Consider the following 71120-nt stretch of genomic DNA (forward strand, 5'->3'; position numbering starts at 1 on the left):
TCTCTTTGCAGTGCATCTGTGTGAGGTTCAGTAGTTTGCTCGGTCGAGGAGTCTCGACAACACGCTCGATTCTTCACTTTCCTAAAAAACCAGCAAACCGTTTTTCCCCATATACACCTTTATCCTTATAAAGAATCTCATGTTATAGTGAATGAGCTTACGAATCCAACGAGCCAAGAATCACTCTATTCCGAGTTATAACGATGAAGTTATGAGTGATTTATTAAAGTTCGTTAGTAGGAAACAATTCATGGGCTGTTTGTAGTGGTTCATGGACTTGGGCCCAATTCGTGACTAAAAGCTATTTTTGGTCAAGTTGGTGATGTTTCCTTGTCTAGGCAAGATGGCTATTATTCCAAACATATTTGATTAACATATTAAAGTGTTTTGTGATAACTTTTAATTGCTGTCTAAGTTAAAATGTGATTTATTCACATAAATAAATATTTGCTAATTAATTATTTATTTAATTATTTATGCATAATATTTATAACTTCGGAAAGACTCCCATAATAGGAGTCTTGAAAAAGGAAAATAGCTTTGCTTAGCTTCCAAGCTATTGTTCACTGTAAATAAAGGGTTCGTGAGTTTACACGTTTTTCATCCCCTTTGGAAAATTGGCGTAAGCTTTGCAGGTTGTTTCCATGTCTTTTGTTCTTCGTGAAAAAGAGTGAGACAAAAGTCTTTGTATTGGGGATCACAAATCCAAGTTGGATTTAATCTTCGTGATTGATCATACAACTTGTAATCTAGGTTTTTCACCTCTTGTCTATTCTAAGGTTTTCTCTTCTAATATAAAACCATTCAAGAGTTGTTGATCGTAAACCCTAGGTTTTGATAGATTTCAGTTTCCGATCGTATACCAACACTTGTTAGTCGAAATCGGAGACTAGAAAGAAAAACTTCTATTGAGGCATCTCGTAAAAATCCTTGAGAAGTTTTAAACAAGATATTTCTATATTTATTCTAGTTGTTCTTGTTGTAGAATTATTAGGGTTTTCTTAACTTGGAAATTGATCTTTGGAATCACCCAAGTTTACTTATGGAAATCAGGTTCACGGACTCCTTGTGTGTACGTATACTGATTGTAAGTTAAAACCCTAATCTACAAGTTTATTTTGATATTACTTTTACTTAGTAATTGTTTTTGTCAAAATAAATACAAGATTTCCAAAACCTTGATTTACATCTAAAGGGAAATCAAACCGGTGTTTTGTGCAAACAAAATATCAAATTGTATCAATCGTGTTGGTGTATCTTCTAAAGAGAACTTTGGGTTCTGCTAGAAGATTTGTGTGAAGAGTTCCTAAAGAGAATCGGTATTCTGCTAGGAGTTTTACAAGTGTTGAAGAAGGTATTACATCTAGTCCGAATAGGTAGTAGGAAATTGGTGTAACAGCTTATAATCAGTGTGTGTTTATTCTGGACTAGGTCCCGAGGTTTTTCTGATTTTGCAGTTTCCTCGTTAACAAAATTCTGGTGTCTGTGTTATTTCTTTTCCGCATTATATCTTATTTATATAATAGAAATATCACAGGTTGTGCGTTAAGATCAATCAGTTCTTGTAGCCGGCCTTTGGGTTGTTGAGTGAATTGATTGACACTTGAACATTGGTCTTTGGTACCGTTCAAGTTAATCCTCTTATATTCAATCGGTCTCGCAAATTCCTATTTGATGATTGCGGATTGAATCAAGAGATAGAGATATAAAACTCTTCAATATACTTTTTATAGATTGAGCCTAACTGTCTAGTTGATTCTCTTGAAAGTATATTGAAGTTTGTCTATTCAGATTGCCAAACGAAATATTGGGTGTGGTTGTTCGACCCCCGCTTTTTCAGGAACCGGCAAATTTTATCAATTTATTGTGATATTAAATAATCGCATTAATTAATAATTATTGAATTATATATTAATTATTTTATCAAATGTTGTATAATTCTAAAAAAAATATAATCAACAAAATGAACCAATATTATAAAAATATATATATATATATATATATATATATAATCAACAAAATGAACCAAAACACCTTATTGCATTGCAAATTGTTTTTGTCATTGTAAGATTCGTTCAATGGATAACACCGTATTAAAGAATCCAAGTGAAGCGTTAGATAATAAAGGAACTAGAGAACTGCAAAATTTAATCAATGGATTGAATTATCACAGCGGAATGGGTGTTGAATTTCTTTTAAAGTGCCCTCAAAAGGATATTATTTCAGATTTGTTGACTGACGAAGAAATAATTGAGAGTGTCATGGGAAAAGACGACATCGATGATGTGGAAGTCGAAGATGAAAGTATAGTTACAAACCACCTTCCCGTAAAGAAGCTATCAAAGCTGCAAAGACATTGAATAGGTTTTTATTGCATCAGGAAACGACAACACCAAAACTCTTCTAATGTTAAGAAAAATCCTAGATGACATTCAACGTGACATCAGTTTTAAGAAAAACCAAGTCACAATTGAATCATTCTTTACCAAATTAGCATAAATGTAAAACTAAATTTATATAAATTGGAGAGTTATAAATTTATATATTTGAAGGGGCCTATAGAAAGCTAAAAAAATTTATTTTATAAATTTAGCACGTTGATCCCGACTCGGGACCGGAAAAATTTATTAATTTATCGGGGATTAAATTATAGGGGTTATACTGTACTATAAAGAATAAAAAAGAGATATCTAAAAACCTAGCTTTAAATCTAGACATGTCTAAAGCCTTCAATAAGCTTGAATGGTCCTTTCTCAGAGATGTCATGTTGAAGATGGGTTTCTGTCCAGAATGGTGTGATCTTATTATGCAATGTGTGAGTACCACACAAATATCTATACTTCTAAATGGAGTTCCTTGTAATGCTTACAAACCAACAAGACGGGTGAGACAAGGTGACCCCCTGTCACCTTATCTCTTTATCATTGTAATGGAAGCCTTCTCGCGCCAGCTTCTTAGAGCTGAACAGAATAATCAGATTGCAGGTATTAAGATTGCTCTAGGTGCTCTATCAGTTTCTCATTTATTTTTCGTGGATGACTGCTTGCTGTTTTTAAATGCAGGTCTCTACAATGTGAACAATCTTCTTAAAATTATTGAAGATTTTGGTGCTGCCTCAGGATAGATGGTGAACTTTAACAAATCAAGTGTGTACTACAGTATTCATGTGCCACAAAGATTTCACTTACTCGAAGACTTAAAGTTCCTATAATGAATTCTAACGAAAGATATTTGGGCATTCCTATTATCATTGGTAAGAACAAGATGCAATGCTTTAATGGTCTGGTGGATAGAGTAAAGAATCATTTTGTCTAGCTGGAATGGAGAAACAATGTCACGGTGCAGCAAATATCTTATGATAAAGAATGTTACAAATACAACCCCATCTTATACTATGAGCTCTATACAAATACCGGTGGATACTATCAAGAAAATTGAGTCTCTACAACGTAATTTCTGGTGGGGGTTTCAAAGACCATAGAGGCACATGCATTATTTCACGGAAAGCTTTAAGCTTACACAAAAACTTTGGTGGTCAGGGATTTAGAGACCTGAGAATTGTTAATCAAGCCCTTATTGTTAGAGCTACATGGAGAATTTGTATAAATCCTGATGATCAGTGGGTTAAAGCTATACAATCCAAATATTTCCCAGGCACCAGCTTTCATGCAACTATTAAATCAAATTGTTCTTGGGCATGGAAGGGTATTCAGAAACAACTTTCTTTTATAAGGCAGAATAGTAGATGGAGACTAGGAAGAGGAAATAAGATTAAATTTTGGATAGATGTGTGGATATCTGGCATGAGCGCACCACCAAATCCAAAACAAGGCATATAAGATAGTGAGCAGTATATATGGGTGCATGATCTGTTCATTCAAGGCAGCAGATATTGGAACATTGATTTGCTTCATCATCTTTTGGATAATCCTACTATAGCTTTGATTTTGAATATGAGGATTCCTACTATGGCTAAAGATAAACTTATCTGGAATTTAACTAAGACGGAAATTTCTCGTTAAAGTCTGCTTACAACAGGATGCATGAGATAAGTCTGGGGAATTTGCAAGTTTCTCAAAAAATCAAAACCCTAATATTAGTTGGAAGAAGTTTTGGAGCATCCAGACTTGGCCTAGGGTTAAGCATTTTTGGTGGAAATGTCTATCAGATACTTTGCCAACTAAAGTCAGGCTCTCAATGAACTGCAGATACATAAATTGTCTATATCCTCTCTGCAATCAGTCTGATGAATCTTTAATGCACCTGCCCTTTCTCCAGAGCAGTTTGGATGTAAATTCCTGGTGGTGCCAGTATCTTAGCAGGGGTTCATAATAATATCACTGCTCTGTTTGAAAGTTGGATGACTCAAGTACAACATCAGTCGGTTCAATTTGATTGGTTGAATATTGCAATGATAGTCCCATGGACTATCTGGAATGAGAGATGCGAAGTTCAATTTCAAAAAAAGAAAGTTGACCCTATTGTTACTGCTAGGAGGTCTCTCACTTTTGCTAGCTATTTTGAGAAGCTCAATTCTAGATCTTTGGCTAATAATAATACAAGACTGTCTTTTTTTTCAATTAACTGTGATACTTCCTTTGATGCTAATATAAGACTAACATGCATTGTTATTATTTTACGTGATTATGCAGGTGAATAGTGGGGTTGCAAATCCAAATGCTATACAGGAATAAGGAGTTCTGAACAGGCAGAATGCCTGACATTCTTTGATGCGGTCAGCTGGGGAGAAGAGTTACGGTACACACACATTGTCTTTGAAACGGATTTACAAGGAATAGACAGTTATATCAACAATTTTGCACCAGTCATTGCTTGGGAGAATGAAGTTATTCTGTTAGATGGCATTGATATAAGCTAAAAAACATCCCACAATGGGAATGTAATTTTGTTCCTAGAGTCTGTAATAAACCTGCTGATAAACTAGCTAAGTATAGCAGGAAGTATGGTATTACTAGAGTACGGCAACATGAGCCTCCTAGTATAATTGAGAGTTGTCTTTTGTTAGACACCGAAAGTATTTCCAGTTAATAAAATTTTCTTTGGCATAAAAAGAAAACGAAAAGAAAAACTATTTCTTAGGAATCTGAGAATTATTATTTCGGAAACATCAAAACGGATATGAATAACGCTATCCCCTACAACTAAGTGTTTTTCTTTGAAGCATGAGATTTATTAAACTACTAAAGAGCTATTACATTAAGATATGTGATACCTAAATACTTATCAATTACAATTGGATCGGCACTGCCAGTAATCTTCGGTAACATGGTAGTGGAGCAGAGTGTGAGAAGCAATCTCCGAATTAAAATTGCACTGGAGGTAGTTGTTAGATTGGTAAGGTGGATATGGTGTAGGCCTTTGGTTATTGCTTGCCACAACAAAAACTATATTTTCGATGGACATTACAGTGTCCACGGGAACTTGGTTGTTGGTATTGCATTTCTATGCAAATGATCCGAGGTGCTAGACAAAAGTTTGAGTCGAGATGCTGAGATGTGTTGCCGGAAATTTACCTGGCTAAGTGTTGACTGTCTAAGATGATCACATGTGGTCTTTAATTCACATTTGAAAAGCACTAAACAAAACCAAGTTCATCATTTATGTTAAGACCGTTGCTTCTTTTGCGCCTGGAACCCTGGTACTGGATTGATTAATAAATTTTAAACAATATTACCGGATTTATTTTACTTTAATTATTATTTTGCTAGGATTACCTGATTAACTATGGATAATGAATAAAATACACCCATTGGTGTAATATAAACTAACATAAAATTAACTATTTGGGTGTATTCCTAGACACCCAGACAAGGCCTGGTGTAACCGATCTGCAGAGGAGGTTTTGTAACCTAGCTTAATTGGGGGCCATAACTTCTAATTGGCGGCCATGCATTACGGGACAAAAAAGGTCACCCAATCCTAATTTGGGTCACCCCTTAAAAAAAGATTCTAAATGATAAAACTGTCCTTATATGATTAGTATTAGGAATTAATTAGTTTGATTAGTGTGGTAAGTGTATTTAGATTAAAATCTGATTTTAGAAAAAAAAATTGTGGAAAATGTGTTTTATGTGTTGAGAAGAAGAGGAGGAGTTTTGAGAGGAAAACCTAGGGTTTTTACAAATGAGTGATTCAAGTGGAGGGAATGAAATTGGTGAAGCTTCAAATAACAACAATGATTGTGTTGATGGTAAGATTGTCTCAACTAATGATATGGGTTGGATGTTTGATGAGGAGATGTTGATAGAGGAAGGCATGAACAATGGTTGGAATGAAGATCCCATTGCTCAAGATGAAGGAACCAACACTCAAAATGAGGAACCCCAAGGCCAAAACAATCAGGTAAACTTCCTATACTCTTCAAATTGTCTGAATGGTGCTCCAAGTGGTCGATTGATGGCCACCATTGAAACATACAGTGTTAGGGTCGTTATAGTCGGGTGTAGAATAAACTAACGACTCTCTGTAGTCGCCAGCCTTTTTGAGATTATTTTGACGACTTTCACCTACAACTTTTACATGTTATGAAAAATCGTTAGCGTTGTTTGATGAACATTGACGACTCTTTCAGCTAGGTCACGCAGAGTCGTTAGTCTTTTTTCTTTTAATGTTGCCGACTCTAAAGCCAAAACTTCCTGTAAATAGAACAACAAGGGTCGTCATAAATTTAGTTATATTTACTGACGACCCTATGAATTTTTTTTGTAGTCGTTAGGTTGGATAGTTATATATATTAACGACTCTTGGGCTGGAATATCATATTTTTTGATTTCATAGAATCATTTCATTGATTCGTAAAAGGCATACATCTTGCATAGCATTGCATTGAAGGAAATGAAATAAAATAGATGATAACAGTGCACTTATACACTTAATTATATATGGCGTAGTTATACATAGTGCCTTCCAAGATAAAGTAGCAATCGTGGAGCTCAAACTTTTCCCCACGAAGCTCCTCATAATAGCGATACGCCTTCCCCAACAGAAGGCAGTTCAAGTTCAACCCAGAGTCGTTACGCACTAATTTGGGGTCGTCAAACTACAGTCGTCATCTTCAACCAAATATGGCGACGACCCTATTCTAGGGCACAAAAGGCCGAAGTAGCAGAACAAGGGCCGTCATATTTACACTAACAGGTTAAAGATTTTTCATAGAAAAAGCATGCAATGTAAGAGTCGTTAGGGTATTATTTCTTCGATACTAACGACTCTCACTCTGTAACTTCTATTTTTCAGTTACCAATCTCGATTACACAATCAAAAAACAACCAAAACATCGAATAGGGGGTGGGTTTAAGTTCACGTACCCTCTAATTGGAGCCATTCCCTTTTTGGGTTTCGATTTGCTTGCTTCAGGAGCTCTTCGCCCGTACACCTTTGCATTCACCGTATCTACAAGATTAGGAATTTGAAGTGCTTTGCGAGCGGTTTGCTTTGTTTTAGCCATATTTGTAGAATAAGTTAATCGACGATTACGCGATGAATCGGTTTTCGAAGAATTTTCCTCGGTGGAGGTGGAGTCGTTAATGGTGGAGGTGGAGAAGAGAAAGGGAGGAGAGGAAGATGAAGATGAAAAGATAAACTGATTTTCTCTTTGATTTAATTAGGGTATATAGATTAGGGATCTTAATTAGAGTAGTTAATTAGTGAAACTGATTTTCAATTAATGAAGGATAAAATAGTATATTCATATTGCGATATTTACACCCTGAAAGTTTTGGGGGACAAACAAAATTACATGCCCCCAATTAAACTAGGTTTTGTAACCAAGCTGCAGACTAACAGCTAGAACTGGTATAGTGGTATTATTAGGAGTCAAACAAGGTCGATGTTTCCCCAAGGTCGTAAATGAAGTGTCAGAAAATGACAGTAGTAATCTGGTCATGTTACCGTTGGCGTTGCCTTTGATTTTATAACTGAGAAGAAAAAGAATGTATTCCTTGCACAAAATAAAGACCATGAAACACCCACCTGTTCAAAATGTTAAGTTGACTATGGCCCTATAAATATATATACCCCATGCTTAGTTACTTGTCATCATCATTAATCCATAACCATTCCCAGTACTCAAAAACCACAATCAAATACTAATCATCTTCTAATATTATCCCATGGCTTCTTCTCTTGCTTCTTGTATTACTCAATTTTCACTTCTTCTTTTCTTCTTTATTTCCTTCTCCAATGCTCAATTACCTTCCTCTACTTCTCGACCAGCCTCTATAGTCTTCGAGCTAGACAGAGATCCATTAACCCTTCAGTATATGATCAAAATCAACCAAGGAACTCCTCGGGCAGACATAAAACTAACCCTTGATCTCGGCGGGAAGTTACCCTGGCTCCGTTGTCATAAAGGTTACATGTCATCATCGTATCGACCAGTCAAATGCAAGTCACCCCAATGTTCTCTGGCGAGCAAACCAGTCTCATGTGTATCTTGCAATGACACCAAGCTTAAAACCACGCAGTGCCATAACAACGCATGTCGCATTTACACAAGTAACCCGGTAACTCAATCTATCAGCAGTGGTGAGCTCATTTCTGATGTTGTGACCGTTAAATCTGAGGATGTGTACACTATAGATGACGGATACATAATAAGTCCAGATATGGAGTTCTCAAAGCCAGGTCCAATTGTTACGCCTCGTCGGTTTACATTCGGCTGTGCAACTGCTAGCAATGGTCTTAGGGGACTTGCTAAAGGTGCGGCAGGAGTGGCTGGTATCGGGCGCTCATCTGGTCTTTCCCTAGTTTCACAATTTTCAGCTGCGTTCGGATTGTCTCGCATATTTGCTCTGGAACTATATAGATCTAGTGGTACCATTTATTTTGGGGGTGGATTTTATGTTACTCTTAACTATATGATGGGTGTTATTTACAAAAGATGTTTAACATACACCCCCCTCTTGATTAACCAAAGAAGGCGTGAAGAATATTTCATTGATGTAAGATCGGTCATGATTCACAGTAAAACTGTACTAATATCCAAGAAATTGTTGTCCATTAACAAGGAAACTGGAGTTGGAGGAACGAAAATCGACATGCGGATTCCCTACACTATGCTGGAGACATCAATCTACAGGGCATTTGTTAAGGTTCATACTGAATGGGCTCAAGGCATGAATGTTTCCAGGGTTGCTTCGGTTGCGCCGTTTAGTGCCTGTTATAGCTCATCCACCATACCTTGGACAACAATTGGAAATCCTGAGCCACCAACTGTTGAATTAAACTTTCCGAAGAATGTATACTGGAATATCGTCAAGGATCTGGTCTGGGTTAATGATGGCGTACATTGTTTAGCATTTGTTGATGGAGGTTCAAATCCCACGACTTCCATTGTCATTGGTGCGCATCAGATGGGTTTCATAGAGTTTGATATTTCACGAGCAAGAGTAGGCTTTGAAGGACCACGGTGGATCACCTAGATTTTATATATTTATCATGTCATGTTATTGAGGTTGTGCATCATGCCATCTTACATTCTTACTAACCAAATTAATGGTATTTAACTACTCCTACTAAATATGTATTGCCAACAGATTTTATTAAGACCTGACGGCCATTTCATTGGCTCCGTTTTGAATAACCTGTCTGCTTTGCACTTGCTCTCTGAACTTATTACAGTAAATAACATCTTGCAGGATATTCTTGCATTCTGAAAAACATGCATTTTCACCAGTCATGGATTTGAATTTAGTTTTCCAATTCTAATTTTTGTAAGTTGTAATTTTTACGACTTACAAAAAGGATATCATTGGCTTGAGCCTGCCCTATTGTAGATCATGGGTTTAGGGCACCGCTTGTCCCAACTTTTTTTAACTTTTTAACATGCCAACAAAAAGGGAGGCTTACTATGCACTTTCACCCCACCTCTTGCTAACCCACGACCTCTTTCACAAGCTTGTCTAGCTGATAAGTTGACTACCCTGAAACTGTGCACACAATTATTTAACCGAACGAATGCAGTTGCTGTTCTTTGTACATATTAAAATGATGCACCACTTGTCCAAACACATCATAAAATACGATCTTAGCAACAGTTTGTGTGAGTCCCATGGAAACAAAACCTTGACCATCATGGTAGAAATTCAAACCTTCTTTCTCTTCGATAAAATCATTTTTCCACGCCTTTGAACCCCCTCCACTTGTTACAAATTCTATTCTCTCACCCCTGCGTCAATGTACATAAATCTCTCAGTTTTCTTTTTTACACCTTGCTTACAAGAGCATTATATAAATTTGTTCTAGTCCAGGGTAAAGATGATATATTCAAAGGCGAATAACAGCGTTGAAAAAGAAGAAGAAAAAACACTAATTTTTGTTTCCTTAGGTGTAAGTTGATTGTAAGTATAATCTAATAGTCTTACCTTTTTGTACAGGTGATGTGTTGTAAGCAATGATCATGCCCATTAACGTAAAGATCCACCTTATTTTCCTGAAAAATAATTCGCTGCAAAATCAGATAATAGTTCACTAAATAAAGTAAGCAAATGAATTTTTCTCGACTTTATTACCTCAAGAATTGGAATAAGTTGTTCTGCAAGTTCCTCGGTATCACGATGGTGTCCAGCACTTCTCAATGTATGATGGCCAACTACAATTTTCCACCTTGCATCCGTTTCTTTGAGAGCAATATCTACTTCCTAATGATAATATGATTATCAGCCCATTATTTTCAAATTAAACTTGTAAAAATAGAGAAAATAGCAATCAACTAGCAATTGACAGATTTCTGTACTTCTAGGTGTTTTGTGATGTATTTTCTTCGCGGTATCACGCCTCTCCAATCATATGTATGTTCTTTAGGTTCAGTGAAGTACTTTTCCACAAAAGGTGTTGTATCAACGAAGATAAAATCCACGATTTCTAAGAAAATTAACAAAACAAAGATTAATTTATACTTCGATCGACAGACTAATATCAGCGTTACTGGTTAGATTACTAAGAAGAAATTAGTAAAATTAATGTTACTGAAAATTGCTTATCACCTGCGTCTAGTACATATGATCTTAAGCAAAACCATCTGCTATCGCGTTGCCGAAGTAAAGGTGACAATTGTGCTTCTACATCACCTCTATAGTCGTGGTTCCCCAAAACTGAAACAATATTCAAAAGGTAGGTAACAATACACAAACAAGGAAGATTTGCATGTTGATTTAGTCTTGGAAAGATAATCACATACCGTTATACCACTGCTTTTGCAAGCTTGGAGCTGTATAGATGTTTACAAACGATTCTTGGAATGCAGGATCATCGACAGCCTTCAATCCATCGGTGTAGAAGTTATCCCCGGTAGAGATCACAAAATCTATGTCTAGCTTTTCCCCAATCCTCCCCATCTATTTTTCAACCCAACGAATATTCACATTTTTCTAATCAGTAAATTAAAGATTTACATAGCTTATGATTATCAAAACTGAATAAAAAACAAAGCTATAAGTTCAAGTCAAAATAAAAAATGGTTGCAAACTAAATGCATTCAAACAGTGCCTACCAGTAAAAGAGTAACCATGCTTCTGCCTGATCAACACTACATGCACCCTATGCTCTAACCCTAGAGAGGACATGACACATCTTTTTATGAACTAAACAAGGGGGAGGTATAAGATGGCCTGAATTGTGCTCAACAATCATTTGGCATGACGGGAAAGCCAGATGTGGCAAAGCATTCAGGAAAACAGTTCAAGATGCCGAGGCACCTACATCAAGGATGAGTGCAATATTTATTGTGATCCAATGCATGACAAAAACCTTGAAATTCTAAACAATAACAACTGCTCAAGTATTAGTACTTTTCTCAATAAAAACAGTACTGCAATCAGTGCAAGGTTTATTACGATACAATGTAAGACAAAAACCTTTAGTTTGGAAAGAGTAACACATGGCAAACCCAAGCTTGGTTTGTAAAACCAACATCTCTTCTTCTGTCCTGAAAGGAAACACGAGGACTTCCCAAGCGCTCACCCATCTTGGTACTGCCCTCGCCCTTTCCTCCGGAAATGGCTGGTTTTCAAACAAATGTACACGAGGACTTCCCAAGCAGTCACCCAACTTGGTACTGCTCTCGCCCTCTTTTGGTCTATCGCTGGCTTGCCACGCCTATCATGATCCTATTTTCACAGGGAACCCTCCTTTATCCTGGCTTAAAACAGGCTGTGCAGAAAAACTACACAGGCGGAGTTGTGAAACCAACATCTCTATCTCTATTATTTCTAGAAAAGCTAAATCTGCAATAGGTCTGATTTTTGCCGATAATCTAGAAAACTGCCGAAAAGCAAGGGGATACACTCCAAATGGAGAACATGGGTGAGCCTAGAAAAGGCAGAAGCTGAAGTGGTTTTCCAGCGGACAACAGAAATGAGCAACAACAGAGTTGAATTCGATAATGACCTCTTAACACTGGGTGCTGACAGAAATGTACGTGAAGGCAGTAAAAGAGAGTTTTTTCATACCTAAACTAAAGTACTAGTATCTCAAACAAAATCATTATTAAGTTCACACCAGATCGACATATTTCTCTCCCCTAATTCGTTATGTCACTCTTCATAACATAAGAGGCTGTATTAACTTTTTTATATGCACAATAAATCGTGACAGATTTTCCTTTAATCTAGTCTACTTGTAATAGTATGCACCTTTAGAGTTTATATTAACTAAAGAAAAGAAAAGAAGTAAACCAAAAAGTACAGAGAACCTCCTAACTTTTTGAATAGAGATTGATAAGAATATTCGACACAAATTCCCTACGACATTTTCGAGATAGATTTTTTTTCCTTCTATCAGACAATAGAAGATCTAGTCGAAGAAGGGTAGTTAAGGTGGTACCCAGCCTAGTACATGCAATCGAAACAAAAAGCATTAAGCCCGCTGAGTACGAATTCTAAAGTCTGTTTATCGAGAGAAAAAAAAAAAGTGTCTTCTCTCTGTATATGGATAGTACATTCTTAAAATAAACTTGCATGGTTTGTGTGTCGCCTACCTAATGAGACGATATTGGATTCGAAACACATTGCATTTAGAAACAAAGATATCAAGAAGAAAAAGAAAACGTCTTACTTGGGCTTAATAGTGCTTTTAAAATTCATTACACTTATGGTGATCCTCATAGATACTGTTAATTATAATATTTTAGCGTGATGAAGTTTTTGTAGTTGCTAAATTCTGAATGATCTAATTGGACAGTTTATAATAATTAACTGAAGAATCAAGCATTTTGGTGTAGAAATTATCACATACCTGATGAGCAACATGACACTGGTTATATGAACCTCTTCTTCCCCAATCTCCAACCACCAAGAAACTAAGTGAACCATCTTCCTTCATTGGATGTTTAAATCTCTGAAGCTCACCATAACTACTAGAGACTAGACATTAAGAAAATATGTGTGTTCAATAAGCAGAAAACCAGGTATGATGATAGAGTAGCCATGAACAAGTTACTAAGAACATCCATGACAAAGCTGGGACGGAAAGAAAGAAAGAAAGAAGAGGTAGAGAGAAAAATGAGTTAGCTGTCTTTGAAAGTACATTAAGCTGTGGGTCGATGAGGTAAAGAAGGCACAGTATATATAGATTGGACTGAATTTCAGTGAGAAAATTCAACTTAATGCTTGTGCACTCCGGAAAATGTCAACGAAACCAACCACTTTGATAAAACCTCATAAAGTTTACCTACATTATTATTTATTATCAGTAGTAGTAAATAAAACTTGCATATTATGTTGATTACATACGAAGTTAAAATTATGTTGCAAACATACAAAAGAATGCCGCATATATATCATGATAAGAACACATTGATCGAGCTTGTCTAGAAGCTGATCTAAATTCCAATTTGGACTAGAAGGGGCTCTATAAACATCTTGAAGGGGCTCTAGAAACATCTTGAAGGGGCTCTGAACTCTAGCTGAAAATGTATGACAAACCAATCTTTCCTGAGTTTGTTTGTGAATCAAAAGATCCAGGTTCTAAATACCTAAGCTCTCTAATCTAATCTCATACAATCATATACACAAACAATTAAGATACGCAACAACATATATAATTTGTTTGTTTTTGATTTAAGAAAAAGATATACCATAGTCTCTTTGAGGGCGAAGAATAGCTTGAGAAATCGTAGTTGAAGAAGGTTGATGTGCATCACCGATAATCATCTTCTGAATCTCTGTATCTGATTTCACATTTTGATTCTCATCAAATTTGTTTGGTACTTGAGAAGCTGATTTAGTCGACATTAATGTATCTCCTTTGAATGATTTCATAGTTGATCTTAGTAAAGATCTACATGCACTCAGTGATTGTCTTATTATTCTCACCATTTTCTTCTTCTTGCCTCAATTTTCTAAGAGCAACCACAGTCGTCGACCAAAACCAAAAATTTGGACCAGAAATCAACCACAGCGGAACGGAGTAAAGATCAAATACCAGACTAAAACAAAAAACCAAAGCATATTTGGTCTTTAGTTTGGTTTTGATGGAGCGTAATTTAAAATTACGTCTGACACCATGCATACGTACAGGGGTTAGTCCACGAGTGAGTTGGAGGAAGTTTAATGTATTTTGAATCTTGGGGATTTTGAGGGAGTGTAAGAGAGTATAGGGAGTTTGAGAGAATTTGGTGTGTTGAGTGTAGGGAGTTTGAGAGACTCTCCCAAAATCTCTACTTTTTTGAGAGATTTGGAGTGAAGCAAAAATACACTATAAACTCCCTAGAACTCTCAAAAAAAAAAAAAAAACTCCCTATCATTCTAATTTTTACCAGTAACAGGGAGTTTAAGAGTTTCTTTCAAACTCCCCCACGACTAACGGGGTTTTTTAGGGAGTTTGGGAGACTCTTCTAAACTCTCCCACGACTAACGGGGATTTTGAGAGACTCCCTCACGACTAACGGGAAAAAACACAACTACACCCAACTCCCCCAACTCCCTTGAGGACTAACACCCTGGTATAATTTACGTTTGAGGTGTGGCGTAAGTATAAAGTACGCCTGATGGTAGGGCGAAGATTATATTTACGTTTGAATAAAAAAAATTAAACAAGTATAAAGTGGAGCGAGAGTTTAAAGTGAGCCTGATTGGGCGAACATTTAAGTTGTGCTCCACCAAATTTTACTCGTGTACCGTAGCGTCGCACCACGGAGTAAACCAATTTTTTTTAGTTTTTTTTTGTTATACTCGCTCCACTGCAGTTGCTCTAAGAAATTCTCTCCTCCCTAGTCCCTCCCTCTCCTCCTTTCTCTCCTTAAAAGGCCAACCGGGTCAGTATAGGCCTTTGAAAACGTTATTTGGGCTTGAGCCTGCTTGTATTATTTATTGAGAAAACTACAGGGAGACCCATTTTTCAGTTTTTTTTCACTCTGAAACCTGTAGGGAAACGGTGGTTTCCTAGTTTAGGTTAAATTCTTAGTTTGAGTTAATTACCATATTAAGATGGGATACCTAAATTGACCATGGTTTCCTAGTATGAGTCGGTTTCCTAATCCAAGGAGGCCAAGACTTGGGAACCAAGTTTGCGACTCCTATATAAGGAGGTCTAGGCTAAGTGTTTTAGTCATGGAATCCTCAATGTAAATCTCATAGAGATGTGAGGGATTCATCCCACCTATTGAGGTGGTTATGTGAGATACCTAATGGTGGAAGGAGTACATCATTATGGTGCTTATGGAATGCTTATCAATGTTGGAAGATATATCGTTATGGAGTATTCATATGGAGATGTTGGTAAGTCGTCTTTTTGAGGAGAAGATCATCTTGGTGGTGCTGGATTAGATTATTGGTGTTGAGCTAAAGGCGTCCATGGTAATCTATATCAGGGTGTGCTGAGAAGATCATCTCGTTGTTATTGATAATGTGGTAAACGTTATCTCGTATGGGTGAAGGCACTACTTTGGATCTTATAGGGTGCTTGTGAGAGTTCTTGTGTTTAGTCACGTTGTGGTGAGTCGATAGATTGATTTAGGCAATCAGTTGTGTAATTCTCAGTGGTAATTCTATAATGAATAAAGAGGTCGTAACCGTTTGGTGGATGTAGACAATATTACACACATTGTGTATATTGTTGAACCACGTTAAATCCGTGAGTACTTTACTTCTTGTTGCTTTGTTTATGGCTTGCATCTGTGTGGTTCTCTTTTTATTCTTCTTATCCTAGATCGTACTGAGGTTCATGGAGCAATCCGAGAGATCAAGTGTTTCTTGTTAGCTAATATGTTTCCGCAAGATTAGCAAGTATATGGCTCTGAACCCCAACAATTGGTATCAGAGCTTTAGGTTAGATACCAATTTCCCCAACAATTGGTATCAGAGCTTTAGGCTGGATAGAAGGTTTGAAGAGAGAAGTTTTTTTTTTGGGTTTTCTGGATCAGCAGAAAATTTTGAAGACAAAGGATTTGGTTTCATCAAGTATGTGAGGATTTGATGTTATAGCTTCCGAAGATGCAGAGTTTGATGTTATCAAGTATGTGTAGGATTTGATTTCATCAATTTTGGGAACAAAGCAAAGTAAAGCGTACTTCTGAAGGAATGAGATTATATCAGGTGATCTGCATTCGATATGGTCAAGATATATGGTCTTGATATTTTGGTGCTCTATACTGGAGATTTGGCATTGATACTTATTGGAGCAGAAACCCTATGCATGGCTTCAAGTAAGTTTCTTTATCTCTATACTTCGTACTATATTCTTGTGAACTGTTTGAAAGACCTACGCAGATTTGGTTTTCAATTAATCGGTGTTTGCTTGGCAAGACACAAGAAGTCAAGAATATCGTAGTTGGGATACAAATATTGGTTTGTATGTTTTTGAAAGTAAAGAATATTAGCATGTCAAAGTCCCGAACCAACGGAAACAATAGTTTGGTTATCAATCGTCATCAATTAGATCATGTTGCTGATTTTGTTTAACATTAAGTTGAAGAATGTGAAGATGAATTCATACTCGTTCTGCCTTAGTTGTTTGTTACAATAAGGATTTGGGAAATCTCTTAGTAGGTTTCATTTTGGAAGTATTGACTGTTGGCCAGGATTTGATATGTTCCATAAGTGAAGAGTTTGATTTTAGTCTTAGTATTTGAAGCGTATGGCTACAAATAAGTTGTAGGACATGGATCGTTGGATGAGATGCGATATTGGTCGTGGTGGAGCTATGGTTTCTTATTATTGTATAAGATTCAGTTTGTCGACACAGTTTGTAGGGTTTGTTTGTCTGTGTTGAGTATGGCATTGTGTCGGGTAAAACAATGTTTTCTGGAGTTTTTCTCGTACTGTTTCCGATGTAGAAGCTAGATAGTTTGTGATCTTTTTGATTCTTGTCGATGACGTTCTGTCGAATAGTTGTTTTGTTATACACCATTTGAAGTTGATCGGGGCCAGTTGAAGTGCAAGACCGTTGTGAGAAACAGGTTGGTCTATTTGTGTGCGGATACGTTCCTACTTTGGTGAAGACCCGTTGTGAGGAATTAAAAAGGTATCGCTTGGACACTTCAATAGTTTAAAGAATAAAGATACAACACTACAATGTGTATGGTGGTATGGTTGCGAGCTAGCGCATATTACTTAGGAGAAAACACGGTGCATGAATTTGACAGGGATACAATTTCTGCGTGTTTTTCCGTCAACCTTTATTATCCATTGGCTATTTGATTTCCTGATGATCAGTGTTAGACTTTCTGTTGGAGAGAGCTACATTATAGCAATGATAATATTTGGGGGTTTGCTCGTCTGCTACAGTTATTGAAATTAATTTCAATTAGTGACAGAGCCTGTAGAGATGAAGGTAAAGATTTCTTTTGAGAAATTTGGTTTAGCAACGATATAGTTTCCGTCAAGTTATTTTCTCTACATTGTTTGAGAAGATAAACACAACAACGTCTTGAATTGCTTGGAGCTTCAGGAAGTTACCAAAGGTTTCAGATTATGGTTGGGTGTGATTGGGTCTTTGTGTGAGGACGGATTATCATATTTCAAACGTTGGTGTACGTTTGGAGCAAGATTGGGAAAGGGATATGCACAAGGCAGCATGTGTGACTTTATGTGTTGTTACGACGGTAATAATGAATTCTTCGACGATGGTCACAGTTATACCCGAGTCCAAATTATGTTGTGGTTTGACTGTCGCGAAGTCAGAACTACATGCTTGCTAAGAAATTGATAAAAGACTATCTTGGCAATTATGTTAAAGCCCGTAAAAAGGACATTGTTGTCAAAGCCCGTATAGGTTGCTGAAGTGGTGAAGATGATTGGTGTGTCAGATGTCGAAGTCTCTGTGAAGCTATACACGTGTTTGGTATGTACGCATTGGTCGAAGATATGATGAGCTTTTTGAATGAGTAAAACTCAATTGGGGAAATATGGTTGTAGAGTCATGATCCAATCGGAGATAGTCTCGTAAAGCAAGATTTATAAGAGATGAACTCGATATTGGTACGCAGTGGCAATGATCCATCGATTGGTGGTATTTGGTGCGCAGTTAGAGTCATGCTCAATATGCTTTGGTACATACAAGATGGTTAGTTTCTTGGAAGCTAACATTGAGTCTGGTTTTTTGTAAACTAACCTGAAGTATCTCGTTAACTCGCTTTGGAGGACATGCTCGTGGAAAGGAGTAAGTGTGTGATTAGTTGTTTAAAGAATCAATTGAATTGGATGGAGTTTAGAGACAAAAAATGAACATTGTGGTTCTGCTAAGGTAATGCTTAGGCAGACGCATGGAGGCTACTATGGTAGTTTCATTTGGTGATCGAGTAGTTATGGATGTCATCCCTATGGGTATGGTGTGCAACTTGGAGTTAGTGGCTTAAGTGTAGAGGAACATTAACTCAGGTGTATCAAGGAAAGCCAAGACGAAGCTTTGTTCGTAGTATGGAGCAAGTTCGGAGGTGGCGAAGGCTCAAGGGCACATAATGACCGTAACTAAGTTCGATGGAAGCATATGGATAATAATGTTATATGGTCTGATTGAGTTGGCATGCAATACACCTAGAATGATGCCAATCAATGTGCAGTTGTGAACATAAAGGAGTAAGGTATGTTTTCTCGAGATGTTGCATAACGGATGATCATATGATGTTGATTTGTTGAGATGGTCAGATTTTTCACCGTTGTGGAGATTGTACAATCACTAATAGGTTGGATTGTTAAGTCTAAGTTGGTGACGTTCAAGTTTGGTTTGCTCTCTTCTGGTGGAGGTTCTATGGAACAATTTTGGTGAACTACATTTTCGGTTTGATTCCTATTGAGGATATGTAGGCAACCAGTGATGGTGCAATCGATGTTCAGAAGATGGAGGGATAACTAGTTGATCGTCTCATGCATGAATGCATGATCCGAGGTGGAGAATTGTAGGGAAACGGTGGTTTCCTAGTTTAAGTTAAATTCTTAGTTTGATTTAATTACCATATTAAGATGGGATACCTAAATTGACCATGGTTTCCTAGTATGAGTCGGTTTCCTAATCTAAGGAGGCCAAGACTTGGGAACCAAGTTTGTGACTCCTATATAAGGAGGTCTAAGCTAAGTGTTCTAGTCATGGAATCCTCAATGTAAATCTCATAGAGATGTGAGGGATTCATCTCACCTATTGAGGTGGTTATGTGAGATACCTAATGATGGAAGGAGTACATCATTATGGTGTTTATGGATGCTTATCGATGTTGGAAGATATGTCGTTATGGAGTATTCATATGGAGATGTTGGTAAGACGTATTGTTGAGGAGAAGATCATCTTGGTGGTGCTGGATTAGATTATTGGTGTTGAGCTAAAGGCGTCCATGGTAATCTATATCAGGGTGTGCAGAGAAGATCATCTCGTTGTTATTGATAATGTGGTAAACGTTATCTCGTATGGGTGAAGACACTACTTTGGATCTTATAGGGTGCTTGTGAGAGTTCTTGTGTTCGTTCATGTTGTGGTGGATCGATAGATTGATTTAGTCAATCAGTTGTGTAATTCTCAGTGGTAATTCTATAATGAACAAAGAGGTCGTAGCCGTTTGGTGGATGTAGATAATATTACACACATTGTGTATATTGTTGAACCACGTTAAATCCGTGAGTACTTTACTTTTTGTTGCTTTGTTTATGGCTTGCATCTCTGTGGTTCTCTTTTTATTATTCTTATCCTAGATCTTAGTGAGGTTCATGGAGCAATACGAGAGATCAAGTGTTTCTTGTTAGCTAATATATTTCCGCAAGATTAGCAAGTAGATGGCTCTGAACCCCAACAAAACCCACGGGCGGAGAAGTTCACGCGCGCCCCCAATTTTTACTGGCGAGATTGGGGTATACCCAGATTAATTGGGGTATACCTAATGAGACAAAAGCTACGTCATTTTGAAATAAAAGAAGCCACCCCTTAACCTTGTATTTTATAAATGACTAATATGCCCTTGTTTAATTAACACTAAAAATTCTGATTAGGTTAATTAATTGAGTTTAGATTAAAATTTTCAAATTATGAATTCAGTATATTAAACCTTTAATCCGTCTTATGAGTTCGATTTAGATCAAAAAATTTAGATTTGAAAATATGAACGGTCGGCAAGGTCCAGGTTTGAATAAGGTGTCGGCTATGTTACGCCGGCATTTTCCTTGGATGAGGAACACGCCGACCCTTTATTGGCCGGAAGGGTCTTTGAATGTAGATTATGCCGACTTTCTTGGGGCAGCAATCTTACGGTCGGCATGTAAATATTTCCTACAATGCCGGCTATCATATAGTCGGCATGCACATAATTTATAACACTGTCGGCTGACCTGTAGCCGGCATGTTAAGGATTTATAACCTTGCCGACCTGTACTTATACCAAACAGAAAACAAAATATGGGAAGATGTAATTCACTTTATTCATGCAATTTTGGTTACTACATTGATTGAAACATGAAAACGAATGCACTTAGCATGTGCATCAAGTCTTTGAACCCCTAGGAGACCCTAGTGGACGAGTTATAGTCTCGTGAGGGTTTACATAGAGGTCTACCCACAAAACCTATACGAAAACTTCTAAAGCCATCAATCTTCCTCCTCCGAAGACGATACAACATCCAAGTAGTCCGGGTTATCCTCCGGGATTCTTTCTGCCAAGAAGTGATAGCTTGCATCGAAAGTGAATGCTTCCCCCTTTTCCTCCAAGTAGCGCGCTTTCACGACTTCGTGCTACAAAAACAAACTTACATTTGTTAGTGGTGTTTCATTAGAAGATAAAACAACATGGGTTACATAAAACAAACCACAAAAATACTCACAAATTGTGCAATGGACAAGGTGAAGGGGCGAGTGTTAAACATCCGAGGTTGGAGAGCTAAAAAAGCAAGTATCGCGTTTTCGATTACTAGGTGCCTCTCATGGACTTGTTGAACACTTCTTGCATTAGGATTCCCAAACTCTTGGATAAATTTGTTGTGTACCCTAGCCCAAAAGATTGTGGAATCCACCATTTCAGAGGATTGACGTCTAAGTCGTTTTTCCGCATACCAAGCTTTGGTGATTGCCAAATCTTCATTAGAATCAAATGAAGTCATTGTTATATGTAGAGAGCTATTGGGTGAGTTAGATGGAGTGTATGATGATATGAGCTTTGGAGAGTATATGCAAATAGTTGTGTGTTGTTTTATGGAGATAAGTAGTGTATTTATAGGATGGTTCCCATCCGGCGGACTAAGAGCTTTCATAGCTTTCTTCTTTTCTTTTTCCAACCTGAACAAGAAAAATTAAAAAATTACAGGTCGGCAGGGTCGACATATATAACCTATCCGGTGGAACAATGGCCGGAAGGTTCGATATCTAAATTACATGCCGGCTAAAGAGCAGCCGTCAGGGTAGCATTCAATAACCTGCCGGCTTATAACAAATATACTACACAGGAGATACAAAGATTTTCCACATTACAGGTCGGCAAGGTCCATTACCCAAACATTGTCGGCTAACAAAGAGCCGACATGGTTTTATCCAAATACCATTCCGGTTTTAAATTCAAGGCATCAGGAACCAATGTTTTCAAAACAAGTTATAACATGCCGGTAGGGTAAAAAATTATAACATGCTGGCTTCATTAAACAAAAACTGTTGCCGGCAAGGTTGTAGGTTGAATAACTTGCCGACCCTATGGAAGCAGTTACAGATATTCAACATCCGGCAAGATATTCAACAGCCGGTAAGATATTCAACCTAAGAGCTTGCCGGCCAAACCCTAACTATGAAAAGCCGACAAGGTCGATAACATAATACCTTGCCGGCGACAATAACTGAAAATCAAAGAATCGATTTTTCTGACCTAATTTCACATGCAAACATCAAATAGAAGTACTAGAGTGAGTTTAAGTAAACCCTTACTTTCTTAAGCGCACCATTTCTCGTGTTTCAGCGGCTGCGAATTCTCCTTCTTCGACGGGTTTTTTCTTCACTTTCTTTTGAACCAAACTTGCAATTCCAGGGTTATTCTCATTGAGTTTTCGATTAGCGTCTTTCATACGAGTTCCCTTCCGCCGTGGTGGATCCATTGATGAAGATTAATCGGAGTTTTCGAATCGACGATTTCAATGAATTAATCGACGAGTTTTGATTGTGGTGGGAGTGATGGAGCCGGTATGGTTGTGGAGGAGAAGAAGAAGAGAAGAAGAATATGAAATGAAAAGATTAAAACTGATTTAGGGTAATAGGTTTTTAAAGGGTAAGGGTAGTTTTGTAACTTACCCATTAAGACTCCCCCTAAAACCCTTAAAAGGAGTCCCTTTAAAATTGGATATACCCCAATTAATCTGGGTATACCCCAATCAAGCCAGGCAATTTTTGGGTAAAAATTATTCCAAAACCCATATTTCTAAAATTATCATTCTCGTGAGGTGACAGAGAAATACAAGCGAAAACAAAAGAGAAGATTTGTTGTTCTTTCATCGATTTTTCAGTTTACGAGAGGCGAGTAGAGAGAAGGGACATAATATTTTGGGATTAATTGGTTCGTGGAAGTTACTCTCATCACTCTTCTTGTAAGTTTCCCCAAATCTTAATTTTGATTTTTTGTTTTTAAAGGAGAAATCATAATTTTCAAATCAAATTTTATGATTAGATTCGATTACGGATCGAATCGAGCAAACCCATAGCTTTTTAGTAGGTATTTTTGGTGAAGTTTCAGTTGTATTAAAAAAATTGTGTGTATACTATAAACCCTAGCTTTTATCAGGGTCTTTGTGTGTCGTGCAATTTGTTTCTGGAATAGCACTATAAACAGCCCCAAATCCTCTTGATGATAATCTTTCAAAGCTTCTTCTTAGTGTTCAACTCAAGAAAACAATTCAGAATACCCTGTGCAATAAAAATATAATAAAATTATGAGCCTAAAATCTAAATCTAACATATTATGAGGAGTACACCAGCTATTACACCATTGAATCAGCCAGTTTTATTCCTCTTTAGGTGAGCTCTGGATCGTTCATAGAGACAGCAGTGGCTGCTGATTTGATCCAGCTAAGACAACAATCAGATTTCTTGTGTAAGTTCTCCAAACATACATTTTAGCTTCTCATGCTGCTTTTCATATTATGAAGCGTAATTTCTATTTTTCAGCTATTCTTTACAGCAAAAGTTAAAAGCTCTCTATACACAAATATAAAGGTGAGAGTGCAGATTATACTTATTGACATTTTGTTTCAAGTTCATCATGTTTTTTCACCTATAACATATGTTATAATTGTTTCTTTTCTGGTTAATTATAGGCAAATCCAGAGCTCATTCCATCTTTATTAACTCTAGCACTTAATGATGCAATGACTTATAGCCCCCGAAACATAAATTTGATACAAACTTTTAATGTACTAATGGCTTCTTACAGATTGAATAGATGCATTTGATCAAATATGTAGGCAACAAAATCTGGAGGATCCAATGGGAAAATAACATGTCACCCTACTACTAATTATATGCTGATGGTGTTTTTCTTTCTCTTTGGGATATGAGCTTTACTCTGTCAGACTACCTAAGCTATCAAAAGAGAAGAAATATATGCACAAATGTCCGGAAACAAAGGCTTTACCATATTAGAACTGGTACTTTCTGTGGGAGGGATGGCGAGGAACCTAAGTAGATGAACATAATTGTGCCAAATTAGTAGTTGTGGCTTCAATCCGAGGCTACAACAATTATTGTTTCTAATATTGCTGATGAAGAGCTGCTAATACGGATCCGAGAAAAGATTCTTTTTTTAGAGGTTGATTGTTCTACTTTCTATCATATGCAGTTGTATGGGTGTTGGTGTTTGGTCATAATAGTTGAATAATCTGTTATGTAGCTACGAGAATAGTTGCATAACCTGTTATGCATCTACGAAAGTTGTTGCGTAACTTGTTATGCAGTCCAAAAAATGATCGCATAACACGTTATGCAACAACTTTTTTGTCACTATTAAAACCAACAAAAACAAAGACTGCATAACTTGTTATGCACCTACAATAATATCTGCATAACATGTTATGCAGTCGCGAAAATGGATGCATAACCTGTTATGCATCCGAAAATATGATGCATCATCGAGAAAATTGTTATACAATCTTTTATGCATCGAGAAAATAGATGCATAACGCATTATGCATCGAGTTTTTATGTACGCACTAATACAATGGCTACATAACTTGTTATAGATGCATAACATTGGAGAAAATGGTTGCATAATTCGTTATGCGACTGCAGAATGTGTTATGCATCTTTTTTGGTGGCTGCATAATGGTTATGTATTAAGTTTTCGAAATTTTTGCCTAAAATGATAATTGCCTCCGATTTTTTCGTGAAAAACTAAAATTTGATATTCTTGTTTATACTCGTTGCATAGCTCTCTTTAAAAGATTTCCAATGATATAAAATTTGTAAAATTCCAAGGCGCAGATTTTTAGATATGTTATATCCAAGTTGCGTTGCCAATTATACCCTCGATGCATAACCCGTTATGCAGACATTTTTAATAATTTCATATAATTATGAGTGTCACGGATCTAAAAATTAATTGTGGGTCTGACAATGAGAATATTATTTTTTGGGCCTGCCCCTGAGTTTCCCTTATTTCTTTCTTTCTTTCTTTCACTGTCTTTTGTACTTCAGTCTCAGAGAAAGGCAAACTTCCTTGAATGCTTCACCACCACCACCACCACCACCACCACCACCACCACCGTAGAAGGGTTTAATCGTTGGCGGCGACCAGGTAGGTTTCTTTACCCTTAAATCTTTCTGGAGTTATATCTTATGACCTCGAGATTTATCTCTGTTAACTTATTAAATAGTTAGCGTTAGCTCTTTGAATTGGAACTTGGCTTGGAAAGGTATGCAGTGGGTATGTTTGTTGAGTTATACTGGAAGTTAGGTGTTTTTTTTTGTTGTTGTTATATTTTCTGGCTTGCTTACTTTTAGCTTGATTGTATATTCATTCTACTAAGAATCAGTACCATTATCATCTTTATGTTGTTATGTTAAAATCATGATTAGGAACCCTAAAGTAAAGATTTGAATTATACTATAAGCATCCTAGTTTGAACCAGAACTAAATCCTAACATTCCAGCCACAGGGTCTGAACCATGGGACCAGCCTCTTGTGACTTGCTTTGGCATTATTTTAGGGTTTACACTTTGAGTATGTAAAATGCACATCAGTTGTTTGATCAAAGTTTCCTGTAGATAGATGCTGAATATTAGAGTGGGTGTAGCTCTTTTCTGTGGGTTATAGTTGTAGTAGTACTATACATCCGAACTGGAATGTCATAACGTTTTACATCGAATATATCAATCATGAATGATGTTAAATATGTGTGGAGAGAAGTTTAGTCCTTATTTTAGTACTAATGCTTTTAACATTAAGGTGTTGTGTGTTGGGTTGCCATCTTTGATGACTGTCTATTCAAACCATTATTAATATGAGTTTTATTACACAGATACCGATAAGAAATGGTAGGGCGCTCACCTTAAGTTGTGGTTTTGACCTAAGAGTGAGTGCACAACTGCAGACTCATTGAATGTTGAGCTCCTTGGTCATCTTTGAAAATTAAAATGTGGGGACTCTTATACATAATGCATCAAAAACTCTTTGAGCTGTATATTAACTCTGTATTCCATATGTTAAGATGTATATTATTCATCTTTTTGCGTCATTGCTGATTACTTCTGAAGACTGATAAAACACCGCCTACCTGCAGGTGATAAAGGATCTAAGTAATTATCGTTTGAGTCGCCAATTCGTGTTTGACGATGAAAGTGTAAGTCAATACCATCATCCCATAACTCTGAATAGCTTAGTTTTGACGTAGTGCTAAATTTTGTTATTCTTAGTTTTTACTGTTTATTTATTGGCACGTCATCTTGTGTAGGAAAAAAGCTAATGCTGGCGCACTTACCAATTTGGAAGTGCTCAACTTTCTACGAGCTAGAGGAGCATCAACAGATCCCACACGAGTAATTGCTCCTGTTTCTCCTTCTGAGTACCAGGTAAGACCCGACACATTCCGATGATGTGGGCTGAAATTCTACATAATAGAGTAAGGAGCGCTCATATTCATTCAATGTTTTTTAGGTTTATGATTATTTGGTTGAAACTGCTGCTTGTAATCAAACACAAGAGAATATCAATGAGTTCTTGAAGAGCTGTGAGAAGTATAAACTTGCGAAAGCAGAGAAGCTCAACATCATTAACATTAGGCCATCAACTCAAGTTGAAATTGACCCGGTAATATATACTTCCAAAATCCTTTTTCAGTTCCTAGTACTGTATATGTTTATAAATCATTTTATTGTCTGTTGCACACTCTTCTTTATGTATTAGCATGCCATATATGTAATCATACTTGTTTTGCTTTTCCTTTGTATTGAATAAGTAAGGCTTTTAGAATTCTATCTTGTGCATTCTGTAACTGCTAGAGCTTGATATAGACAGAAATAAATGAATAGAACTTCTTATGATCTGTTTTCAGTTTTAATTGTTTCAAGATTCATGGGCGCATCTTAGGAATTTCTGCGCAGACACTCGAACGCCTTCCAAATGTGTCTGAAATCTTGTTTCTTAGTTAGGCAATGCTTTAAAGTTAGCCTATTATTTGAATCCATGTTAACCGTTGTATACTCTTGACAGCTTCACCAGTCCTGGGGTCTTTATATCATTTGAAATTTGACCTAGTAAGCATGATTGTCTGGACCCTTTTTTTTTTTTGGACACATTGTCTGGACCCTTGCATATTAATGAAATTGGCAAAAAATGAGACATCAGTGGTAGCGTGGAAACATAGTTTATGGCGTCTCAATTTCGGAATCGTTTTACCTCAGCAATCAGCATGTGTAGGCTAAACATATGTTATACATTCTGATTAAATTAAATACCTTAAAACTTCCCAGATGCTTCGGTCCACTTCTTTTGGCTTCTTCGAGTATTATAGACTGTGGTAAGATGTTTTCTATTGGAAATCATAGACTTATTATCTTCTCCTTTTACTGTGTCCATGTGAGCAGATTATTGAAGAGTGTCAGAATCGCTTGAAAGATGAACAAGTCGAAGAGTTGGTGGAGCTGATAGCAAACTTATTTCCTCCACCACCAAAGCCTGAAGGTGCAGATGAGGGTGAAGTAGGAATTTCTGATGTTTTGCCAATGGAAGAAGGTACAGATAATGTTGAAGGAGCTCCAGATGAGGCTAAAGAAGTAGCAGATGGATCAGATGAGGATGAAGAAGGATTTTCCGACGGCTTTCAACCGGAAGATACAGATGAGGATATAGAAGGAACTACAGATGGTTTAACGCTAGATGATACAGATAAGGGTAAATAAACAATTCCAGATGGGTCAACAGTAGAGAAAGAAAATTAAGGTTTCACAAAAATGAGTCAATAACATGTTCATTACCTATAATTGCACACAAAAATGTAACTCTTAACCATTTATTATTATCTATTTACACTTTTGGTGCTTCATCTTACAAAACCACATTGTTGTACTTTGCACATACACAAATCCTGCTTATCACCTAATGAAATCGTCTACGTCTAGCACCTCCGTACCAGAAAATTCAGTGTGATAAGTTTATAAGATCAGTTCAAAGAAAACTTGGAATAAAGTAGTTGATTGAGAATTGAAATCAAAAGAAGAACAAGATACAAGTCTGTAGGATATTTATTCTATTTCCATTTACCTGTGTTGGCATCTTTCAATTTTCATTTATTTCTTTTAACTTTGTCTTTTTAAGGATATAGAGAATATCATCTCAAGACAGTTTCCTCAAGTGGTAAGCTTACCATAGAAGGTAGATCTTCCTTCCCCAACACCTTTCTTGGTTTTTTTTTTTTTCCTTCATTCCCAGAAAGTATGGTAAAGATATTTGGGCCATGAAGAAGATTTTACTTTGTAGCTTAAGTGAGAAAGAAGGTAGAAATATATTCTTGGGCCCTAGAAGACCATACTTGACTAGATTTGGTACAAGGAAGCGACTCTTTAGCTTTTTCTTCTTTTTAAAGTTTTTGAAGATTATACTTGATCAGTATTTGGTACAGGGAGATGGACTTGGTCATATATAAGTATAAAACATGCCCGAGTATATAATGCTGCAAGATCATCAATCTACTTTCTGTTTCTTCCATGGCTCCTGAACTTAGTCTTCTTCCATCAACAATGTCCCAGGAAAGTGAATTACCCACAGAAAATATTGTGGCCTTGAAGAAAAGAATGTTTAAGCAAGCCATGGCAGGACTTTGGGAGGATGTCGTGGCGAATTATGCAAATCCATTGGCTCAGGAAATCACGATTACTAAATCAGGAGACACACTATTACATGTAGCGGTTTCTGATGGTCAAGTAGAGACGGTGCAGAAGTTGATTGATCTAATTTCAAATGAAAATTTGTTAAGGGTCTTAAAGATTGGAAACCATAGAGGGAATACACCACTTCATTTGGCAGCGACATCGGGTAGTGTAGAGATGTGTGAAGCAATTGCAGAGAAAAGTTGTTGTTTGATAGGAGTTCGAAACTATGATAGCGAGACACCACTGTTCTTAGCTGCTTTACATGGGAAAAAACAAGCATTTCTCTCTTTACATGCTTTTTGTGAACATAGTGATTACTCTTACTGTAGAAGGAATGATGGGGAAACCATACTCCATTGTGCAATCAGAGGAGAATACTTTGGTGAGCTTTATATGCTCATTTGTAATTTAAGACTTTCTTAGTTATGTAACTCACTCACCTACATCTTGGTAAAGATATAAATTATTGACTTTTATCTCTTTGTGGATAGACTTGGCGTTCCGTATAATCGGACTATACGAGCACCTTGTTGACAACAACAACGAGAAGGGTCACTCACCACTTCACCTTCTTGCTCTTAATCCTTCAGCGTTTAAAAGTGGAAGTCGCCTTGCAAGATTTGATCTAATCCTCTACTACTGTAAGAGATACTGAATTCAAATGGCTCTCTGTCTCTTACTATCTTCTCTAAATTTGCGTACCTGTTTGCTTCCTAGGCATAATTGTGGATCAGCTCACTCCGAATAAGAGCTACAATTATATCTCGCAAAGAAATGTTGCTAGTAGAGATAGTTGTCCTACTTACAGAAAGTACTGTCCTGAAAACTACAGAACTTGCCTCACCTTATTCAAATTCTTCAAGCAACTTATTCTTGTCATAGGTAAGGCGAGCAATGAAAAAATCCGGAGGCATTTAACGGTTTACGCAGACATTACCATTACTAACCATTTTTGTGTTTTCTAGTTAGTCGTAAACAAGTAAGGGATTCCCATAAAGGGGATACAGAGAACCCACATCAAATGCAACAGAAGTCTTCCAGTAAGTGTGCCTCCTTTAACACAATTGAGAACTTCATTATGTAGTTTCCGAAAATAACTATCAAATGCAATTTTATAGGTAGAACACTGAGTGAGCAGCAAAATGATGAACAGAAAATCGAGATAAAGAAAAACAAAAGGTTTTTGAGCTATGGGGCATTGGACCCGCGTCATCATTTGTATCCCCCCAACTATACTACTTGCTTCAACTTCTTCAAACTCGCTATGAAGGCATTGTCAATTTTTCTTGGATTAGGTTTGTACCTCACCATTATAAATTGTTTAAGCACTCACTGAACGGTGGATCGATGTAGAATTATCTAACATTTAGGTGAACATGTTTACCCATCATGCACAGTAAAAATCAACCGCTTACATGTTGAATGTGAATGTAATGTAGGATTTATAAGGGTGAGGAAAATCAAAGAGAAGAAAGAGAAACATACATGGGCAGCACAAGTCATGGAAGAACTTGTTGAAAGAGCTTCCGTTTGGGAGTATGAAAACAATGGAGTAGACCCACACAGACCATTTACTGATGAAGAAACCACGGCCTTTGATGCTGTGGCCACAGCACATACAGTTCGATATAATGATGCTTCATCATCTGATTCCGGTGATCGCATAGCTAGAAAAAAGAAAGCCAGGAAGAGAAGAGGTCAGACTATTTAAGCATATTCTGTCAAAATAGCATGTACGCCAAGAAATTGTAAATTCTCAAGTTTTTACAACTTTGAAAAAGATCCTATGTCCAGACTAGAACCATTTTTCTATTTCTCATAGTATGAAGTAATTGCTATAGTGTACTAAAATGGCTTAGCATAGTTACATGTTGTAGGTTGCAACTCAGTTCACGTATATTTATGGTGCAGGGATTGTTGAGACTCCGATACTAATTGCAGCCAAGATGGGGGTGACAGAGATGGTAGAGAAAATTCTAGATAAATTTCCTGTGGCAATTCAAGACATCAACTGGGAGCGGAAAAATGTTGTGTTATTAGCTGTGGAGAACAGGCAACCCCATGTCTATCGACTGCTACTGAAGCGGAAAATCCTTCTAGAGAGCGTCTTCCGTAAATTAGATAACAAAGGGAACAGCGCGTTGCACCTCGCTGCAACTCTAGGAGAGTACAGGCCTTGGCTTATTCCTGGTGCTGCCTTGCAAATGCAATGGGAAATCAGATGGTACAAGGTACATATATGATCTTTTAATCTCATGAAAGAATTGTTCGGCTTGAACCATAGGTATTTAGCACACATTGATCAAAGGCTGATTTTCTTATGCACACTGCATAATTTCTGAACAATATATACTATTCTTAGGGAAGTTCAAATTACACAAACCACACTTTAACAAGGGAAATATATTGCAACTGAGCCATTGGTATTTTGATGGGATGTCCTGCTGAGCATGTCCACCTCAAAATCAGCCTAATATTCACCATGTTGGCCCTCGGTAAACATCATCTTAAGCTTCAGGCAATAAGTACAACAAAGAATCCTCCCTTCCTATTCAAAATAACCCTAAAGAGAAACCACTCCCTTAAGGTCACTTTAAACCGCAACGGGCCAAATACTTTTCCTTGAAGGCTTGAACAATTCAGTCTCATACTAAGAAACTAACGTTTTTAAATGATTTTGACAGTTTGTTAAAGAATCCATGCCAAGAAATTTCTTTGTACGTCATAACAACAGAGGGAAATCACCAAAACAAGTATTCACAGAAACACATTCAGAATTAGTTAAAGAAGGAGGTGCATGGTTAACCAGTACATCTGAATCATGTTCTGTTGTAGCTGCACTTATTGCTACAGTTGCTTTTGCTACTGCCTCAACAGTCCCCGGTGGAGTTCAGTCAAACACCGGTGCACCGACCCTCGAAAAAGAACCAGCGTTCAACGTATTTGCTATATCCTCACTCGTCGCTCTTTGCTTTTCTGTTACTTCTGTGATTATGTTTCTTTCCATTCTCACTTCAAGATATCAAGAACAAGACTTTGCTAGTGATTTACCAAAGAAACTAATAGTGGGTCTTTCTTCACTGTTTATATCTATAGCTTCAATGTTGGTTTCCTTCTGTGCTGGTCATTTCTTTATACTCAAAGATAAGTTGAGATATGCAGCTTATCCATTGTATGCAACAACTTGTTTGCCTGTTGCATTTTTTGCCGCTGCACAGTTTCCTTTGTACTTTGATCTTATTAGAGCTACTTTTAGAAAGGTTCCTCAGCGGAGTTATAAGGTGAATGTTGCTATCTGATCAGAAGCACGGAGACAAGGAAGTTTTGCACCTTTAAGGGAGTGCGTAATGAATTGTTACCCTACCTAACTCTAGTTAATCTGTCTGTTGCTGGGTTAGTAGTGATTATTTGTGGTGTGGACTGGACTACTGAGTGTAATTTTAAAGTAAGTATTTTGATAAACAGAGAATAAAAGGATGGGTTTTGTGAATTTCAGTGTATTCTTCCTGCAAACATGGAAATGTGTGGACTAACAACATCAGATTAATGGTACAATAGAGAATTTGGAAGGAAATTCTTAAAAACATAACAGTGTGAAGCTGAACACTTAACTGTAAATCAGTCCTATAAAAACTCAACAGTTTGAAGCTGAACAGGAAGATTAATATTTTTCCCATCCTTGATAGCATTTAAGTAACTATCATCACCTTCAAGATATGCTTTCATAAAAGCAACAGTAATCCCCCCAACAAAGCTCCTCATTGCCTCCCTAGATTTCCCATTCTTACAAGCACAATAAGTAACGGCCCCTTTAATCCCTTTAGTTTCGTCGTCGAGTGTATCCATATGTCCGTAATCCTTGACGACAAAATGACAAGCCGGAGATCGACATTCACTGTAAAACTCTTCATGGTTTACACCTTTTGGAGCACAAGCAAAAAAAAGTGGATTTCTCTTAATCTCTCCAAGGCCGGATCCCACAACTAAAGCCGCCATATCTAGGTCGAAAGAGTGAGGAACATAGGTTAGAACGAGTGGAGGAATTGGTATACCTTTCATCAGTCCTTCAACTGGATCAATACCCACTAGAGCTGAGTACTTGATCAACGAACTATCACTATTGCTTTTAGGGTTACTAGTGTAAGATAGAGCTAGGCCAAATGCAATTTTTCCACCTCTACTGTGACCACCGAGTGCTGCCTTAGATAGATTAGGTCGAACAACTGGTGGCAGTACGGGACAGAGTCCAACTGACAACCATTCTGTTACTCCTTTTGCTGACTCGATTTCACCACTGTTCGGTAACTGTGTAAAGTTGGAGAACCAAACAATTAAGCAGGGGGTGGCGTTTAATTCTTCTTATTCACAAGACTGTTAGTGGAGCAATCTTTAACGCCAGTGAATACTATTTTTGTTTAGAGCTTGCTCAAAAAGAGGAACAAAGAAGTGATGGAATTTAGAAGAATAGTTTAACTGACCTGAGGAGGGGCAACGACAATGAAACCATGAGAAGCAATGTGTTGGATTAGTTGAGAACAGAAAGAATTCTCGAGCAGAAAACCATGGAGAAATACTAGTATTGGAAATTCTCCTTCTTCAGTTGGTGTCGCAATCAAAAGAGGTACTGTGAGAGAATGATTAAACAACGGCGAAGATGTTAATGTAGACCTCTGAGGATTGACTGGAAATAAAGACACTGTGTACTTTCCCAACTGGAAAACATTTATAGAAGAAGAAGAAGAAGAATGAGATGCAGAAGACACGTGAAATCTGTTTAACTAGCTAGTAACAGTTTCACCTTCTAATTTGCAATTCCAGTGTTCCTAAAAAAATCATGCTAATACTAGGTCAAGTACCATTAAGATAAGATTCTTATTTTTACGCCTGCTTGTCAGATATAACCACAACCTTCAGATAAGGTCTGCTTGTCACTTGGCATATTACTATTACTAGCTCTTCCTATGTGGGGCATGCAATTGGCAGGACAGAACGGGGATATATCCGTGTGATCTTAGTGGCATATACAAGTCGAACTTGCAAAAGATCTTTTATCTCAGTATTTATCCCATGTCACTATCCCTTCTGTGGTAATGAAAGAAACTTAAACTCTGGAACAGTGGAATATACAAAAGGAACTTACAATATGGATATATCTTAACTTAATTTCGTTTCTCTGAAGCTTGTCTATACGGATTGGCTTGTCAGATTTACATAAGAAATTAGTGCTAGGTTTTAGTACACACGCAGTTACTAAAATACGGTAAGTACACATTCAAGATGACCTTCACTATGTCATTCACCTAAAAAAATTCAACAGTTTGAAGTTCATCAGGATTCCAAGTTTCTATCCCATCATAAACTGTCCTTTCCGTCCATTTTCAGTTGAGAGTGCATGGCTTGAGGAAGTAAGGAGCTCATACCTTGGTTACCATGAATTTGACCCTACACCTGCTCTGAACTTGTTATTTAAAGTAGAGCACACCTGTTAACCTGTTCTTAAGTAGTGAAGGTTAAAATTAACTGACAACTAGCTTGCCACAAACATTTCAAAGCCTTCAAAATAATTTTCACTAAAAGATCTCCATTTAACTCTGAAACATGAAAAATGAGTATTCAACCAAATAAAGTTGTTTTTACTATTAATTTAAGAACGAACGACAAATAATATTATTTGTGATACAATAATATACTGAACATAGTTTTACTTCGCCGAAGAGGATGTGGCAAACGAATGACATGGGTGAATGTTGATTAATTAGGGAAACAAGGTTGTCCGTTACCGTGGTGGATCAACTGCCATTCTCCAGTCATGCTTCTTACGTCTGCATCTGTAATGAGATTTTTGATCCAAAAATGTGTTCTCTTCAACCAGTTCCATGTTGCAATCTGTATCTAGAAATGAAAAACAGAAAAGAGAACATATACACACAAATCAAAAACAGCACACCTTGAGCAGCAATTAACAATTTAGCATTAGATGATGCTTGCGATAACAATGAAGAGAGAGGGAGATTTGATTTAAGTACTAAATGTTCAATATGCTACTAGAATTTTCAGAAATGATAATAAACATAAAAGGAGATTGACGTAGCAACAAGGAAAATGAAGTGGTGAACAAGAGAAAGGCGAAAACAAACAGAACACGAAGTTGTAGGTTACCGACTCACGTGGTATATAACATGCCTTTATACAATTCCAAAGAGCGTAGATAAAACAAACCGACTTGACTTACTAACGGAGAATGGAGAATACATAAAGCTACTAGACAATGATGACAAGAAACATGGTTTCACTTTCAATCCTACATGAAACATCATTTAATAGTAACAGCTGAGAAATTTCACCCCTTTCATTCAAATTCTTTGATGTCTTTATACATCTCATCCATAAAGCCTTGGGTAGTCTCTATAAGACTGAGGAGTTCACTTAATCAATCTCAGTGGCTTCACTATAACACAATCAAACATCTAAGAATAATAATAACTAGCTCAAGAGAATTTCAGAACCAATGCAAGACAACTGAAATGCCTAATGCATCAATGAAGTGCAAACATAGATGATGTTCTAAAAAATTTAGTGATGAAGAAAACAAGTACTATAAAACGACATATGAATGAACTATAATTCAAAATAAAAAATGGAATCATATTTAGTTACCTCTAGACCTTTCACCCCAAAACAAAACTCTACCATCATCTTCCTCTTCATCAAATTCATCACCGTATCCAAATTCAGCATCACCCCGATACCCAGGTTCACTACCATACCCACTTTCATTCCCTTGATTATCAAAACCTCCAATTTGCCAAACCCCACCAGAACTCAAACTCTCCCCCTTGTCACAAGCACCACCACCTCCACCCCCACAATCTTTCTTATCCTTTCTACTATTCTTTACTTCACTAACATCAGAGGAAGACCAATTCCCTTCACCTCCGCCACCACCTCCTGCATTAACGAACAATTCACCACTGGAATCAGTATTCGTTGCAGCAACCACAAAATCAGAACAAGTCGCATGAGCTGCTGATGCTCCAACTGAACAACACCTTCTAGTACCACTCCTATCACTAGTACTTCTTCCTGATACTGATCTTGACCCGTGTCTTCTTCTTTTCTTAGCAGAAGCGAACCATTGAAATTTCTCTTTTTTCTTTGGTCTTTTTTCATCTTCGATTAAACTCAATTTTGACATGTCTAGAGTGTCAATTGTTGTTGTTGTTGCTGTTGTTGTTCGATCTGATAAACATGGTCTTTTGTGTGAATCTGTAAAGGGTTTCGTTAGGGTTTGGAATTGAAATGGTTTCCAAGTATGGAGTTGGTAAGTGAAGGATTCCAGTGTTTGACGATGGTGGTTTAAGGTTCTTTGTGCCATTTATATGCATAAATTTCAGATTTTACGATAGGGATTCTTGTGGGTTTTCCTTACTGAAGAGATTAGCATGAGAAAGTTGGGATTTTTAGCAGATTTTACTTCGATTTCATCGAGATTTTCAGGGAGGGAAAATGAACAAAATCATAGTTTCCTACAGAGAGAGAGGGCAGAAAAAGAGTAGAGCGCAAAGGTTACAATTTCACCCTTAGAATACAACAGAGCCCGTGTGAAACCTGGCCAAATTGAGCTATACACATATTAATTAGGGTATACCTAATGAGACAAAAATGAGGTCAGCTTTAAAACATAGAACCTCTTAATCACATATTTACAAAATGGCTAATCTATTCTTATTTAATTAACACTAAAAAAATCTGATTAGGTTGATTAATTTAATTAATTAGTTGATTAAAATTCTGAAATTAGGTTTTATTTAGATTGAACTCATGGATTATGTGGGCAGATTTTTGAGATTTTTTATTTTTTTTGAAAATTTTGTTTGTAACGGAAATGAAACCATACTAACCAAACACATATAAATATGGGGATTGTAAAGCTTTTGGGTGATTTCATACTCAAAATTACAGAAGGAATCGACACTTTCAATTCTAAAAGTATGAAAAGTCGGCAAGGTCGACAAATTTGGAAGATACCGACCACAAAAAGCCGACGGGCTAGTAAAAAACCATTACGTTGACTATATGTTTTTTGACCTATAGGAAAGCTGTTGTAAATGCTTGACTAGTCGGCATAATATTTATTTCTGAACCTGCTGACTTAAAAGTAGTCGGCATAGTTGTCATTACGAAAAATGACGACCCTGGGTTAGTCGGCATGTTGTGTAGTTTAAAACTCTGCTGACTTTTTGTATACCAACAAAAAACCGAATCTGAAAAAATGTTATCCACTTTATTCATGCAATTTTGGTTACTAGATTGATTGAAACATAGAATCTAACTCCTTTTCGTAGGAATCACGGATGCACTTAGCACGTGCATTAAGCCTTTGAACCCCTAGCGACCCTAGTGGACGAGTTATAGTCTCATGAGGATTTACATAGAGATCTACCGACAAAATCTACACAACAACTTGTAAAACTATCAATCTTCGTCGGAGGAATAGTCGTGGTGAGAATACTCCGGAATTTTGGATACCATGAAATGATAGCTTTCATCAAATGTGAATGCTTCCCCCTTTTCCTCCAAGTAGCACGATTTTACGAATTCGTGCTACAAAAACACAAAACAAACTTAGTTAGTGTTGTTTAATTAGAAGATCAAAAAACATATATTATGCAATATAAACATGTTGATAGTGGTTTTTAGTTCAGGGCTAAATTTGTAAAAGTCTATCTACCTAACCCGACATCAGATGTAGTAGATATTGATATGTCTATATTCCGCAGGGAATTTGGAGAATATATCAAAATCTAATGAGTGCCTATGTCTTTCTTCATATTATATTCAAACTCAAACTCCTAGATGAATTGTTCACTAGTATAGAGCTTAATGAGTGTATAAGCTTCTAGTTGCATTACTCACAAATGCCGGAGCCTGCTGAGTACTTTTCTTGTGCTTATGTTCCCCGGCAGAACCCTTAATATTGGTATATCATGACGGATTTGTGTTCACTCGCAGCAGAGTAGCACGGACCTCCAAGTACCAAGGTTAAGGCCCTTGCACAAAATACTCAGTCAGAAAGCAAAGAATAAACAGAACCGCGGAGTAGGAGCAACAACGAGGGAAGCGTGGCCATGCCCTAGGCCAGCCGGCGCCACTTGGCCACGCCCTATGCTACCCAACCGGCCCTAATTCCTTTGTCGACCAATCAGATCGCTTTAAACCTACCACGCTTCCATGAGTTGTGGTTGGGCCCATACTTGTTGGCCCTATTCCCCATCGACCAATCAGGTCGCATTAAACCTGCCACGTGCACCAAAAGGATGGCCACGCCCGTGCTTGGCCGGCCCCTACTTTTATTGACCAATCAGGTTGCTCCAAACCTGCCACAGCTATAAAAGAGGTGGAAATTGTGTCAAGAGGTCGCCATACTAAGTTGGCTTCCCAAAAACCGCGCCAACATACTAACGGCATGCTAAACATGCCAAAACGAGCATGTCAGGCGCACATGCCAAACGGGCATGCCAAGTAAACATGCCAAACATGCCACTTATCGCGGCAGCATGCCATACGTACCCACTCTTTGTTCGTGACTAACATCACAACAGACTTCAATTTTGGCTAGCCTAACCGTAAGCGTGACCATGCTCTAGTGGCGATGGATGGAACCCTAACTTCTAATCGTGGCAAAAAACTATGCCGCCTCGGGCTCACAACATGCCACAAGACGTGCGGACTTAGGAAACCCTAAAAAAGGCGCCACACCACAGCCACTCGTGGAAATATTTGCTCATGTGATCGTTTCTACATGGTGGCCTGCCTATGGCTCCTATGGCATGACTCTGGCACCGGTTGTATAAAATGCCATGTCACGGCCACCTACCGCATGTCGCATGCCATATGCGCTAATTAGGGTTTTGGCATGCCAAACCCTAATTTAGGAAAAGTTGCTACGCCAACCAAGCCAGATAATGTTCTACAGAGCATTGGGATTGATGTGGCCACTGAAACTGATGTTGCCACACCACATTGAAGTCTAACACCAATGTGCCAAAATCTAGTGACCATGGCTACGCCAGGCGCTAATTGCACCATCGCGCCGCTGGCATGCACAGGCTATGCCAGCCATTCCACCGTGCCACTGGCATGCACGAACTATGCAGTGCCACTGGCATGCGCTAAAGGCGCCACTGTACCATTATCAGGCGCCAACAAGATGTGGCCATAATCAATGGCTACCATTCCTCATGAGATGCAATCTCGGCCATCCAAGTTCGCCACCGAACTGACAGACTTGTAGCAAGTTTTAGGCGACCAGCCGAGATGAGCCTAAATCTAGTGGACATGGCTACGCCAGGCGCCACTTGCACCTATGTGCCACTGACATGCACGAACTATGTCAGCCATGCCGCAGTGCCACTGGCATACGCTAAAAACGCCACTATGCCATTGCCAGGCATCAACATGGTGTGGCCATAATCGATGGCTATCCTTCCTCACGAGATATAATCTCGGCCGTCCAAGTTCGCTACCGAACTGACAGGCCTGTGGAAAGTTTTACGCGACCAGCCAAAATGAGCCTAATAGCATCACATGTTATTTTCCTGCGGAAAGTCTCTTGACTTTGACTTGCCACACGTAGCAAACTGCTACATGTTTTCCACGAAAACGTTCGAGACATCAAACATGTCACAAACTGGGGGATACTCATCAGGGTATTGGTCTGGCGGTTTACAGCGTCCGGCGTGCAATGCGCAAGTTACAAGAAAGTGTCATGAAGCGGGACGGTTAATGGTGGAAATAAGTAACGGGTTGTCATGTACCCACTATATGTGAGAGAGTTCCCATATCCTGTTGAGTGTCGGTATTTAGTGTAAGTTACAGTTGGTAGTATTTAGCTAATTAGTGTTTGCTATTATCAGTTGTAGGGGGTGCCTTGGATGCAACCGCCTGAGCTATTTTTATTCATTGGATGTTAGGATAGAATACCTAAATATATAAGCTCAAAGTCTGTAAGAGAAAGGTAATCCAAATTATTAATCAAAACAGAACTTTGTTCTTAGGCTGTATTCATTTGAACCAGAGAAGCTCGATTCTTCGGAATTGGGTGAGGTTTATCCTCAATCTATCTATCCCCTCCTGTTATGTACATCTAGGTACATAACAATTGGTATCAGAGCCACATAATTTGATTTGCTTTAGAGAATAACAATTGTCATTAAGAGGAAAAGAAGAACGAGCCACATAATTCGATTTGTTGTAGAGAATAGACAATAACTCCTTGAAGCATTCATGATTTTCGAATTTCTCCCCAAACTTGTTGAAGTAAAATTCTAGAGCAGAATCGTTCACCTCACCAATTTTGGTTCGATTCAACTCGGAGAAGTCTATCATCTCAGTTTTAGCAACTGCTTCATACTGGAATCTCACATCATCAAGTGACTCAACATCTTCGTTTTCAGCAAAGAAATTTTGAGGTATCAACTCCAAATCTGAAGATTCATCACTATGTATAGAAGCAACTTTCACTCGGTGAGGAGGTTGATGAGATAAAGCAGTATCCTTAAGAAACAAGATCTTATCCAACTTTTTCTCCGCTCTGTCTAACAATTTGCCCCATCTTCGGAGGCCGTCCTCTCTATTTACACAGTTTTTGTCCATCAAATAAAACAGATACCACGAAACGCAAGTGTCGAATTCATCACTTGCTAACCTTTCCAGTTTCAATATTTGTACCAATTTTCCATTCATTTGTACCCATTTTTCACTTGGTAAACTCTGAATTTCAGAGATCTGTTGATGAGTTTCAGTGAATACCTCCATGAATCGAACGAATCTGATACCAATTATCATGTACCTGAGTACAATGACAAGGTGGGACTGATAGATTGAGGATAGACCTCTCCCAATTCCGAAGAATCGAGATTCTCTGGTTCAAATGAACACAGCCTGAGAACAAAGTTCTGTTTTGGATTAATAATTTGATTACCTTTCTCTTACAGAAACTGAGCTTATATATTTAGGTATTCTATCCTAACATCTTATATATTTAGGTATTCTATCCTAACATCCAACGAATAAAAATAGCCCAGGTGGTTACATCCAAGGCACCCCCTACAACTGATAATAGCAAACACTAATTAGTTAAATACTACCAACTGTAACTTACACTAAATACCGACACTCAACAGGATATGGGCACTCTCTCACATATAGTAGATACATGACACGGGTGTAAACGGATCCACTTCCTTCATCATGGAAGCACGGTTTCTGGCGGTTACACACTCTTCCATCACTCAATCATTCCCACTTCCTACAAGGCCAGGGTACGTCTTATTATGGCTTGTATAAATAGGTTTCACATATTTCCACCAAAGGACAAGTTTTGGTCAGAGAACAACACAGTATCCAGAAATCACCAAAGAACTGATAGCTTTCATTATGCAAGCCAGTTCCACTTTCTGATACAAGTCATAAAACAGTCACACCTTCAGAATTAACCATTCAGGTCTCAACACTTTCTTCGCTTCCCTTCCTAAGACCAACCCTTCTCCTTCACTTTGTGACCGAAGCAAGCCTGGAACGACCATTTCTTGGTTTAGGCCAAGATTGTACAGATTGATCTCTCGAATCAAAAGCACTCCCGTGCAGTTCATTGTTTAGGGTTTAGATTTGTTTCTCATCCACACACCCGAATTTACCAAAACCGGCAGAAACAGTTTTCACCCACAAACAAAACCATAAAAATACTTACCAATTGGTCAAGGGGAAAGCTAAGTTTGCTAGCGATCAAAATCCGTTTTTGGATAGCAATAAAGTCGCATATGCCTTTCTGGATAACTTGGTACATATCATGAATTTGTTGAAGACTTATTTTCTTCGGATTCCCATAATCTCGACGGTATTGGTTATATATCTTCGCCCAAAAGGTTTCGGGTTCTACCCTTACGGGGGATTGATCGACAACTTTCAGGGTACCATGTTTTGATGATGCAATATTCAGCGGAGTCAAATGATGCCATGGTTGTATGTAGAGGTATGAAGAGAGTTAGAAAGAGTAGATGATGGATTGAGCTTTGTAGTGTATTTGAAAATAGGTGTGTGTAGTTTTGTAGAGAGAACTAATGTATTTATAAAATAGTGCCCAGATCTAGCCGTTTGGGTAGTCAATCAATGCAATTGTGCCGTCAATGTTTTTGTTTACTTCATCTGCCGACCATCCTTAGTCGTTAGGATCGCAATTTTGTAACCTGACGGCTAATAGAATTTTCACACACAGGAGAAGGTCATATTCTTCTGCATATAGTCGGCAAAATATTTATTTATTACAACGACGACTAACATATAGTCGGCATGGTCGTAACATTGTGACGAATAATGGCAATTTAGCATACAAGAAAAACTCATATTCATTGAACATTAGTCGGCGTGATAGTGATTTAAAAAAATGTCGACTAATACATGGTCGTCTAGGTCCTAATGTTCTTAACCTGACGAATATATATTTTTTCACACACAGGAGAAGGTCAGTTCCATCTACCATTAGTCGACATGGTGATGGTTACAATAATTTCGACTAAAATATAGTCGGCTAGGTCGTAATGTTCTTAACTTGACGACCCTGGTAATTGCATCATTTTTTGCTGTCGAGGTTGGTAGCCTACCAGTTTAACACCTTGTCGACTCTGGTGTAGTTGGAACTGTAACTAAACAAACCATTCATTCAATACCTTTCCGGCTAAACTATTGAAACTTAACATAGCTAAATAAACCATTCATTCAACAACTAGGAATCCAACATTTGTCCTTGTTGAAGGGTGAATATGATTTTGGTTCTACAAGTCCTAGCCACAACACACCAAATTCCCAAGAGAAGAGAGGGAGAGAGGGAGTCCTCCCTTTTCATTGTACCATGTGCCTCCTTTTGTAGGCTTTCCTAGAAGCCCTTCCTTTTATGACATCATGCCACATGTCCTAAACCTCCTAAATTACCCACTAATGTCACTCCTTCTCTAATACAACCTTCTCATTTTCCATTAATTTCCACTTTATCCTTTCCATCTTATGGATACCTTTTAGTGGACTTGGGCATTATTCCCAAAGTCCCCCATGTTTCATTTTGGGTTTGCCTCCCCTTTAAGGGGTCCCTAGCCCTGCTAAGGATAATTATTTTCATGTATCAACATTAGTCCCCTGACTATTGGGTTAATTTTCAAATAACCTGATAGTCATATTGCATTCCATTCTAATGTCCCTCACACTGTCTTCTCGAGTCGAGTCCCCAGTCCGCAAGTTTGGGGAGTTTATGAAATGAGATAGTTTTTTGCAAGAAATTATTGTCATGCACGACGAGTGTTTAGATAAGTATTTTCCGAGCATTCTTGCATGAAATAACTGAATATTTCTTGGACTTTTGGATTGTATTACTAGCACAATTTGAGAGTCTCAGGGAGTGTGGGGTGAAGAAAGGGCGTAATCTTTACTTAGCCCCACTCTTTTATTTTCTCTAACTTTTCCGCGTGGTTGGGGATGTTTAGAGGGGGTGAATGATGGAGGTGCGTCTTATTCGTGATTATGTCTGGGTAGGCAAAATGCGCCTTCAAGGCGAGGGGTGAACCCCTTGTAATGGAGGTACGTCCATATGCTTCGCCCCTCCTTTTCCAAGGTAGGCAAACGCGCTTCCCCTTTACGCGCTCCCCTCTTTTCTGTAGCCGATCGGATGCGCGGATTAACCCGTCGCTTTTTTTGTATATCTGTGGCTGATCGGATGCGTGGAGCAACCCTTTTTTGTATATTTGTGGTCGATCGATGCGCGGAGAAATCCGTCGCCTTTTTTGTATATCTATGGCCAATCAGATGAGCATATCAACCTGTTTCCTTTTTTGTATATCTGTGGCCGATCGGATGCGCGGAGCAACCCGTCGCCTTTTTTGTATATATGTGGCCGATCGGATGAGCATATCAATCTGTCGCCTTGTTTGTATATATGTGGCCGATCGTATGCGTGGAGCAACTCGTCGCCTTTTTTGTATATTTGTGGCCGATCGGTTGAGCATATCAACCAGTCGCCTCCCTTTTTTTGTAAATTCGTCAGTTGTCCGGGTGTTTATGCATCCCATAACCTTTTGTATAATCGCCAACCGAACGGGTGTCTATGCATCCCGTAGAATTTTGTATAATCGTCATCCGACCGGGTGTCTATGCATCCCGTAGCCTTTTATATAATCGTCAGCCGACCGGGTGTCTATGCATCCGTACCCTTTTGTAAATTTATATTTGTTCAAGCGGCCTCTATGGACCCTTGCTAGCATGGCGCCCGGAGCACTTTACTAGAATTTTCTTTTTATTGTGTAGCTGATCATGAGATTCAGGACAAGATGATATTGATGCTTTGTGAAGTTAATAAAGTGACAATCTACACATGCGATTAGGTGACATATCATGAGGCGCATATATCAATTATTCAAGTAAGTTCCAGACTAAATGTTTCATGCTTTAGTCGACTAGAAAATATGGATTGGCGCGTACAATCATAAAATGGAAGGTTTGGCCACAACTTGTATGCTAGGAGAATATAAATGCGAGACAACGTAACCATACTCAACACTTGCATGCCCTGGATTTCTATTTGATCAAACGAGTACAAGCATGTTATATTGTTAATATACATACATTCGAAGGGTGTTGGGTGACATATTATTCTAGTCTTGTTATGTACAAAAATCAAGTATAACTATGTTGTCCTTGAAAGCATGCTAGGTGGAAAACATAATTTCATATTCCCTCAGTCCTAAATTATTAGTCCGCTTTCACTAAGTCAAGATATTAAGGAGACCGGAGGAGTGTACAAAATTACCCCTATTAAATTCTATGTTATTACTAAAATTTAAAGGAGTATATGGAGTATGTAAGAAAAATACATTGGTAATTATAATATTTATAGAAATATTTAAATAGAAGATAAAAATAAAAACTTTATGGATTGATTTAGTAGATTTGTTTCCTATTGAGGAAGATATCATTTAATATTTAGATTGGTGATATTTAAAATAATATTATAATTATAAAAGTTTGAAGGATATATTTGAGAGTTTTACTAACAAATATGACTATAAACAGAAATTGACCAGTATTTTAAGACAAAAGAAAATAGAATAGAGGATAGAAATTTTAGGACAGAGGGAGTATCAAATTCAAAATACCTATATAGATACATACCTAAGCATACATGACTAAGCACATCCGCGCAAGTGAGAAAACTTTATTATAGTGCAAAAGATTCAAGGTACATATATGCATAGTTGTTGATGCTTTAAAGAAAAGTGAAATTTTCAATGGTACATGCTAATAGAAATCGATGCGAGGTATACATTACCAGAATGTTAGGCAGTTAGCTGTTACCACAAGCTGGGCGCTATGACAATTAAGATGAAATTAGGCGCTAGACAGCAAAACGAGCTTGTTTTTAAAATTTTCAAGTTTTCAAAACTAATATAAATCAAAGTAGGATCACGTAGCAGTTGAGTAAAGTCATGTCATGAAGGAATGACGGGTGCTTGCCCCTTCTCTCTCTCTTTTTTTTTTTTGAAAGACTGCTCACTTGACAAGTAACTATTACATTGTTAGAGTAACATTTACCTCTTGACGAAAGTGTGTTGGATTTTCGTACGGTTAAGATCCGCTAGTCCTTTGATGGCGAAAAATATGGTAGTTATTGTTTTGTTGTAGGCCTGGTTGAATGAAGCCGTGTTGGTACATGTAGTTACCTAAAATCTAAGAGAGGTTAGAAGTGGGATTCTAGGGTTTCTGAAAGTGAGTTACGGGAGATTGAGCACGAACAATCTTCGCCTAAACCACACACAGTGGCCGTTCAAAGGCTGCTTCAGTCACAAGGAAGAGGTTTAGGGTTGGTGTTAGGGAGCGAAGCAGACAAAGAGAATGATCAAAGAATTCTAGGGTTTGAAGAAGAATTGCTCTGATAGGTTATGAGAAATTTTATCGTAGCTTGGAAAATATATGACTTATTTATAGATGAATTCTTTAATCTCAAGTCGGTGAAGATAAGGATTGCTTTCCGTGCCGTGCGGAGCAATTCTCCCGTCTCTTCAGGAATAGGGATAAACTAGGTTGAGTTTATCTCATTATTCCACCGCCTTTATTCTCTTCTGCGGTGAGAAATAAGCCGGGTATTTCTCACACGTGTCGTAGACCGCCATACCAAAACCCTAATTGATATCCCCCCACTTGTGTGAAGTTGAGTCAGCCTTTGTGATGATGTGTTGAGAGAGAAATACTCTCTTTAGCCGAGTTGGCCAAGATAGAGAGATATTCTCTGATTTTTGAGAATGACTAGGATGAGTCACGTGAAAAGGCATGGAATTCCTTAGGAATCGTGTGGAGAGTGTGAAAGGAGTTGAGGTTGATCTCCCTCTCTCCATGGACGATCACATATGTCATGTGAAGACCGTATTTTGTTTGTGGGTCCCTTTGTTGAGCATGCCGAGCTCAAGAGAGCTTATCCACGTTTTGGATAGCCATGTATAGTTCAGGCTCAATTTACTAGTCATGAGTGTATTTGAGAGGCTGAGAAATAGGCTTGAGCACTAGGTAAGGTGTGTGCCTATCATGTGAATCTCTTCGAGATTTTGCGGACGGATCAAAATCTCTCCTTGATTTTGCAGAGAGATTTGAATCTCTCCGAGATTTTGCAAACGGATCAAAATCTCTCTAAAGATTTTCTTAATGGATCTGAATCTCTCTATGGTCAGCTGAGACTCGTCCTGAGATAGAAAAAGGCTTTGTAGGCCCAATTAATTCCTTTGCGAGACTTTGGCTCAATTGACTTTGACCAGCGTATCTTGCAGAGATGTGATAGGAATCAATTGTGTGTCCATATGATGGGCCAACAAGACCAATGTATCCTGAAAGGATGTTCTAGGAGTCTGTCGAAAGGGCTCGGAGGCAGAATAACCAGCGTATCTCGCGGAGATGTCCTAGGAGTTATTCGGAAACCTCGGTAAGTCGAGTCAGAGCATAGAGCAGACATGACCAGTGTATCTCGCGACGATGTACTATGAATCATTCCTTGATCTCAAATAGGGTGAGTCGTGCTTACGGGAGATATGCAAATATCCTCTCTGGGTCATAAGTCCGCCGGGGACGTATTTACAAATCTACAGAGCCTACATGACCAGCAGCATCTCGTCGAGGATGTATACTAGGAATCATGGCATCACAATCAGCTCCGTCTCGCGAAGACATGCTGGAATTGTGGCTATTCTGGTTCATAAGTCTGTCGGGGACGTTTTATGCTCTACAGAACCTACGTGACCAGCATTATCTTGTCGAGGATGTGCGCTAGGAATCACGGCATCACGAACAGCAGTGTCTCGCGGGAACGTATACTAGAAATCGTGGCTAAGGATGCCTTGAGGGCCAAGGGCTTAATCTCTTTCATGAGAGTTGAACTATGCCTATAAGGTTGAAATGACACCTTTTCCCCTTATCCAAATTTCACCTTCTACATTAAGTCCCCTACTCACAGTAGAACCTTTAATATTCTATGATGAGTATATAGATGGTAAGAAATTATTCGTACGCAATTACAATTCATTCGTTCTTTTAGACTTTCATAATCCTCGAATTGATGTTTTTTTAGCCTTCAATTGTTATGACCCTGATCTTGGAATCAATTCTGAACCTTGGAATTCCCTGGGAATTTGTGTTGGACGTTAATGTCATGATAATGAAGTCTTGATGAGACAAAATTTCCGTCTTGAACGAATGGAATTTGTTAATTAGGGTTTACTTGGCCAAAACCCTAATTTTCTCTCTTTGTGCATCCTTGAGCATTCGAGTTTGTACAAGCGAGTATGTAGGGAAGAGAGAGTTTTTAAACGGCTTCATTGATGACCTTGATGTTGGTGAAGAGCGGTGAGAAAATATAGGCACGTACTTTTGAAGTTACGGAGTCCCTATCCCATGTAAATACTGAATTCAGGCTTGTACAGTACCTAAACCCTAATTTCTCTTTTGTTCGCATCTGACTCCTTCAGCTACTCTGGAGAGGCTTGTTGAGGCTTGGAATTCATGCATATATCTTGAGGGGTTAGAAACTTGTATGATGATAACTCGTTCAATCCTTTATACTGATCAGACACTCCTTTTCCGAGAAAAAATGTCCATATTTGAAACCAAAGTTATTTTCGTCAAAAACCAATATGAGCCTGATTTTTATCTTACATGAAAGACTTCGTGAGATTCCTTAGGAATGGTCACGGCTTGAGAGAGGGAGAGAGGCGCATGTCTTGTCTTGGTTTTGAAAATTATGAACTCAAACTTCCCTTTTGAGCTAAATTCCCTTTATTTTCTCTGAGATCCCGCTTTTCTGGATTCCGTTTCAATCCCGTTCTTCTTAGAGCATTTATAGAACTCAATATTCACGTGTATGAGGCTTTTGGAATTAGTATATGAGAGCTTGGTAGGTCTCTGGCTGTATCAGTGCCTTCTTCCTTGAAAATACTCAAAACTGCGAAATAAGGGTATTTCGGTCAGAATCTCTTATGAGCTCGTTTTTGTTGAAGACTAATGAGATAAAAGGGATTGAAAGAAGTGTATAGGACTGTCCAAGATAATGGGAGAGACTCGGTCCCTTCTCTTTTAGAATAAATTCTTTTTTCACCAAATTCTTGAAATTAGGGCTGTTTTCGTCAAAACCCTAATTCTCTTCGACTTTGATCCCTCTGAAAAAAATCCAAGAGAATAAATCACGTCTTATTGGCCTAGGAGAGCATCTTCACCCATGAAAAGGTCTTGGCCATGGCTTGTTAAATTTTAGAAGAAGAAAAGACCTTGGTTTCCTTATTTGAGCCAAATTAGGGCTATTTTCCTCAAAACCCTAATTCTCTTCCACTTTGATCCCTCTGAAAAAATTCCGAGAGAATAAGTGACGTCCCACTGGAGTAGGATAGAATTCTTACGCATGGTAAGATCTTGGCCACGGCTTGGAGGGATTTTAGAAGAAAGGAAAACCCTTAGTTTCCTTATTTGATCTAAATTCCTCTTAATTTCCTCTTTTTGCTATAATTCCTTTTCCTTTTGCTTCAAGGCTTCATTTTTGAAATAAAATTGAAAAAGAGAAGAATTTTTATATGTGGTAATGTATAGAAACCGTTCCAACTCCTCCCATGAATTCTACTTGCACTGAAATTCCTTGTTTGAGCGGAATTCCTATTTCGCAGTATAACTGGTTTTGCAGGAAACCGTTTTAGTATACTTAATGTGTAGTTGCATGAAATCCTACACTACATCCCTCATATAATTTCATTATTAATCAACTCATTTTTAGGTTTACACTCTTAATTTTATTGATCAATATTTGAATGTTCTTACAAGAAAAGATAAAGAAATCAAGAATGACCTCTGCTCTAGACTTTCTCTCTCCTATTTACTTGTTTCTTCTCAAAATAGATCTCTCTTTTCTTTACAACTTGAACGACTATTTATAGGGAAATACATAGTGGATGACAGCTAATCTGTCCTTTATTTTCGGGTATGATCTGCGACATTCTCGTAACCTACAAATATTAATTTCGCAAGCTCTCTAATTTTCGCAGGACTATCAGATCTTTCTCGTGATCTTAGCTGACGTCATTTATTATATTCTTCCTGAAATTGTTCCGCGACACTGTTGTATTGTGTTGTTGATAATTTCGCTGAAATATTGTCGTTGCGAGATTCTGATCCTACATCTTGCCTCTTCTCATATCTTTTCTGCGAAGTAGAGAATGATGTGAGAAATTCCGCAGCTGTTCACCTCTTCGTATTCTGCATTTATCACACATATTCTTTCTTCCATCTATTTCTTGACACGTCTTTTGTAACCGTTGCTTTTTAAACGCTTATATCTTTCCGTATTAATCGTGTTTATTTTCTCGAGGAGAAATTCCCTCTATATATATTCCTTCTCACTCTCTTTTTCTTTCTTTTTATTTTCTCTGCAACTTCATCGTTCTTCTGCAAATTCCATTATTGCAACTTTTCTTCTTTCTTCTTCAATCTTTTTAAGTTCTTCTTCATCTTCATACTATTTCTTCTGCAGATCTTCATCGTTCGTAATTTTCTTCGAAACAATCTTCCTGCTATTGTTTTCCATGGATTCATCAAGGTTAGTTTTTTTTCTTCTTTATGGGTTTTGCTGAAATTGATCTTGTTTATTTCCTTATTTGATGTTGTTTATTGATTCCCATACTCTTGTTATTTCAGCAAAAGCGCCTCCAACACTAAATTTACAGTTCACAACCCTAATATTCCCAAACCGCAGCATAAGGTTGTTGCGCATAAAATAAAGTCTGCGAATGAGAAGGTAGTAAGAAACACTATCCTTTTCTAATAACAATATTGTTGCCTCTGTTTCTTATCTGGATTGTAATTCGCAGGGTGATAAGGATGTCAGTAAACCTCTCAAGAAATCTCGCCACCTTAAAACTGTTCCAACTTCCGTTCCATTCCACTTACTCATCTCTTCTAAATCTCCTGCGACATCTTCGTAAGATAAACCTTTATCTCCAATTCGCGAAAAAGCTGCCTCAGACTTCATTTCTTCAGCTGACCTTTCAATGATTGAAACCCCCCTTGTTGATCCTTTTATGAAAAAACCTCTTCTCTTCCTATTGAGAATGTTTCTCAACCTTCTATCACTGCCAGTTCTCTACCTGAGTCTCTTCCTCTTTCGAAAGAAACCGTGGAAGGAATATATATTGCTTTCAAAGTTTTATCTGAAGTCCTGGATGATGGCAAGAAGTCTTCTATTGATCCTATCAAGTCTAATGTTTGCGAAATTCTGAGCAAGCATTTAGGTTCTGACAGAGCTGCTTCGCAGACAGCTTTGGAAAAAGAATGTAATGCTCTTCGTCTCGAAAATCAAAAACTTCAGAATGTTTTGTTGGATCGTGACAATCTTCGCAAGAAGAATGATGAATTGAGAGGTATGATTTTCTTATCTATGTCTTCAGTTTGCCCTTTTAATAGTTTTATCCTTCCCATATTTAATTATCCTTGAAATTCCTCTTTCGCATGTTAAGCCTTAAACCAGAAACGAATAATGGAGAGATATCAATTTGATTCTGCCGTTGAAGAAGCCCGTGTTGATAAAGAAATTTTGATGGATCAATATAACCAATTAGATAACCTTTATTCATATTCCCTTGATCATATAAATAATCTTACCAATAAAAATACCCAATTAGTTCAGAAACAAGATTTATTAAGTAATGAAGTATCTCGCCTTTCTTATTCTTTAACTAAAGCTAATTTAGGGATGGAAACTTTATCAGATGAGAATAAAACCTTATCTCAAGAGAAGCGAACTTATTTAAACAAGGGCGATATCTTCGCAACAACTTAGCATTCTTCAGAAAGTATGTGATGACCAAGAGCAATCTCTTCGCTCTTTGAGAAATGAACTTAAAGAAGTAACAGAGTCATCTATCGCTGAAAGAGATACACTCATTCAAGGTAGAATATCTTTAAGTGTAAAGGCGAATCAACTTAAAGAACAATATTCCAAATTAGTAGAATCTTATTCTTCTCTTGCGAAGAAAAATGCCTTTCTTATTTCTAAAGAGAAAAACCTGCAGTCTCGACTTAAAGGTTTAGTTGGAGATAAATTTTATGACGCAATGGACCATTGGGAGAATAGTTGTTTGTCCTTGATTCAACACCTTATTTCGCAAAAGGAAGGTAGTCATAATATTTTGACTGCCTTAGCTATCTTTTCTTTGTCATATTTTTCTGAGTTCTTCATCCTATTGAAATTTTGTATTCTACCTTTCGCAGAGTCTGAGAAGAATCTTCATTCCTCCATTTCTATTTTGGAGGATAAATATGCCAAAATTCGCAAAGAAAACGCACTACTCGTCTCTGTCCTTACTGGTTCTCGTGACCGAGCAGAAAGAAGACTTGATTATCTTGCTTACTTTAAGGATATTCAAGATATGAATCATCAGAGAGCACTTCTTCGTCAAGTTCATCTCCGGGCTGAAGTTCTTGTGCATGGTATTTTATTATCCAAATCTCTTCCTCCTACATCAATTGAGCCTTTGAAAGTAGATGATGATGAAATTCCTCATCCAGCTGACAGTGATTATGATTACGAAAGTGGTGGAGAGACTGATCTTTTGGAAGATGAAGAAGAGATCCCTTCCAAGGAAGCAACTACTGGTGCTAATCAAGATGGAAGTGAAAAAGAAATCCCTTCTAAAGAAGTAATTGCTGGCGATAATCAAGATGGCGGCGAAAAAGAAGTCCATCTTAAAGAAATTATTGTTGGTGAAGATCAGAATCGAGATGAAGAAAGGACTGGCGATAATGTGAACATTGGCGAAGAAATTCTTATCTAGTTCTATATTTTTGAATTGTTTCGTCTTTATTATTTCTTGCGAATAATATTCTTCAACTAACTTTGGAATTAATTCTCTATTTTAGTATTTTGCTTGTGAGAAAGATAATGCCTCTTGTTTACTGATTCCCATACTTGCCTCTCATTATCTTTCTTGCGGGAAATGATCTGTTATGAATACTTATAAATATTTTGTTTTGTCATGTGGTCTTATTTTTCCTTCCTAATTAAAGGTCTTATTATGCCACCTCTTGTCATTGGGACAAAATCGCAGGACGTCCTTGCACTTTCATGCAAAAACCCATTGATCTTGCCTTAACTTTTTCTTTTGTATTATGGCCTCTTCAGGAATGTTGCGACAATATGACAGGCCTAAATATTCTTGCGAAAATAAATCCTCATGACATTTCCGTCTTGCGACGAAATCGCAGGACGTTTTCGCACTTTCATGCGAAAACACATTGGCCTCGTCTTATCTTTTTCTTTTGTATTATTGCCTCTTCAGGATTGTTGCGACAATATGACAGGCCTAAATATTCTTGCGAAAATAAAGCCCCATGACATTGTCGTCTTAAGACACTTATCAGCTCCCTTATGGAGGGTGTCGCCCTTATCTTCCCCCTGGTTGCCCCTTCAAGGAGGCGTACTTCTACCATACAAGGTTATATCCTCCCATCCAGTCTTAACAACAACCAGTTGTTTGCGCAGCCTCTTTTCCCTTTTACCTATAGGGATTATGGTTACGAGACTGCACCCTAAGTGGGGTTTTCTTTGTGCCGAGTGCAGTATAATCCAAGACTTGTCAAGAATGGAAAGGTACGCTTCAAACGTCCCTGGAACTCTTGACTCAACAGTGTACCTCGGTGCCTTGATCAGATCTGCACTCCTTGGGAGAGTCCTTATTACCTTAGTCGCCCAACCCAAGTCATATGCTTAAGCTGAGAATCCAAGGTGCCTCTCCCGGATGGGCTTTATTGACCCCAAATCTCCATGACTCAGGTTCCGGTGGCGGTGTATCCTTTCCCTGAGCCATGCAACAGGTACCCCCTAATATGACGTAGTTTAGGTCTTACATTTGCCTCTTGCGAAATTTTATTCGCGAACTAGGGTGTACGCCATATAGGTTCGCCCCTTTCTTTTATGTCATTGTTATGTGATTATCTCTGCGAAAATTTCGCACATCATGGTCTTGTTTTGATATGAAAAATCTTGCAATTATTCTTTTAGAATCCATAACTTCTCAAAGCTTCTTACTGATAATATCTTTTTAAGTACAACCTGTTCCATGGTCTATCAAGTCTATGACCAACATCTCTACCTTCTGGATCCATTAATCTGTAAGCTCCTGTTCCAACTATCTCCTTAATGATGTAAGGTTCATCCCATTTTTTCGCTAATTTTCCGCCATTTTCTCGCTGATATATTAGTGTTTCTCGCAGAACTAAATCTCCTGGTTGAAATTCGCGTATTTTAACACGTTTATTATATTCTCGGGCTAATCTTCGCTGATAATTCTCCATATGCTGTAAAGCTTTTCTCTTCTTTCTTCTAATTCATCAGATTTATTTAAAATCATGCCCGCACTAAGATTTTTCTCCCAAGCTTCTCTTTTTGTTGTTGGAATAACAACTTCTGTTGGTAACACCGCTTCAACTCCGTATGTTAAACAAAAAGGTGACATTCCAGTAGCTTCTCTTCTAGTTGTATTATAAGCCCATACTGCATTATGTACTTGTTCGCACCATGCTCTATGATGTCCTTCCAATTTCTTCTTTAATATGTCTGCAATTGTTTTGTTTGTTGCTTCTACCTGCCCATTAGCTTGTGGATACAAAGGAGTAGACTTTCCACATTTTATCTTGAATGCATTAAGTAGCATTTCTATATTCTGTCCTTCAAATTTTTTCCCATTATCATATACCAACTGTGCAGGAATTCCGAATCTGCAAATGATATTTTCGAATATGAATGTAAAGATATCTTTGTCGCGAATATGTTGTACTGCCTTCACTTCTGTCCATTTTGTGAAATAATCTGTTGCGACTATTAAATATCTTCTTTGTCCAGAACCTGGTAAAAATGGTCCCACAATATCTAAGACCCACTTTCCAAAAGGCCACACACTGGTTGAAGATGATAGTGGTGCTCCAGGTGCATGTATTTTCTTTCCATGCCGCTGACAATCTTCGCAACGTCTTGATATTCGTTTTGCATCTTCGTGCATGTATGGCCAGTAATAACCTTGCATTTTTCTCCATGTGCCAAAGATCTTCCTCCGCTATGATTGCCAACATCCCCACTATGTAACATTTTTAGCACTTTTTCTCCTTCCTCTCGTGTCAAACATCTGAGTGATGGTCCATTAAAGGATTTTCGGTATAGCAACCCATCTCTTAATTCATAATTCGTTGCACGGCTTTTTAACTTGTGTGTTTCCAATCTATTTCTTGGTGTTTCTCCTATCTCCAAATATGCATGAAGTTCTGTTCTCCAGTCTGCGATATTGTTCGTTTGTTCTTCTTCTTCTTCTTCATTGTCTATTATCATCACATCCACTTCTTCTTCTTCTTTATTAATTGATGATGATAGAAGTGTTTGTATTTTTATGTATTTCGCAGTTGGATCTGTCATCATGCTTGAGATGAAAGCAAAAGCGTCCGCGAGTCTGTTATCATTTCTTGAGATGTGCCTCCATTTTATTTTTGGGATTTTCGCTGACAATTCTTCAACCAGCTTCTTGCATTTCTTCAAGGATGGTTCATTTGTAGTATACTCTCCCTTTATTTGGCGAATAACTAGCTGCCAATCACTAGTGATCCTGGCATTTTCTAGTTTCATTTCTATTGCGAATTTTAAGGCATGTATCACAGCTTCATATTCCGTTTCATTATTAGTGGATGCGAATTCCAATCTGAATGAAAAAGCCATTTTTATTCGTTCTGGCGAAATTAAAACAATTCCAACTCCATTTGATGATCCATCTACCAATATCTCCCATCTATTTGGTTATGTTAATAAATCTTTTGGATCTCCATGTTCTTCTTCTATATCCATCATTTCTTCTACTGCTTCATCTTCTTCTAAAGGAAACTCTGCCAAGAAATCTGCAACAACTTGTGATTTTGGTGAAGACGAAATTTCATATTTAATATCAAAGTGGCCTACTTGTGCATTCCATCTCTCCACTCTTCCTGATCTTTTAGAATTCTTCATTACTGATTCAATTGATACTTTTGTTAATACCTTTATCTTGTGCGCTTGAAAATGTATGCGGAGCTTAAATGATGCATAAAATAATGCTAAGATTAACTTCTCAATCTTTGAGTAATTATTCTCGGCAGTATTAAAAGTTTTGCTAATGTAATAAATGGGTTTCTCCACTCCTACGTCTACTCGCAATAACACAACACTTAATGCATGCGATGTCGTCGCAAGATAGATCAATAATTCTTCTCCTGATTCTGCTTTTTGTAAAATAGTTGTATTCATAAGATGTTCTTTGATCCCCTGAAAAGCCTTTTCACATTCATCAGTCCATTTAAATTTCGCACCTTTCTTGAGTACATAGAAAAAATATTTGCATTTGTCTGATGATCGCGAAATGAATCTCCCCAGCGAAGCTAGAAGCCCATTCAACTTCTGTACATCTTTTATTGTTTCTGGTGTTGGCATGTCACGAACTGCTTGCACTTTTTCTGGATCAACATGTATCCCTTCCTTTGATACAATGTAGCCTAAAAAATTTCCCGATGCAACTCCAATAGTACACTTCTCAGGATTCAATTTAATGTTATACTGCCGCATTTGTTCAAAAATCTCCCTCAGGTCCTGTACATGGTCTTTAGCTTCTTTACTTTTTACAAACATGTCATCCACGTATACTTCTAATGTTTTGTGTATCCATTTTGCGAACACCTTCTCTACCATTCTTTGGTATGTCGCTCCCGCATTTCGCAAACCAAATGGCATTTTCATGTAACAATATAAACCTCTAGGGGCGAAGAAAGCAGTATGTTCTTAATCTTCTTCAGCGAGAGGGATTTGGTTATACCCTTTGTACCCATCTAAAGACGATACTCTATCATTTCCCGCTGCGGATTCCACCATTTGAGGAATATCTGGTAACGGAAAACTATCTTTGGGGCAATCTTTGTTTAAATCAGTGAAATCTATGCAAATCCTGATTCCTTTGTTTTTCTTTGGGACAATGACCATATTTGCTATCCATTCTGGGTATTTAGCTTCTCTTATGATTCCCGCATCAAGCATTTTCTGTAGTTCTTCTTCTATTTGGGAATGGTAAGTTGTTGCAATTTTTCTTATTCTCTGTTTAAATGGTCTCACATTTTTGTTAATTTCCAACTTGTGGCATGCAATTGATGGATCTATTCCCGATATCTCGTCCATGCTTCCTGCGAAAACATCTTTATATTCTCGCAACAGGTTAACAGTTCTTTCTTCTTCTTCCACATCCATTTTGGTTCCAATTCTCAATATTAGAGGTTCTTCTATAGTCCCAACGTTTATTTCTTTTGTTGGTTCTGCGGCACTGTAACTGGGTTTAGGTTCTCCCATCGGTGTTGGTTCTTTTATTGTTTTCACAGGTCCTTCTCCTTCCTCCGAAATTTCGCTGCGTATTCCTTTGCCTTCTTTTGCCCTTATCATATATACTCTAAATTCTTCTTCTTTCTTTGCTTCATTTGCCAACTTTCTACGAAATTGTTTCTTTTTTGCTTGTCCTTCATAATGCTTTACTTCGATTTGATGACATAATTTCGCATTATCAACATCTCCTCTGATTTCTCCTATTCCATTTGGTGTGGGGAATTTAATACATTGATGTAATGTTGATACTACATCTTTTATTGCATGTATCCATGGTCTTCCTAACAACATATTATACGGTGATTCCATATCCACCACGCATAGTGTTACGTATGTCTCGATCTCTCCAAGTGGAATTCGTACCACTATTTCTCCTTTAGGTTTTGTTGTGTATTTTCCAAAGCCGTGAACAAAATATGTTGAACTGGACATTTCTTCATCTTTAAATCCCATTCCCCGGAATGCATGATAAAATATTATATCCACTGAACTTCCTGTATCGATTAAAGTTCTGTTTAATATCCATTCTCCCTTGGATTTTGTTGTCGTCTCCTTCTCTTTTCGCGTAATAGGCACTGTAATAACCAATGGAGATGTGTGGTTCAAATTTTCTTTTGGTATTTTCTGCCGCCATGAATGTAATTTTTTTGCTTTTCCCAATCTTTCAAGGGTGATGTCTTTTCTACCGCCATAACCTTCCTTCCTTCAAAATTTCGTTTATGTATTCTTCCATTGATGTTTTCATGGAATTCATTAACCATCGATTTTGTTATCATATTACACTCCAATCTTTTGTCATCTTCATTAATTCTAATCATTTTTCTTTTAACTGGTTCACTGATTTACTTAATCACTTTCTTGATTTGAACAATCTCAACATCAATCTTCAACTTTCGGTCTTCAATATCTCTGTTTCCAGCGCCATTATGTAGTTGCATGAAATCCTACACTACACCCCTCATATAATTTCGTTATTAATCAACTCATTTTTAGGTTTGCACTCTTAATTTTATTGATCAATCTTTGAATGTTCTTACAAGAAAAGATAAAGAAATCAAGAATGACCTCTGCTCTAGACTTTCTCTCTCCTATTTACTTGTTTCTTCTCAAAATAGATCTCTCTTTTCTTTACAACTTGAACGACTATTTATAGGGAAATACATAGTGGATGACAGCTAATCTGTCCTTTATTTTCGGGTATGATCTGCGACATTCTCGCAACCTTACAAATATTAATTTCGCAAGCTCTCTAATTTTCGCAGGACTATCACATCTTTCTCGTGATCTTAGCTGACGTCGTTTATTATATTCTTCCTGAAATTGTTTTGCGACGTTGTTGTATTGTGTTGTTGATAATTTCGCTGAAATATTGTCGTTGCGAGATTCTGATCCTACATAATGTTTGAATTTAATTCTTGACCAATGAATTATAATTGTGGCATGAATATGCTGAACATATTCCTCTTGCTTAGATTATAGCTTTGTTTGTCTTTCAAAACGATATTAATTTTCAAATTGATGACATAGAAGCTAACAAAAGTACTTATCATCTTGAGTTTATTGATGTAGATACCCATCCTTCATTCTCCATAGAGTCATCTTCTGTAAGTATTGATATTTATACCTCCGACCATTGAATGAATAGAAGTAGTCGTATTTGTCAAGGATTCACTTTGTGTAGGTGTTCTTCAAAAAAACTTCAGATTTGAGGCACTTAGGGAGAATGGCTGTAAACTCTTCATACGGACTCTGATTTGAGTTCCCGACCCCAAATTTGAAAGAAAAGAGAATAGGCTTTCTAATGAAAAAAGAGTGACTTTATTCCGAGTTCGTTTGGCTAATCAAATCAGTGTATACTTTTGACTTCAAAAATCACGTATAAAATTTTAGGAGTTTTTCATATTGCACTTACTTCGGTGTTGGGACCACATCTCCTAGCTCATTTGTCCGTTTGAGGCGCCCTTTTGCTATGTTGTTGAGAAGACATATGGGAACATATTTTCCTTAGGAAGCACCCTGAAATTCCTTATGCATTGTCATCAGTTTTCGAGTCTTCGCGCTGGAATGTGCGGATGTCTCCTTTCGAAAGGAGTCTTTGTTGCGTTTGAGCCCTCGATGCATTGAGACTCTTAGGAAACTAACCCTTGGAGTGTTATGACCTAATTAACCTTCCTTATACTGTCATAGGTCGTGAATTTGATCCCCTTGACACAAAAAGTGTATGTGGCGTGCTTATACGTTTTACCCTTTGTTATACAAAACGTATTTTTTGTGGCTCTTTGAGGAATACGGGTATGAATAAAACCCATGAGTATCCTTGGGGACATGGATTAGCTTTATTAGGATTAAAATAAGGGTAGGATCTCTAAGTATGGGGATATATTTCGTTTTTTGCTTGTGAGGCTTGATATATAAATTCGTTAAAAAGAAACCCTAATTTGCTTCGTATATATGTCTTCAAACCTTCATATTCCGTGAAATCATTTGACTTCCACTTTTGTATACTTAAGATATGGGAATACCTCAATATATGCCTGTTGAGAATGGAAAAGAAATATCTTCCTTCAATGATGATTTAGGCATCTATCAGTCCCCAGTTATTAGTACTTCTCACATTGAAGAAACTCGAAGAGATGAAGCACTGTCGCTGAACGTCACAAAATATCCTATTGTTGGTCTTGTTTTCGTTGGTCCTAAAGCAATCCTAAACTCAGATGACGTACTCATAGAGGAACTTGGTGTTGATGTTGGATCTGGATAGTTGTATAAGGTTATACGGAAAAGGTACGACCATGTTGCTACGATGAAGGAGATAAATTATGTCATTCGTCCCTCCAGTTAATGACTTGTGATCGGTTCTCAGTGAAGCAAGGAATATAACTTTTAACATCACCCCTCCTGGTCTTCTTTCTGGGAGACTTGTTAAGAATCTTCGCTTCAATGTGACGCGACTGCTAGAATGACTCAACTCTGTCAGAGTCTGTTGGAGTGAGTTGAGTTCAGGTCCTCGTTTTAAGAGAAGTTCTTAATCTAGAAGAGCGTATGGTAAATGAAGAGCGAGCATGCATATCGAGATGCAGAGGCCAAAGTGAAGCAGCTGAACGTGGAGCAAGAGATTTTATTTGGGGGCTTCTGCTGGATGATTTTCTTCAGGGTTGATATTTTCCCTTCGTGGAACTTTTCCGTATGCATCTGGTAAAGGAAGGGGACCTTCATGAGTTTGAACTTGATGCATACCCTAAACTTCCCCGTTGGCTATGTGGTTAGGTGAAAACCTTAAGTTAAATTCGTAGAAGGAGTTCCCCCTTGCGTGATCTTCACTCCAGAGGTTTTAGAAACTTCATTTGACGTTCGTTTTCAGTGGTTGACCCCAACTATCAAACAAAACATACTTGCCTTTCATCTATTAGAGAAAATTAGAATCTGGAGATTATTTTTATTTCAGTTATAAGTCCACGTGAATTTGAACTCGGAAATATAGGGTTGTCAGCAACAATATATTCCAGTTTTTTAATGATATCTCTCGGATCGTATTTTGAAACATCGTTTCCTTTTAACACGGGGTAGGAGAGATGCAGACGAATACTTTTCGTCAAGGGCATGTTGTCGAATTCTCTACCCATTTGTCTTAGTTCGTCGAGTTATGTGACTAAAGTATGAGTCGCGTCTGAGTAGAGTGGAAACTATAGACTCCTCTTCAAACCGATTGTGAACTCTAGTTTGCTCATGCATGCATTTATTATTGAGGGATAATTTGAATGCTTCTTCTACTTGATATCATTCTGTTACACGCATATAAAATCCTAAAAAATCTTATCTTCAGTCAGGATCCGGGACGTGGTTGTAATTGTTGAGTACAGATGATGACGGAGAAGAATTCGACGAGACCAGAGAGAGAGAGATGCGAGATTTCTCGAGATAAGTCCCCTTCACGATTTTAAAGGCCGGTCTCTATTTTCATAGTCCCAAGTAATAACAAGTTGTAATGTGGGTTTGAGGAGTTTAATGGTTTTGATATGTCCCTATATTTATAGACTCTTGTGTTGATGCTTCTAAATCAGTTATATGAAAACTGGATGTTTGGGTCACCTCTTGTTAATAACATAGATGTATGATGCACGGTTCTTTGTCAGTCCCCAGTTTCTTATAACACCAGGGATTCTCATTGACTCGGGACGTTTGTAAAATGAAGTAAGACCCTTGTAGAGTACGAGATTAAGTCCTTAAGGCGGGTAAGCGATAATATGTGGGGTGGAGATGTCTTTGGAGAGTCATGTCGAGATATTGTCGCATGTGTCTTTGTAGACAAGATGAAGTTGTTGTTCAGCATCTATAAGGTGTTTTGATAGGAATTCATGTGAACTTCTGTAGTGAAATTACCCGTTGAGATTTACTCTTCTTTTGGGAGGATGCACAACTGAACTTGAGAGTAGTATATGCCTTCTGGTACAATTAGGGTAATAGATATATTCAAGTCCAACTGCAAAGTCGATTTTTGTTTGTTTTATTGATGGAAGAGTTCTCTGGGAATCTGCTAGGTAATTCTTCACGTAGAGGAGTCGTTTTTTTGACATGAGGAAATTGTATGTGATCGTCATATGTTGTCCTTTGCTCATCGCGTCTGAGCCTGACTCATGGAATAACCTGTCAATTGGATTTTCTCGACAGAAGAGACTTTGACCGAGAAAACTGCTAGTATGCGCCTGAATGAGTAAGGTGTATCCTGAAGCTACGGTCTCAGATCCTTATCTTGTTTTACTTCAGTAACGGTAGAGGGTTGTAGCTGTATGTCGAGTAATGGAGTTTTATCTGAATTATTTGCACTTCAAATTTCTTTTCCCTTGGTAGGGTAGGTTCAGGTGCGAAGATATTATCCTTCTCCTTCTTGGGTGAACTGAGGTTCCATCGGAAAATGATACTGGATAATCGTTGGTGTATCCGATATGGAGGCTCATCGAGACTTAGTTGTACTATCGGTAGGACTCCTTTTCTTTCTGACGAGACGGGTGTTGAGATAACATATCGATCGGCGGCTTTGAATCTTCAGATAAGTATGAGCTTTGGCCGAACAATGTCTTGGAAGCTAGTCTCATCTTATACTTTTGCACGTTCTGGTCATGATCCTCTGAAACACGAAAACAACAAGATGCATCTCGGCTGGAGATTTATGACCTTATGTGGCTTTGCAAAGCTTTTGTCTAGGTCACGATTTTTTGGGAACCTTTCCAAGTTTTCGCTAAGTTTATCCTGTAAACGACGAAAATAAAAATCCGACAGAAAAAGAACTAGGTCATCTGATACAGAATTAAAGAGTTATAAGTAAAATAATAAAGTGAAGTAAACTTCCCGAGTCCCCTGTGATCAGGTTGAGGGCCTTTGACCTAAACGAATTTGGAGCAAATATTCGTCAAAATCTCCAAGTTTAGAGCGTCATCTGGTCCTTGAGGTCCTTGAGATTGATAAGGTCGTCCGGATGATTGCTCATTTGCTATGTCATGTTCGTAATGAGCTTTATCTTCTCAGGTGAGGTCGATTGCAGGCAAGATCCCGTCAGTGCTATTCTCAGCAGTTCTAGTTCTCCTTATTTGGGAAACGTGTACTCGATCTAGATTTGTTGGACCTATCCCTACTGGTAACTCTAAAGGCATTTTAAGATAAGTCTGGATATCGATCTGAGATTTTGCAAGATTCTATTGGGTCTCCGGGAGTTCTCCTTGGTACGTATCCAACGTTTTCAAAGATTAACAGTAGATTTTTATGAAAATAGGTTACTAGAGCGTTCTGTTATGCAGGAAGAGATCCATGTGATTCGAGACGCACTAACCTATTCACTAAGGTCAAACTTGAAAGAGAGAGAGAAAGTGTTGGTAGGGATAACTCTCTCGGCTAAACTTGTAATGGATTTACAGAAACTGAATCAATTGAACGTTTTTTGTTTGCATTGGTGGAATCTTCTTCCTTCCTAAGAGACCACGATTGATATTTGTAACTGAGTGAACAACCTCCCACTGTGGTCTCCAAAATGTAGTTACCTAAAATCTGATAGAGGTTGGGATTCTTGGGTTTCTGAAAGTGAGTTACGGGAGATTGAGCACAAACAATCTTCGCCTAAACCACGCACAGTGGCCGTTCAAAGGCTACTTCAGTCACAAGGAAGAGGTTTAAGGATGGTCTTAGGGAGGGAAGCAGACGAAGAGAATGATCAGAGAATTCTAGGGTTTGAAGAATAATTGCTCTGATAGGTTATGAGAAAGTTTATCGTAGCTTGGAAAATAGATGACCTATTTATAACTGAATTCTCTAATCTCAAGTAGGTGAAGATAATGATTGCTTTAAGTGTCGTGTGGAACAATTCTCCCGTATCTTTAGGAATAGGGATAAACTAGCTTGAGTTTATCTCATTTTTCCACCGCCTTTATTCTCTTCTATGGTGAGAAATAAGTCGGGTATTTCTCACATTTGCCGTAGACTGCCAGACCAAAATCCTAATTGATATCCCCCCATTTATGTGAAGTTGAATCAGCCTTTGTGATGATGTGTTGAGAGAGAAATATTCTCTTTAGCCGAGTTGGCCAAGATAGAGAGATATTCTCTGATTTGTGAGAATGACTAGGATGAGTCACGTGAAAAAGGCATGGAATTCCTTAGGAATCGTGTGGAGAGTGTGAGAGGAGCTGAGACTGATCTCCCTCTCTCCATGGCCGATCACATATTGTTAGAGCACTGCTCGGTCAAACTCGCATGCGTTGCTATCTCAAGCATGTTTGTCAATGTTAGTGATCAAACTATAAGTCTTGATTTCTCGTCTCTTATAGTTGAGTCTCGGACTAGGATAGTAAGTGTAGTTGAGCTCAAGGACTTCATGGCGATTCATCATACAAGTAGAAGATATACTCAAGGAACCGGTGGAACTTCTCGACAAAAAGGCATGTGGAGACTTGAACTTATCTGTCACTCAAAAGTCTATCTATTCTATCTCCTACTCTTTGAGACAAAAGTCGTATGCTATATATATAGACTAGATCATACACATTTGGTATTTCGAGCCGAGTATACCTCTCCTATCTATATCTCGAAATATGTGTTGGTAAGCTTTTCGCTTAGACCAAGTTTATCTTTACCCAGTGACGAAAGTCATGAATGTTTCAATCATCTTGAAAATTGCTTTGACGAGAAATAGTGTAACAACTATATAACGTCCTCTAAGAATGTTTCAACGATTGGAATGAGAGTTTAGATTACATAACCAATGGATTCCTTGAACCGAAGTTTTCAAACTTTGTTGATCAAGAGAACTGGAAGTATGGCAAGTGCCAAGTCCGCGAACTCAGTCCGCGAACTGCCTAAGTTCTCAAACCCGAGAATTTCTGCTGGAGTTGACAAACTACTTACTGAGCCAAGTCCGCGAACCCAGTCCGCGAACCGGCGTAGTTCTCGAACCCGAGAATTTCTGCTGGAGTTTGTAAACTCTATCCGGTGTCTTAAGTCCGCGAACTTAGTCTGCGAACTTGAGAAGGTTATATATCTAAAGATGATTTCTGAACTTAATCTTAAAAGACTAAGGAATGCATTTGTAAACCGTAGCTATTAAAGTTCATGAACCGATTCGAGTGAATCAAATCATCTTTGCTTCAATTGTGTCTTGTGTAGTTACATAAGATTTCCTTGCAATTGAACAATTCTCTTAACTAGTTCATTTGAGTCAATTGAACTAGTTATGGTGAAGAAGAACATGGTTGGTATGAAATGCTCATATGGTTAACCTCTTTGGGTAAACTATTGTTGAACCAACAATGTACACGTTTGGGTGTGGTTTACAAACCTAGAAGCGTACAGTCATTTGTGTATGACAAGCTAAGTTTTCGGTCTAACGGTTGAGAAATATTAGCTTGAATCTAAATCAGGTTTTCATCTAAAGGTGGATATTGATTGCTTTGTAACTAAGGGAAAACCCTGATTTGAAAGGCTATATAAAGGAGACATCTAGTATTGTGCAAAACTAATCCCCACACCTTACGTGTGATATTAGTTTGCGTTCTAGAGTCGATTCTCCTTTAACCTTTGGTTTTCTTCTTCTAAAACCAGGTTAACGACTTAAAGACTTCATTGGGATTGTGAAGCCAGACCGATACTACTTTTACCGTAGTTGTGTGATCTGATCTTGCATCTTCTATCGTAACAGTACAATTATATTGATTGGCTTGAGATCGTGAGAGTTCTCCGATGGGCAAGATATAAAAAGTAATCACAAATACCTTAGTCTCGTCGTTTGTGATTCCACGACATCTTGTTTCGCTACCATACGATTAAGATTGTTGTGAGGTGATTGATTAATCTAGGCTGTTCTTCGGGAATATAAGACCGGATTATCAATTGGTTCCTGTTCACCTTGATTATTATCAAAAGACGGAACAAAAACTTTTAGGGTTTTTCTGTGGGAGACAGATTGATCCTTTGGTAGACTTGTCTGTGTGAGACAGATTTGTTTATTGTTAAAGCCTGCGATTTTTGGGTCGTAGCAACTCTTAGTTGTGGGTGAGATCAGCTAAGAGAATCAAGTGCGCAGTATCCTGCTGGGATCAGAGGCGTAGGGAGTACAACTGTACGTTGGATCAGTGGGAGACTGATTTGGGTTCAACTATAGTCCAGTCCGAAGTTAGATTGGAGTAGGCTAGTGTCTGTAGCGGCTTACTACAGTGTGTATTCAATATGGACTAGGTCCCGGGGTTTTTCTGCATTTGCGGTTTCCTCGTTAACAAAATTCTGGTGTCTGTGTTATTTCTATTTCCGCATTATATTTATTTATATAATTTAAATAATACAGGTTGTGCGTTGGAATCAATCAATTGGAAATCCGACCCTTGGTTGTTGATTGATATTGATTGATCCTTGTACATTGGTCTTTGGTACCGTCCAAGTTATTCCTTGTGTTTGATTATAGACTCGTTGATTTATATTAGCTTAAGTGAATCAAAATAAGAGAGATATTAACTCCTTGAGATACTTTTATCTAGATTGAGTCTGACTGTCTAGTTGATTCTCTAGTAAGTGTTTCAGAGTTAGTCCATACAGATTGCTAAGCAAAATATTGGGTGGTGTTGTTAGACCCCCGCTTTTTCAATTGGTATCAGAGCAGGCAAACACGTTTAAGACCTTACAAGTCTGTGTTTGTAGCGATCTGACTCTATGGATAAGAGTACTATCTATGATAAACGCAATACCAGAAATAAGAGTTCTATCTCGTCTAATTCTAAAAAGAAGGGTTCTACTATCTTGTACTTAGATAAACCTTCCACATTGACGAGACAGACTAACACCGACATGTGTTTTTCCGATAACCCTTCAATTGAACGGGAAACAGCTGAAGAGAGTCAATTGATTCTAAACCTTGCTAGAATCCAAGCTGATAGATTTAATCGGTTAAAACATCATGTCGATGTTCTACTTGGTGTAATAAGAGATTGCAAATCCAAAGGAAACTCTGATGTTCAGTCATCGTGTACGTATCTTGAAGCTAGTCTCAGAAAAGATGCCTTGGAAATTGAACATCGCTTGAGTAAACTCTCTATTCAAGGATGCTCAAAGAAATCTAATATACCAAGTACTTCTGACACAAAAGATGGTTCATGTTCATAAGCAAAAACAGAAACCCCTTCTTGTAAAACGAATGTGCCTGGAGTCACCATCAATCAAAAAGGCTGCACATCAAATGAAGGGAGGAAATCTTCTAACAATGGTTTTAAGGCTGTACTATCTAATCGTTCTGATGATCAGAAAGTATGTCTTGTCTGTGAAACAAAGAGTTCGGTGAAACAAAAAGGAACCTCTAAGTTGAAGAAAAAATCCTTGGTTCAACTTCAACACACCTTAGATTTGATTCTTAAAGGTGTAACTGACATTCGTATGTCTAAACCAATTGGTTTTCATACCTACCCTGTGTATGTTACCAGGAAAGTCGGTTCAATGAGTTCATCAAACACTCGAGAACAAAACAAACATCTGAATAAAAATCGTCTAAAGGAAGATCGTGTGATGATCTCTGAAAATAACATTGCTCCTGTTGAGAAAGAAAGTTCAGATGAAAGAAGAAATATTGATGAATTGAGAGATAATCTGAAGAAGATAATTGAAGGGTATAAAGAATTCGTCAACAGGTTGTCTTCCTCATCAAACCAAAATTCTTCTGGTAAGAACTTAAACTATGTCTCGTATTTTGATGACAGTAAGTTTTATGATAATTTCTCACATAGCAAGGGATCATTTCCTCGTCTCGGAAGGAAAAAGAAACATGGCCACAAACACAAATCTCTTGATGAGCATATTGCTCATACCTGTGCTAATTAATCACAAGGTTTAAAGAGCTTACTCATAAAAACCCTGTTGAGTAAGATGTGTTGATATTCAGGTATACTTTTGGCATGCGCATCTGTTAAGTTGAGCTATCTTCTTATCGTCCACAACGAAACGATTGCAGACTTGCTGTGCTTAGAGTATTGTTTTGGTCTAAAGTTACTTCTCATTTTATTTAGGAATTCCTCCGTTGAATCTTGGTTCTTGCTACATCCAGGTTCAAAAGTTTTTTTTTTTTTAATAAAAAACCATGTTTTTTTTTGTTGGGCTTCTCTTTCTGGGTCATGTTGTACTCTAACGGATACCCGTGTTCTGGGACGAGTCAACTGTTAAGAAAACCCTAGAATCTCTTCTCTAAGAGACCCTTATATACCAACTTGTGAGTTTCAAAAGTCACGTACGCGTACTCTAGAATGGTTTCTGGGTTATCAAGTATGTCTTCTTCTTCATCTTGCTATGGTGGTTTCGCAAGAGGATTTCTTGACAAAGAAGTTGTTGTCGAGTCTAAGAAGAAAAGAACTCTTGTAGACGAAGATCATCCCAATGCCTATGTCCATGAGGATGCTGAAAAGGATGATATGATTTTTGCTGAAGTTGTTAACGACTTTCTTAAGTACTTTGGAGAAGCAAAACAAGAGCTCATTGCTACTCTGAAAAATCTTGATGCTTTGAAAACTGAGTTGAAAAAGGTTACTACTGACCTTGGTCTCATAAAGTCATGCATCAATGATCTTCGCAAAGAGAATCACCACTCCGATGTTGCAATGAATGATGTCTTTCACAAGCTCAAAGACCCCATGACTCGTGTAGTTCCTGGACCGTCCATATGATCTTAGTTCGTGTTCGGAAAGTGTACTGGAGTCTGTTTTCCTTTAGCTTGTTGATTTACTATTGTTGCCTAGTATGTCTTCTTTTTGGCTTAGTTGGAAGAATAACTAGTGCTTTGAATAGCGATGATTGTGACTACACATAACTATTATTTTCATCTTCTTGTTTTTAGGTTTTTTGGTTTAAAATTCTAAAACTATTTGGAGGATGATGTTTTGCAATATTTTTGATTTTGTTATATTGCAACTTGTTATGAGATTTTTGTGTTTACGTCCGTGAACTATGTTGTCCCATATTTTGTCAAAAGTAAAGTCGTTCATGATCGATATTCACGTATTGGTTTAAGAATGAATAGACTTTTGACATTTACAAAAGTTAAGCCTATATTGTCAACCCTTGACGGAAGATAGGTTAAAATCTTTTATATCCAAGGATTATTGCTATTGTATATGCTTGTGAAAAATAATGAATCCTTGTGTATTACACGGTATAGATCTTCATTGATCCATATTTTTGTATTACCGTGAGGCTCCTTGATGTGTCTTATGTTGAGCACGATACAACTAAGTTGATTATTCTTGATTAGCTTTGTTGGTTGTTCCGTAAGGGACATTATGTTGAGCACTTAGAACTAAATTAATCATCTTGTTTGGTTATTTAGTTATTACTCCATAAGTTTCACTTGTGTTGAGTACATGAACGATTAAGCCAATCACTCTCTTGTATGATTAACTTAGTCGTTGCTCCGTAAGTTTACTTATGTTGAGCACAATGAATTAAATAGATCACTTTTGTGGTTAATTTGATTATGTATTCCAGTTAGATTAATTATGGGATCTCTTGTAATTAGTCTAGTTGAGTTTTCATATATTCCATGAGTTTCTCTTGTGTTGAGTATATGAACGACTATCTTAATCATTTTTTAGTGGTTATGTTAGTCGTATGTTCCGTAAGTTTTCTTATATTGAGCATAAAACAATTAAGTTGATCACCTTGTGTGTTTAATTTTATTGTGTATTCCGATTAAATTAATCATGGGTTTACTTGTGATTAATTTGATTAAGTTTTGGATATAAAAATCATTCTTATGGTTTTGGTGTCCAATAAAAATCCTTCTTTTCTCTTGAAATTAAGGTCGCTCGTTTTTGTTCTCTTGGGAATGACATCAAATGGGGGAGAGTTCTTTTGAACTTGTGCTTAATGGTCATATCTTGAGGAGTATGCGGCTGTGGAATTTTAGATGGGTTATCTTGTATCTTTAAACTCCTTGATGAATGTTGTTAGCTTTGGCTATATGATTGCATCTAAATAAGATGATGTGTGTTTGTTTCTCTCAGTCATGAAATGTCTCTTACGGAAATTTCGTTATGATCCCGTTCTTGTACCTTTGCCAATTTTATTGAAAAAAAGGGGGAGAATTAATATATAGTTCACACTATAAATACATATGGTTTTCGGATCATTGTGTAAGGGGGAGTGATTTTCATGTGAGATGGAGTATTGACTAAGGGGGAGTGATACATATCACCATAGTATTATTGTTGAAGTTGTGATACAATTGGACTTTGACACTGTATAATAATACTATGGCACTGTATAACAATGATCGAGACCGATGCTTTCTCATTGTTATAGCTACGGATCTTCAACAACGTGATGCTAAACTTACAACCTTTGGGATCATTGGAGTACTTGGAAGTGACGAAGATTTCGAGGAATGTTGAAGATTAGACATGTGGAATAGGAGCTACTAAAATTTCATTATCTTTTTTGTATTCCATATGTATTGATAGTTTTGTCACTAAAATTGACAAAGGGGGAGATTGTTAGAGCATTGATCGGTCAAACTCGCATGCGTTGCTATCTCAAGCATGTTTGTCAATGTTAGTGATCAAAACTATAAGTCTTGATTTCTAGTCTCTTATAGCTAAGTCTCGGACTAGGATAGTAAGTGTAGTAGAGCTCAAGGACTTCATGGCGATTCATCATACAAGTAGAAGATCTACTCAAGGAACCGGTGGAACTTCTCGACAAAAAGGTATGTGGAGACTTGAACTTATCTGTCACTCAAAAGTCTATCTATTATATCTCCTACTCTTTGAGACAAAAGTCGTATGCTATATATATAGACTAGATCATACACATTTGGTATTTCGAGCCGAGTATACCTCGCCTATCTATATCTCGAAATATGTGTTGGTAAGCTTTTCGCTTCGACCAAGTTTATCTTTACCTAGTGACGAAAGTCATGAATATTTCAATCATCTTGAAAATTGCTTTGACGAGAAATAGTGAACAACTATATAACGTCCTCTAAGAATGTTTCAATGATTGGAATGAGAGTTTATATTACATAACACCAATGGATTCCTTGAACCGAAGTTTTCGAACTTTGTTGATAAAGAGAACCGGAAGTATGGAAAGTGCCAAGTCCGCGAACTCAGTCCGCGAACTGTCGAAGTTATCAAACCCGAGAATTTCTGCTGGAGTTGACAAACTACTTGCGTGAGCCAAGTCCGCGAACCCAGTCCGCGAACCGGCGTAGTTCTCGAACCCGAGAATTTCTGCTGGAGTTTGTAAACTCTATCCGGTGTCTTTACTCTGCGAACTTGAGAAGGTTATATATCTAAAGATGATTTCTGAACTTAATCTTAAAAGACTAAGGAATGCATTTGCAAACCGTGGCTATTAAAGTTCATGAACCGATTCGAGTGAATCAAATCATCTTTGCTTCAATTGTGTCTTGTGTAGTTACATAAGATTTCCTTGCAATTGAACAACTCTCTTAACTAGTTCATTTGAGTCAATTTAACTAGTTATGGTGCTCATATGGTTAACCTCTTTGGGTAAACTATTGTTGAACCAACAATGTACACGTTTGGGTGTGGTTTACAAACCTAGAAGCGTACAGTCATTTGTGTATGACAAGCTAAGTTTTCGGTCTAACGGTTGAGAAATATTAGCTTGAATCTAAATCAGGTTTTCATCTAAAAGTGGATATTGATTGCTTTGTAACTAAGGGAAAACCCTGATTTGAAAGGCTATATAAAGGATACATCTAGTATTGTGCAAAACTAATCCCCACACCTTACGTGTGATACTAGTTTGCGTGCTAGAGTCGATTCTCCTTTAACCTTTGGTTTTCTTCTTCTAAAACCAGGTTAACGACTTA

General features: G+C 37.7%; 6 protein-coding genes across 11 annotated transcripts; 3 read left to right on the forward strand and 3 right to left on the reverse strand.

The window, feature by feature from the left end:
• The first annotated feature begins 8132 nt into the window (after nucleotides 1-8132).
• On the forward strand, nucleotides 8133-9443 carry LOC113315787 (basic 7S globulin-like). Its single transcript, XM_026564038.1, has one exon. The coding sequence runs from the start codon at nucleotides 8133-8135 to the stop codon at nucleotides 9441-9443; it is 1311 nt and encodes a 436-aa protein (XP_026419823.1).
• A 130-nt stretch (nucleotides 9444-9573) lies between these two features.
• LOC113317155 (purple acid phosphatase 3-like) lies at nucleotides 9574-14412 on the reverse strand. Of its 3 annotated transcripts, XM_026565282.1 has the most exons (9): nucleotides 14096-14412; nucleotides 13546-13689; nucleotides 13255-13382; nucleotides 11201-11357; nucleotides 11007-11114; nucleotides 10757-10884; nucleotides 10533-10661; nucleotides 10386-10453; nucleotides 9574-10189 (listed from the first exon to the last, which is right to left on the reverse strand). In XM_026565282.1, exons 3-9 carry the CDS (start codon nucleotides 13339-13341, stop codon nucleotides 9967-9969), a joined length of 900 nt encoding a protein of 299 aa, XP_026421067.1. In that variant the 5' UTR covers nucleotides 13342-13382; nucleotides 13546-13689; nucleotides 14096-14412; the 3' UTR covers nucleotides 9574-9966. The 3 variants fall into 3 exon arrangements, with proteins under 3 accessions (XP_026421067.1, XP_026421065.1, XP_026421066.1); XM_026565280.1 differs by lacking the exon at nucleotides 13546-13689; XM_026565281.1 differs by having other exon boundaries at nucleotides 13255-13689.
• A 10672-nt stretch (nucleotides 14413-25084) lies between these two features.
• LOC113318859 (DNA-directed RNA polymerase III subunit rpc9-like) lies at nucleotides 25085-27954 on the forward strand. Of its 3 annotated transcripts, none has more exons than XM_026567133.1 (5): nucleotides 25085-25198; nucleotides 26184-26243; nucleotides 26355-26472; nucleotides 26558-26710; nucleotides 27487-27954. In XM_026567133.1, the coding sequence occupies exons 2-5, from the start codon at nucleotides 26236-26238 to the stop codon at nucleotides 27799-27801; spliced, it is 594 nt and encodes a 197-aa protein (XP_026422918.1). In that variant the 5' UTR covers nucleotides 25085-25198; nucleotides 26184-26235; the 3' UTR covers nucleotides 27802-27954. The 3 variants fall into 3 exon arrangements, with proteins under 3 accessions (XP_026422918.1, XP_026422919.1, XP_026422920.1); XM_026567134.1 differs by lacking the exon at nucleotides 25085-25198 and adding an exon at nucleotides 25926-26039; XM_026567135.1 differs by lacking the exon at nucleotides 25085-25198 and adding an exon at nucleotides 25952-25976.
• Nucleotides 27955-28531: 577 nt separating this feature from the next.
• LOC113318135 lies at nucleotides 28532-32256 on the forward strand. Its single transcript, XM_026566260.1, has 8 exons — nucleotides 28532-29152; nucleotides 29262-29411; nucleotides 29488-29652; nucleotides 29736-29810; nucleotides 29889-30065; nucleotides 30210-30467; nucleotides 30682-31001; nucleotides 31455-32256. Exons 1-8 carry the CDS (start codon nucleotides 28606-28608, stop codon nucleotides 32067-32069), a joined length of 2307 nt encoding a protein of 768 aa, XP_026422045.1. The 5' UTR covers nucleotides 28532-28605; the 3' UTR covers nucleotides 32070-32256.
• LOC113315788 (chlorophyllase-2, chloroplastic-like) lies at nucleotides 32251-34202 on the reverse strand. Its single transcript, XM_026564039.1, has 4 exons — nucleotides 34191-34202; nucleotides 34014-34070; nucleotides 33249-33548; nucleotides 32251-33075 (listed from the first exon to the last, which is right to left on the reverse strand). The coding sequence occupies exons 1-4, from the start codon at nucleotides 34200-34202 to the stop codon at nucleotides 32395-32397; spliced, it is 1050 nt and encodes a 349-aa protein (XP_026419824.1). The 3' UTR covers nucleotides 32251-32394.
• A 132-nt stretch (nucleotides 34203-34334) lies between these two features.
• On the reverse strand, nucleotides 34335-36356 carry LOC113318136. 2 transcript variants are annotated; one of them, XM_026566261.1, is made up of 2 exons: nucleotides 35428-36356; nucleotides 34335-34662 (listed from the first exon to the last, which is right to left on the reverse strand). In XM_026566261.1, exons 1-2 carry the CDS (start codon nucleotides 36143-36145, stop codon nucleotides 34547-34549), a joined length of 834 nt encoding a protein of 277 aa, XP_026422046.1. In that variant the 5' UTR covers nucleotides 36146-36356; the 3' UTR covers nucleotides 34335-34546. The 2 variants fall into 2 exon arrangements, with proteins under 2 accessions (XP_026422046.1, XP_026422047.1); XM_026566262.1 differs by having other exon boundaries at nucleotides 34377-34656.
• Nucleotides 36357-71120: the final 34764 nt, after the last annotated feature.

Source organism: Papaver somniferum, chromosome 10, assembly GCF_003573695.1.
Source record: "Papaver somniferum cultivar HN1 chromosome 10, ASM357369v1, whole genome shotgun sequence".
Taxonomy (NCBI): Eukaryota; Viridiplantae; Streptophyta; class Magnoliopsida; order Ranunculales; family Papaveraceae; genus Papaver; species Papaver somniferum.

Bases quoted from the DNA above. Each gene is read 5' to 3' on its own strand.
- LOC113315788 (XM_026564039.1), bottom strand. The intron at 33,549-34,013 runs GTGTGTACTAAA...GTTACTAGCTAG, and splicing joins TACCGTATTTTAGTAACTGC to TTAAACAGATTTCACGTGTC. The intron at 33,076-33,248 runs GTCAGTTAAACT...AACTTTACACAG, and splicing joins TTGTCGTTGCCCCTCCTCAG to TTACCGAACAGTGGTGAAAT.
- LOC113318136 (XM_026566261.1), bottom strand. From the start codon at position 36,145: ATGGCACAAAGAACCTTAAACCACCATCGTCAAACACTGGAATCCTTC. The intron at 34,663-35,427 runs GTAACTAAATAT...TTTCATTTCTAG, and splicing joins TTGGGGTGAAAGGTCTAGAG to ATACAGATTGCAACATGGAA.
- LOC113315787 (XM_026564038.1), top strand. From the start codon at position 8,133: ATGGCTTCTTCTCTTGCTTCTTGTATTACTCAATTTTCACTTCTTCTT.
- LOC113317155 (XM_026565280.1), bottom strand. From the start codon at position 14,336: ATGGTGAGAATAATAAGACAATCACTGAGTGCATGTAGATCTTTACTA. The intron at 11,358-13,254 runs GTATGTGATAAT...GTTGAAAAATAG, and splicing joins AGTGTCATGTTGCTCATCAG to ATGGGGAGGATTGGGGAAAA. The intron at 10,454-10,532 runs GTAATAAAGTCG...ATTATTTTTCAG, and splicing joins AACTTATTCCAATTCTTGAG to GAAAATAAGGTGGATCTTTA.
- LOC113318135 (XM_026566260.1), top strand. From the start codon at position 28,606: ATGGCTCCTGAACTTAGTCTTCTTCCATCAACAATGTCCCAGGAAAGT. The intron at 29,153-29,261 runs GTGAGCTTTATA...CTTTGTGGATAG, and splicing joins AATCAGAGGAGAATACTTTG to ACTTGGCGTTCCGTATAATC. The intron at 29,653-29,735 runs GTAAGGCGAGCA...TGTGTTTTCTAG, and splicing joins GCAACTTATTCTTGTCATAG to TTAGTCGTAAACAAGTAAGG.
- LOC113318859 (XM_026567133.1), top strand. The intron at 26,473-26,557 runs GTAAGACCCGAC...AATGTTTTTTAG, and splicing joins TTTCTCCTTCTGAGTACCAG to GTTTATGATTATTTGGTTGA. The intron at 26,711-27,486 runs GTAATATATACT...CCATGTGAGCAG, and splicing joins CTCAAGTTGAAATTGACCCG to ATTATTGAAGAGTGTCAGAA.